At 51.4% G+C, this 70,420-nt stretch overlaps 1 protein-coding gene and 2 long non-coding RNA genes across 6 annotated transcripts; 1 reads left to right on the forward strand and 2 right to left on the reverse strand.

Annotated features, from left to right (window-relative positions):
- Positions 1-16,182: 16,182 nt before the first annotated feature.
- LOC120383267 lies at positions 16,183-16,791 on the reverse strand. Its single transcript, XR_005588390.1, has 2 exons — positions 16,736-16,791; positions 16,183-16,327 (listed from the first exon to the last, which is right to left on the reverse strand). It is a non-coding gene; the product is annotated as an uncharacterized LOC120383267 (long non-coding RNA).
- A 14,654-nt stretch (positions 16,792-31,445) lies between these two features.
- Positions 31,446-38,566, reverse strand: LOC120383236 (zinc finger protein 883-like). Of its 4 annotated transcripts, none has more exons than XM_039501093.1 (5): positions 37,580-38,566; positions 36,469-36,617; positions 35,571-35,768; positions 34,292-34,390; positions 31,446-33,937 (listed from the first exon to the last, which is right to left on the reverse strand). In XM_039501093.1, the coding sequence occupies exons 4-5, from the start codon at positions 34,353-34,355 to the stop codon at positions 32,298-32,300; spliced, it is 1,704 nt and encodes a 567-aa protein (XP_039357027.1). In that variant the 5' UTR covers positions 34,356-34,390; positions 35,571-35,768; positions 36,469-36,617; positions 37,580-38,566; the 3' UTR covers positions 31,446-32,297. The 4 variants fall into 4 exon arrangements, with proteins under 4 accessions (XP_039357027.1, XP_039357025.1, XP_039357028.1 ...); XM_039501091.1 differs by having other exon boundaries at positions 31,446-33,940; positions 37,580-38,565; XM_039501094.1 differs by lacking the exons at positions 35,571-35,768; positions 36,469-36,617; positions 37,580-38,566 and having other exon boundaries at positions 34,292-35,019.
- A 14,458-nt stretch (positions 38,567-53,024) lies between these two features.
- Positions 53,025-56,190, forward strand: LOC120383269. The gene is made up of 2 exons (XR_005588392.1): positions 53,025-53,265; positions 53,908-56,190. It is a non-coding gene; the product is annotated as an uncharacterized LOC120383269 (long non-coding RNA).
- The last annotated feature ends 14,230 nt before the right edge of the window (positions 56,191-70,420 follow it).

The following is a 70,420-nucleotide window of genomic DNA, read 5'->3' on the forward strand; positions in this document are numbered from 1 at the left end:
AGCTGCAATGACTGGCTCATGTTTAGCAATGTTCACGAAAGGAATCTCTGCCAAATGTCCAGCAGTGGATGCTATTGGCTTGTGAAAGACGATTCTCAGAGAAATCTGTGCCTAGCAAAGAACCTGAATGAATTTCTCATATGTATCAATTTTCACACTCGCAGATTAGTCTTATGGCCAGCAATGCAACCGAATAGCATTTGTAAAATGGTTCCAGGAGAAAGTGTTGCCTAGCAGTGATTTGCAGTGAACGTCTCCTTTTTAGCAATTTTCACGAAAGGAACTCTGCCAAATAGCCACCAGTGCTTTCGAATAACAATTGGAGGTTGTTTCAAGGAGAAAGTCGTGTCTAGCACTGATGTGGGCTTAATAATTCTTCATTAGCTCCTTTCAAGTGCCTAGCTTACATTTTGACTGAATTTCTGATGTTTAGCTATTTTCACAAACGGATCTCTGCCAAATGGGCAGGAGTGTAATCGAATAGCATTTTTAGGGTGGTTCCAGGAGCAATTCGTGCCTACGAGTGATTTGGAATGAATTGCTCATGTGTAGCTGTTTTCACAGCGTATCTCGGTCATGTTGTTGCTGTGCATCCGAATAGCAAGTATAGGATGGGAACAGGAGGAATACTTGCTTTCCAAGGGTGTGGAATTCTTTCTCGCGTTTAGCGGCTTTGAAAACTTCGTACATCTGTCAAATGACCGCAAAGTCCATCCCTCCAGATTTGCAAGCATCCCCGGACCAGTGACAGGTGCACAACCATCCCTGGACTGGTGACAGGTGCATAGGGAGCCAAGTCATTGGAAATAATCAAGGAGGAAGCCAGTGGAAAAAATGAAAGGGGCCATTCTGGTTATCACCGTGAGCGTTTTCGACCGCAAACCCCTTCCCTCCAGATTTGCAACCCTGGACCAGTGACACATGCACAACCATCCCCGGACCAGTGACAGGTGCGTAGGCAGCCAAGTCATTGGAAATAATCAAGGAGGAAGCCATTGAAAAAAATGAATGGGGCCACTCTGGTTATTACCTTGGGGTCAGGGGAGTGCTCTGTACCCCCAAACCTTACCTCCCTTTTCATATATTCACACACAAAAAAGTGAAAGAGCGTGCCTCAAGCAGCCAAAAGATCAGGGTTCGGCAACCTTTCAGAAGAGCTGTGCCGAGTCTTCATTTAGTCTCTCTGATTTAAGGTTTCGCGTGCCAGTAATACATTTTAATATTTTTAGAAGGTCTCTTTTTATGGCTATAATATATAACTAAACTATTGTTGTATATAAAGAAAATAAGGTTTTTAAAATGCTTAAGAAGCTTCATTTAAAATTAAATGAAAACGCAGAACCCCCCCAGACCCCTGCAATAGGTCAATTTGGCACATTAGCCAGGAGGAAGCATAATGTGAGTGTTTTCGACCACAAACCCTGTCCCTCCTGATTCGCAACCCCATGGACCAGGCGGCAGCAAGTCCTGAGCAGGAGCCCAGACGGTTACCTTGTGTGGCAGAAACTGCAACTAGTAGCAAAACGCGAGGGTTTCGCAATGTGTCGGTACACCTGCTGCACTTCAGAGGCGGGTCCCGCTTCGGTGGCAGGGGGCCCCCCGCCGCGGGTCTTCGGGGCACAGTGGGTCCCGGAACGGAAGGGCCCCCGCCGCCAAATTACCACTGAAGTGGGGCCCCCCCGCCGCCGAAGACCCCAGGCCCCTGGAATCCTCTGGGCGGCCCTGCTCTGCAGCCAACAATGGTTCCAGGAACAGTAACGTTGAGCAACTTCCAGTAGTAACTGTGCTGAACATATTCTTTAGCTCTCAGTTATCAGAAACAACAAGGAGTCTGGTGGCACCTTAAAGACTAACAGATTAATTTGGGCATAAACTTTCGTGGATTAAAAAGCCCACTTCTTCATATGCATGGAGTGAAAATTACAGATACAGGCATAAATATACTGGCACATGAAGAGGAGGGAGTTACCTTACAAGCTCTTAATGTTCATTGTAGTGAATGGGTGCCCTGGGATGGTGGCCAGGGATTTTTAAGTGAATTTTAAGTGCAGAGACTATTAAGGTTTGAAGAGTGAATCAGTGGGAGCTTCCCGCAATCCTCCTTGCTGCTTAGGCGATATGGGAAATTTTGTTCATCTGGCCCTGGATGGAGTGTTAGCTTTAAATGAATGTCCTGCTCTTGTCCTCCCTGTTCCCACTCCTAGCCCATCCACTGCCTTGACAATGTGTCTGTGCCACCAAACTCTGAGACCATACTGTGATGCTGCAAGGAAGCTACCTCTGTTGGGTGCTTCACAGCTTTTGGAAATTTGTCAGACGTTAATCAGCTGACAAAGAGAATGGTTAGCATTCTGCTCCCAGTGACTTGCTGCAGAGTTTGATTGTAGACTGGAATCCCTCCTGGGAGAGGAGATTAGGAATCAGGCCACAATGCCGGACTTCTGCATTCTGAAGAAGATGAGCAGAGCAGGCAAGAGAAGGAGATGAAAAGGACAGGCCCTTTCTCTTCCAACAGGGCCTATTAACTGCACTGCAGTTTCCTGGAAGTCTCAGAGTTGGGAAACACACAGATGAGCCATGTTACATTCAGAATCTCTGTGATAAGCTCAAGGTAAAATTGTAAATCATCATTCAATAGAGCCATCTGTGCCTGAGAAGGCCTCTAGACATTATGACAACCAGCTCCTTCCAGCGAACCATTCATCTGATCTTGGCATCAACCATTCTGTAGCCTCATGAGCCACAGAGCACTTTCTCCAGGCCCAGATCCACAAGATCTGGAACTACATAAGTTTCCCCAAGAGACTAAGTTGGAGACAGTGAGGGAGTTCTATTTCACTAGTGAGCCTGCTAGGCTGAACCCAGCAATAAGTATGGGGAATAGGCTTGGGATGACTGCCCTAGGTTTATGTGAGAGGTTAATTCTGGTTAATTTTTTACTTTTGCTAAGGAAATAAAAATAAACCTAAAAGCAATTCAAAGTGAAGTGTAATAAAATGATTTTATATTAAAGCTGCTGGTGGAGGAGGAGGAACATTCTTTCTATGTGTACAGTGGACTAGGAAAGGGAAAAGAAGTGGGGGACATGCTATCGTTGCCTCATTTTTGTTTGCTGAAGGGTGCTTCCGTGGCTAACAGGAATCATACTAGGATTTGCTGGAGGAAATAGCCTGAGAAGATCATGTTCATCACTGGAGCATATGGTAATTTTATTGGACTCCATAGGTAAGAAAGCCCTGTCTGGAAGTTTGTGATGATCAAGGGTAAGCAGGATTGTGCCAATGAGTAGCTGATGCAACAAAACTGCTAAGGAAATCTGAGCTGTGGCAGACTCCCTGATGGAGTCAACAGAGCCTCTTCTGCAGGGTCCAGAGGGGAAGCCATTCAGTATTCATTCCGTATTGTGTGCTCCTGTCTAATTTTTCTAATCCCCCGCAGAACCTCACTGTAGCAGGCCAAGGAGAATTTGTGTGACTAGAGCAATCCCAAACTTGCCCTGCAGATTTTTCAGTATTGTTTGTGGTCAGGCTTAGACATATTTTGGGGTGAATGCGGTGCACAACACTCCCTAAACATTAGGGTGACCAGATGTTCGGATTTTATAGGGACAGTCCAATTCATCCCATCCCAGTTTTTCACATTTGCTGTCTGGTCACCCTACTAAGCACATACATCTTTTCTATTGTCATAATACATTCTTCTATCATCGTTCTTATGTCTACTTGTTTGGAATGATTCAAATGAATCAAATCATGGCTAAGGGCAAGATGTACTACAAGAAAAACAGTCAGCATGAAGATTAATGTCCATTAAAAGTAGAAAGGAACATAGTTCTGCCAAAATCCTAGCTCTGACATAAGCTCTATTTATTTTATGGTACAACTGATTAAGTTATAGCAAGCCACAAAACAAAAATCAAAAAAATGTACACATTTTAGTTGTGAGCATATCCATTGTACAAGCTTGATTAGCACAAGCAGACATTCTTCATCTTCTTTCAAGGTAACACACTGTTCACATCAGATTTCATTCAACCAAAACAATGATTGATATAACCAAACTCTTATGACTCAGTGGGTTTATGTGAGAATCTACACCTTTCACATTACTCAGCATTTTTCACTTTGTGGTTCACAGTCATGCTGGAAGGGCATAACAAATGGGGTCCTGCAGGGATCAGTTCCGGGTCTGATTCTGTTCAACATCTTCATCAATGATTTAGATAAAGGCACAGCGAGTAACGCTTATAAAGTTTGTGGACGATATCAAGCTGAAAAGGGTTGCAAGTGCTTTGGAGGATAGGATTAAAATTCAAAATATTCTGGACAAACTGGAGAAATGGTCTTAAGTAAATAGGATGAAATTCAATAAGGACAAATTAAAAGTACTGCACTTAGGAAGGACCAATCAGCTGCACACATACAAAATGGGAAATGACGGCCTAGGAAGCAGTACTGCAGAAAGGGATCTGGGGGTCATAGTGGACAACAAGCTAAATATGGGTCAACAATATAACTCTGTTGTAAAAGAAGCTAACATTATTCTGGAAAAAACCATTCTTCTGCACTACTCCACATTGATTAGTTCTCAACTGGAGTAGTGTGTCCAGTTCTGGGCGCCACACTTCAGGAAGGATGTGAACAAATTGAAGAGAGTCCAGAGAAGAAGCTATAAAAATGATTAAAGATCTAGAAAATGACAAACATCTAGAACAGGGGTGGGCAAACTTTTTGGCACGGGGTTGCGCAACTATATGGAAGGCCGGGTAGGGAAGGCTGTGCCTCTCCAAACAAGTTGGCGCCTGACCCCTATCTGCCCCCTCCCACTTCCCGCCCCCTGACTGCTCTCCTCAGAACCAACTCATCCAACCCCCGCTGCTCCTTGTCCCCGACCGCCCCCTCCTGGGACCCCCGCCTCCTATCCAACCCCCCTGCTCCCTGTACCCTGACAGCCCCCCCGGGACTCCCACCCCCATCCAACCGCCCTCAGCTTCTTGTTCCCTGGGCACCCCCTCCCAGGAGCCCCCACCCCTAACTGCCCCCTGGGATCCCACCCCCTTATCCTGATCTCTGTCCCCTGACTGTTCTCTTGACCCCTATCCACATCCCCACCCCGTGACTGGCCCCCTGGGACTTCCACTTCCAAACACTCCCTGTTCCCCATCCCCTGACCACCCCCCCAGAACCTCTGCCCCCTCCCACCCCCCCCTCCACCCTGACTGCCCCCCCGGACCCGCCAATCCCGTACCCCACACCCGCACTCCCCACCCCCTTACCAGCAGCAGGAACTTGCAGCTGCAACACCTGGCCAGAGTCAGCTGCACTCTCCATGCTGCCCAGTGGGAGCAGCAGGCCAGAGCGCTGTCCATGTGGCGGCGTGGCTGTAGGGGAGGGGGGATATCAGGGGAGGGGCCAGGAACTAGGGTCTCCATCCGGGAGCTCAGGGGCCAAGGCAGGATGGTCCCGCGGGCCAGATGTGGGCCACGGGGGCATAGTTTGCCCACATCTGGTCTAGAAGGTCTAGAAAATGACAAATGTCTAGAAGACATCTAGAAAGTGACAAAAATGATTAAAGGTCTAGAAAAGGGAAGGTTAAAAAATTGGGTTTGTTTAGTCTGGAAAAGAGGAGACTGAAAGGGGACATAATAACAGTTTTCAAGTATGTAAAAGGTTGTTCAAGGAGGATGGAGAAAAAAATGTTTTTCTTAACCTTTGAGGCCAGGACAAGAAGCAATTGGCTTAAATTGCAGCAAGGGAGGTTTAGGTTGGACGTTAGGAAAAACTTCCTGTCAGGGTGGTTAAGCACTGGAATAAATTGCCTAAGGAGGTTGTGGAATCTCCATCATTGGAGATTTTTAAGAGCAGATTAGACAAACACCTGTAAGGAATGGTTAAGATAATACTTAGTCCTGCCATGAGTGCAGGGGATTGGACTAGCTGAACCTGGGGGAGGGATAGCTCAGTGGTTTGAGCATTGGCCTACTAAACCCAGGGCTGTGAGTTTAATCCTTGACAGGGGCCCCTTAGGGCTCTAGAGCAAAAATCAGTAACTGGTCCTGCTAGTGAAGGCAGGGGGCTGGACTCAATGACCTTTCAAGGTCCCTTCCAGTCCCAGGAGATTGGTATGTCTCCAATTATTTCTCTCTACGGCCCTTCCAGTTCTATGATTCTATGCTTCAACCACCATTCCAGAGGACAGATGTCCATGCTATGATGGGTTCTGCTTGATAACAATCCAAAGAAGTGTGGACTGACACATGCTCATTTTCCTCATGAGAGTCAGATGCCACCAGCAGAAGGTTGATTTTCTTTTTTGGTGGTTCAAGTTCTGTTGTTCTTTCAAGACTTCTGAAAGCATGCTCCACACCTTGTCCCTCTCAGATTTTGGAAAGCACTTCAGATTCTTAAACCTTGGGTCAAGTGCTGTAGCTAGCTTTAGAAATCTCACATTGGTATCTTCTTTACATTTTGTTAGCTCTGCAGTGAAAATGTTCTTAAAATGAACACTGTGCTGAGTCATCATCCAAGACTGCTATAACCTGAAATATATGGCAGAATGCAGGTAAAACACAGAGCAGGAGGCACACAATTCACCCCCAAGGAATTCAGTCACAAATTTAATTAATAAATTATTTTTAATGAGTGTCATCAGCATGCAAGCATGTCCTCCGGAATGGTGACCCAAGTATGAAGGGGCATACGAATGTTTAGCATATCTGGCATGTAAATACCTTGCAACACCAGGTACAAAAGTGTCATGAGAGGGCCTCTTCTCACTTTCAGGTAACATTGTAAATAAGAAGTGGGCAGCACTATCTCCCATAAATGTAACTGAATTTATTTTTCTTAGTGATTGACTGAAGAAGAAGTAGGACTGAGTGGACTTGTGGGCTCTGAAATTTTACATTGTTTTGTTTTTTAGTGCAGTTATGTAACAAAAAAATCTACATTTGTAAATTGCACTTTAAAAATAAAGAGATTGCACTATGGTACTTGGTATTCTGTTTAACAGTGCAATTAAAACTATGATTAATTTTTTAAATCATGATTAATTTTTTGAGTTAATCGCATGAGTTAAACTGTGATTAATTGACAGCCCTAATTATGAGCTTGTCTTACATATTCCTCTTAATTATCCTGTCCCCTTAGGTTCTCTAGTGCTTGTAGTAATTTCCTCCATCCTGATCCTCACCTCCCCCTATAACAACATCCAGCAAATGTAATGAAATGCATTCATTTTCAGTGAGCCCCACATGAAGGCTCACATAGGTGCTTCATCTACATTTTCTTGTCCCTGAGAGAGCTATTCATCAGAACTGACAGTATCTCCATGTGGTCTCCTGAGTATTTGTCTGTCTGGCAGTTCAGCTTACCAAACCAATTGTGCAGAGCACCCTCTTGATCCTGACTAACCTCAGATTGAAGTGGACAATGGCTGCAAGTATATGCCCATGGTTGAGACACAGACCCTGAAGAGAGATACATCACTTCTCCTCGCCTTCCTTTATAGTAACCCTCTTTACTGATTTCGTGTATTATGACGAATCCGGCATATGGTATATTTGTATTTGAAACAAAATAATAAAAAATTATAATGATAAAAATATATATGTAAAGGTTAAAGAAGAAAAAGAAAACAGGAAAGGATAAAAGCTATAGAAAAGGGCTAACAAGAAGAAGTTAAAATATAAAACAAAGGCAAATACCAATAGATGTTAAAACATTTTCTCTTGTCCATCCCTGTCTCCTTCCTCGGATTGTGTGTTGCCTTTTAGATTGTAAACATTAGTGAGTAGGACTCAGACTTTTTGATATGGCTGCAAAGTGGTAAATTACAAATATTAATAACTGATTTTAATCTAGCTAGCAGTTATTTTTGCAATGTTTCATTCTAGCTGTGTAAATATTCTGTTTACCATTTATTTTTAATCTGATTTCTGTCTCATCCTCTTCATCACCTAAAGAGACCCTGAACTAGTGGTGGTAACTGTTAGCTCATTGTCAAATGCTGTTAAGCTACCTTGGAGAGGGCTGGCGCTGAAACACTTTTGGAGGCTGCAATAGACTTGTCTGCCACCAAAGAGCCATGTCCCTGCAGCATACAGATTGCTGGCAGGAAAAGGAGAAGGCACAGAAAAGCAAATGCTGGCTTCCAAGAGGCTATATCACAATTAGTTGTTATGATACTGAGTGATGAGGTAGCATCCCATCTTACTGACTGAAATAACATCATGTAGTGATACACTATCAAAGCACAAAGATGCAACATTGTTGTGAATTCTGAAATTAATGTGGGACTCTTTTGTCATCCTGCAGATGAAGGACAAACTTATGGTAAATCAGGATTGCCCCATAACACATTAGATGCAGGATGACTCTATTTGAAAGCTTTCAGTAAGAGACTATTTAATCTAGGATCCCATGAACCAAGCAAGTCCCAGACATCTGAGAAGCAGTGAAGTGCGAGCGCTCAGAACAGCTGTATCAGGTGATCAACTGGTGTAAATCATGGTACTTCCATTGTCTTCCATGAACTGGGACTCCTACAGCACTTGCCTTCAATGTCCATGCCAGTGATGACTGCCAGTGTTAGTGAATATCCATATCCGACTGCCCATATCTAAGAACATAAGAACGGCCCGTCTAGCCCAGTATCCTGTCTACCGACAGTGGCCAATGCCAGGTGCCCCAGAGGGAGTGAACCTAACAGGAAATGATCAAGTGATCTCTCTCCTGCCATCCATCTCCACCCTCTGACAAACAGAGGCTAGGCACACCATTCCTTACCCTTATCTGATCGGCTTAGGGACAGCTGAAAGGTTAATCACTGTTATTGTTTATTATATTTTTTTTAACAAGAAGATTTTAGTTTTACTATTTTTTTTGCATTTTTTTCAACATCTGTTCAGAGACCACTTGCCCACTGAAAGTTTGTCTGTTGGTCTCTGTGGTGACATGAAAAGAGGTCTAGAATTTGTCCTGTGTGTAGTCCAACCAGACATGATGATCATGCCATTGCTGTTTATGATCAGATGAAAACAGGTTTGTGAGTGCCTGCGTAAGAGTATGTGTTTGTATGCATATGAGGGTACATGTGCTGAGGATGTTTAGAGAGAGAAATATCCTTGTTGGCATCTGGATAACCCAGGCATGTTCTTGTGCCTGCAATTTTCTCATCTTGAGGATCTATAGTTATCCCATTGTCTTCTTACAGATATAGTGGATGTGTGAGGATTCAGAACAAACTGCAGTCACCACCTTATTAAAGCCAATAACAGCGCAGGCATAGTCATGGAGATTCTTTTGTATATCAAATCTGTGCAGTGAGAAAGCGAATTGAAAATATGGCTTTAGCTCCAGCTATGTCCCAACTATATACCCGTTAGCCTAGAAAAAGGGGACAGATGCTCAGAGGGGACAGTGACTCTGCTACTGATCACTTTTCTGTGGAGTGAAACTAGAGGCTGCTTCCCAGTGAGATCCCAACCCCACACTCCTCAACCTCCCTTCCCACAAACACATCTGAAAGTTATTAGGGTCAAATAGTCTTCTTCCCTTCCACTTCTGTTGGCTATATTCTCCTGGCACCTCCTCTGGGCTGTTCCAGCCAACACATCCAAGTTAGTTATATCCCCACTAATATCCCCTTCACACAAACACCTTTCTTCCCACATCTGTATGAATACAAATTACCCTCTTCCCATTTCCCTCCCAAGTTCCTTTCCTCTTAGTGGGAGTCCTAGTCCCTCATATGACACCAGCACTGATTCCACTAGTGAATACTGTTACCCATTCAGAGAAATCCCTGACAATTTTCTGTTCCTATTACTGGCCTTGGGGCTAGTAAGTCCCAGATGTCCAACAGAAATATTTACAGAGTTAGAAAAGAATGAAGCTACACATCACTGTTCAGTTCTTCATTGCTGATCCACTTTCATCTGCCCTCAAGCTTTGAGTATGTCAGTCCAAGGAAATAATAACCAGCTCTTGTGTGGTTAGAGAGAAATTCCTGGAATAAAAGGAAAAAGCAAATTGGAGGCACACCGAGACATATTTCCCTCCACCACAGACAATTCCACCTAGTTCATTTCAGAGTGACTCTGAATATGAAACATGAAATGGGTAAGTTGACAAAGGGACATGAGCTGCTATCACTGTGGCCAGAGAGGCCGCATATGGTCCCAGTGCCCCAGGCTCAAGGACAGACAGAGCCGACTGACCCCCCACACCGGGTTAACTTGGTAGAGGCCCAGACGGACAAGAGGCAGGCTTCCCAGGGCTGGCAGCTTATCAACTGCTCAGGAGAGAGGCGGTCCCCAGGTCGGCTCCTCTGGGGGGGTTGGATGCCCCGGACTCAAGGTTCTCGGTTTACAGGGTGGGCTGTCCCTGTGGAGCGAGTGTCTTGTTCCCCTGGAGGTGGATGGGAGGAAAGTCTATGGATACTGGGACACGGGCGCTGAGGTGACGCTGGCCCGGCCCGAGGTGGTGGCCCCAGATCAGGTGATGCCCAACACCTTCCTGACCCTGATGGGGGTGGGCGGGACCCCATTCAAGGTGCCCATGGCGATGGTGCATCTGAAATGGGGGGACAAGGAGGGCCCCAAGGAGGTGGGGGTGCACCACCATTTGCCCACCGAGGTGTTGATGGGGTGGGGATCTAGAGGACTGGCCAGCAACCCCCGGAACGCCTTAGTCGTGACCCAGAGCTGGCGAGGGACACTACGTCCTGACCTTGGGGAGGATGTCACCCCAGAGGCACAGAACCCTACCCTGGTGGGGCGGAAACACCCAAAGGCAAGGCTCAGGGGAGGCTGTGGCTTCTGACCCAACCCTTCCCCAGCCGACGAGTTCCAGGCCAAGTTGCAGAAAGATCCCTCCTTGCGGAGACCAAGGGACCTGGCTGACCTCAGTGTGGTACAGTCCATGAGGAGAGGTTTCAAGGAGAGGTTCCTGTGGGAGAAGGTGTTACTGTACTGAGAATGGGCTCCCAGGGAAGTAGAGGCATGGGGGATCAGGAGGCAGCTGGTGGTTCCTCAGAAGTTTTGCCACAAGCTATTGTACCTGGCCCATGACATCCCTCTCGCAGGGCACCAGGGAATCCGGCACACCCGGCAGAGGCTGCTACAGAACTTTTACTGGCCTGGGGTCTTTACCCATGTCCGACAGTATTGCCAGTCCTGTGACTCCCTGCCAGAGGGTGGGGAAGGCCCGGGACAAAGGGCCTTTACCCATCATAGAAGAACCTTTCCAGAAGGTGGCCATGGACATAGTGGGACCTCTCAGCAAGACGACCTGGTCGGGGAAGAAATACATTCTGGTGGTGGTAGATTTCGCCGAGGCGGTGGCCTTGTCCTCTATCAAAGCAGACACTGTGGCAGATGCGCTGCTGACCATTTTCAGCAGAGTGGGGTTCCCCAAGGAAGTCTTAACGGACCAGGGGTCCAACTTCATGTCGTCCCTGCTCCGGTGCTTGTGGGAGAAATGCGGGGGGTCCGGCACAACTGGGCCTCAGCGTATCACCCCGAGTCCAACGGGCTGGTGGCAAGGTTCAACGGGACGCTAAAGATGATGCTAAAAACATTTATGAACCAGCACCCGCAGGACTGGGACAAGTACTTACCTCACCTGCTGTTCGCATACAGGAATGTACCGGGTTTTTGCACTTTGAACTGTTGTATGGCAGGCGGGTAAGGGGGCCCCTAGACCTGATGAGAGACAAATGGGAGGGGAAGGCGGTGGAGTATGTCCTGACCTTCCGGGAAAGACTTGCCGAGCTCATGGGCCTGGCCAGGGAGAATCTGGCCCGAGCCCAGAGGCAGCAGAAGGTCTGGTATGACCGCACGGCGCAGGCCCGCGCCTTCGCCACCAGGGATCAGGTGATGGTTCTCATCCCCGTGAGCAAGAACAAATGCCAGGCTGCATGGGAAGGGCCCTTCAAGGTTGTCAAGCAACTAAATGAGGTAAACTATGTGGTGGAGCTGTCGAACCGGGCGCACCACTGCCGGGTGTACCATGTGAATATGGTGAAGCCATATTATGACAGGGGAACTGTGGTGTTGGCCGTGTGTGGACATTGGGAGGAGCAGGGAGATGACCCTTTAGTGGATCTATTCCCTGGGACAAAAGTTGGTTCCCCCTGGAAGCAATTCCCCTCTCTGATCAGCTGACCTTGGCCCAGCACGCTGAGATCAGCAGGGTGCTGCATCTGTACCGACAGCTGTTTTCCAACCAGCCTGGACGCACTAATTTGACTGTCCACCGGGTGGAGACCGGGTCACATCCTCCTATAAGATGCTCCCCTTTCTGAGTCACCACGAAAACTGCTCAAGACCTGGAAAGAGAGGTCAGGGACATGCTGGATTTGGGGGAGATCCAGCCGTCTTCCAGCCTTTGGGCCTCACCAGCGGTGCTGGTCCCCAAAAGGGATGGGTCGATCCGGTTCTGTGTGGACTATCGAAAGCTCAATGCCATCACTGTATCCGATGCCCAGGCCTGACGAGCTCCTAGACAACTGGGAGGCGCTCGATACCTCACCACCATGGCTCTTACCAAGGGCTACTGGCAAGTGCCGCTGGATGCAGCTGCAGGCTAAAATCGGCCTTTATCACCCCCTGGGGCTGTATGAGATGCTGACCCTGCCTTTCGGCCTCAAGGGTGCGCCGGCCACCTTCCAGCACCTGGTGGGTCAGCTACTGAGGGGGATGGAGAGTTTGCCGTGGCGTATATTGACGACGTATGTGTCTTTAGCCACACCTGGGGTGACCACGTGTCCCAGGTTAAACAAGTGCTGGACCAACTCCGAGAGGCTGGGTAAAGTGCAAGGTGGGGCTGGCTGAAGTATCTTATCTGGGCCATTGGGTGGGGAGCGGCTGCCTAAAGCGAGAACCAGCCAAAGTGGAGGTGATCAGAGACTGGCCCGCTCCCCAAACCAAAAAGAAAGTCCAAGCCTTTATTGGGATGGCGGGGTACTATTGAAGGTTCGTGCCCCACTTTAGCGCCATAGCCGGCCCCATCACTGATCTGTGCAAGAAGGGGAAGCCAGACATGGTGGTTTGGACAGAGGAGTGCCAGGAGGTTCTCTGGGCGCTGAAGGAGGCTCTGGTTAGTGGCCCAGTTCTGGCAAACCCAGACTTTGACAAGCCCTTTACTGGGGGCAGTGTTAATGCAGGAGGATAAAAAGAGGGAGAGACACCCCATCGTGTACCTGAGGAAGAAGTTGCTACCCCGGGAGCAGAACTACGTGGCCATCGAGAAGGAATGCCTGGCCATGGTGTGGGCCCTTAAGAAACTAGAGCCATATCTCTTTGGGCGACACTTCACCGTGTACACCGACCACTCTCCCCTAACCTGGCTGCACCAGATGAAAGGAGCCAATGCCAAGCTCCTGAGGTGGAGCCTGCTCCTGCAGGATTATGACATGGCCGTAGTCCATGTGACGGGAAGTGCCTGCCAACCTGATAGCAGACGCGTTGGCCCGGAGAGGGAGCGGGGGCAAACTTCCCCAGGTCACTGGGCAGTTCAGTCTCGAAGGGGGGAGAGCTGTGATACAGTAGGGACTGTCTGTGTGGGGGATGGGAAAGCCGGGGATGACTTTAGGTGAAGGACAGGACCTGAGCCTGTAACCTGAGCCAGGCAGGGAGGAGGTGGGGGTTCGACACCTTTGCCTGGGAAGCTGGACAAAAGAAGAGAGCCTGCTGGAAGGAGTTAGTTCAATTTCGGTTTTGGGCTGGGGGGAGGAATTCAGGGAATTCCAAGCTGGGAACTAAGCTTCCTGAACCCCCAGAAAGACTTGATTGAGGGGTCCTGGTTGTGCCTACAAGCTCTGCTGTAGACTGCGTTCCTGTTGTCCAATAAACCTTTTGTTTTACTGGCTGGCTGAGAGTCACTGGGAGTCCCAGGAAGAGGGGTGCAGGGGCTGATTCCCCCTGGCTGGAGCTGCACAACCCCTTGGTCACGCTCCCCCGGCCGGAACCCCGCAACCCTGCAGCACCGCTCTCCTGGCGGGAACCCCGGATACCCACGGTCCCACTGCCCCCGGCCTACGCGGCCATTCTGGTGGCCCCGCTAACCGGGCTAGAGCCCCGCAACCCCGCAGCCGCGCTCTCCCGGCCCGGAACCCCGCAACCCCGCGGTTGCGCTCCCCCGGTCAGCGGTCCGCATCACCGCAGCCCCGCTCTGCCAGCCAGAGTCCCGCAACCTCGCGGTCCCGCCACCCCAGCCAGAGCCCCATATTCCCTGCTCCCTGGTGCTCAGCTGGCACTAGGGGAATATTGGCCAACCCAGGTTCTAGTCCCCAGGTCTTTACACCTGGATAGTTAATTACAATTTCATTATAGCCAAGAGCTCCACAGATCTCAACTATGGTCTGGACGGCTTCTGGAAGTTCTGGGTTTTAGGCAGCTAATCCTGCTCAGAGCCAGGGCAGATGAGGACTGTGGGGGAAATCCCTTCCCTTCTGGTACATGTTGGGCAGCAGAGAGGCTTGTTACCTCCTCCCCACTGCCCCGTGGCACTGTCACTGCATCCCTCTCACTCACTCACCGTCTGGTTTATTTCTCCTGTTCCCAGGCCAAGCTATGACGATGGGGAAGCACTCACAGGTGAGAAGCACTGGTGAGACCCCAAACACATACCCTGGCCTCTCTGATTCACATCCTCCTGCAGGCTTTGTCCCCGATCATTTCTTGTTTCTCTAGACGAGACATTTTCGCAAATGTCAGAATGCCTTGGTGCTCAACAGCATGAAACAACCCTTTCTCCTCCCCAAAGTGCTTTAATGCCCGTTCTCTCTCCCAGTCTCACTCCTGCCAGGCATTACAGACCTGTCTCTCTTCCCATTGCACAGATTGGGATGCTGAGGTACAGAGAGAGGAAATGACCTACCCCAGGCAGGGGCGGCTCTAGGCACCAGCGGGCCAAGCGCCCGCTTGGGGCGGCATTCTGGGGAGGGCGGCATTTGGCTCCGGTGGAGCTCCCGCCGGCATGCCTGCGGCAGGTCCACCGGAGCCCGGGACGAGCGGACCTGCCGCAGTCATGCCTGCGGCGGGTCCCGTCTTCCCGCGGCTCCGGTTGAGCTCCCGCAGGCATGACTGTGGCAGGTCCGCTCGTCCCAGGCTCCGGTGGACCTGCCGCAGGCATGCCGGCGGGAGCTCCACCGGAGCCAAATGCCGCCCTCCCCAGGATGCCGGAGCCGCGGGAAGAGGGGACCCGCCGCGGGACTGGGGAAGGGCGGCGCAGCGCTCCGCGCTGCTTGGGGCAGCCTACTTTGTAGAGCCGCCCCTGACCCCAGGTCACATGGCAAAGCAATGGCAGAGCTAGAGAGAAAAGCCAACAGCTCTCACTCTCACTGACATCAGCAGACAACAAGCCCCCCAGAAGGAGGGACAGAGCCCAGCAATTGGGTGGGGGGGGGGAATTTTCATAGACACAGTTTTCTGTTAGAAAATCACATGAACATTAAACAAGTTTGGTTTGTGGAATCATGAAACAATTGGGATGAAAATTCTTTGCAAAAATATTCTGTTTTCCAAATCAAAAGCATCTCCCGTTTGTGGCATCCTGTTAAACTCTCTCTTCGCACACAAAGAGGAGACACTTTGATTTAGAAACGAGATAAGATGCTCCCCTTAATGATTTAAAGATAATAAAATACCAATAAAATTGACTCTTTCAGCCTTTACACAGCAGACCCCACTGATGGCATCTAACTGGGGCCGTTTGGGGCCAGGTCACCTAATCAAACATTCTGATACCCAGGGGAATGGGAAAGTGCTAGCCTGCAGTGCCATCTCGAGGCCACAGGAGAAATCGCCAACTGCTGCACCTGCGTGCACTGGTGGTTTGGTTAACATGGAAAGCTGCATAATGCAATATTGGGAAAACAGGGGTCTGCTGAACTACATCATAATCTGCAATGACTCAACCCGATAGGACACCTCCTATGCTGCATTGCTACTAGTGACCTTCTCATATGGGTCCCCACAGCTCCGCAGCCTCCCCCCACCAGGAGGCAGGTGTGAGAGGCTTTTTATCCCCAACCGACAGAGGGAGAAACGAAGGCTGAGAAAGGCGAAGGGCCTTGTCTTACATCTCAGGTGTCCTGACTTTCAAATTAACCATCAGTCTGGAGTTTCACACACTGAATGATCAGAACAAAGTGACCTCGAATGAGCTACAGACCAACCGCCATTCAGAGTGATTATTCAGCAAGTGTTGTAGAAGCACCAGAACATCCGAGTGAACCAGGAACGGCTCAGAGACAGTCTATGTCGCGAAGGCAGGAGAACAATTCACCAAGCAGATGATTGGTTCTGGCTTATTTGCTGGGCCTTAAAAGAGAATAACAAAGTCCTGAGTCTCCTCCCTTCACTAGATCCCCTGCTCCGTCAATCAGCATTGAGACTCTGGCAGAGGCTGAGGGTTCCCCAGATGGCCCAGGGATGGCTCAAGTCACCAGTGAGGATCGCTCTCAGAGCAGTCTTCCTGTCCCATCTCTTTGGGATGGCCTCCCTCCACGAGGGCTAAAGAGCAGCCCCCTCCTTGCCAGTGGAGGGAGGGAAGTAGGAAAAAGAGAAACCAAAAATGATGAACCCCAATGTCCCCCTGACTCTAATGAACAAAGGCCTAGGTGGTAAAAAAAATTCTCCCACCTTAACCTAGTGTTTTCCATGCCTTGAATTTGGCCAGCACCAGGTGGGTCAGGCTGGCTAGGTACCAAACCTCTCTGGGGCTCTTACCTTCTCCACAGGGATGTCTGTCTTCTCACTAAATTAGCAGTGGGAACGGGGAAAACTCCAACGAGTCTCCTCCTCGTGCTCACAGACATGACCCAGAATTCTCTCTCAGTCCTCAGGGAGAGACCTAAAGAAGGAGACTCTCTGCAGCAAAGCCACGGGGGTCTCTGACATCGTCCCAGCCCTGCAGCCTGTCCTACCTGGCCGTTGTCATGGACTCTCTGTGAGATCACCGCCTCCCAACCTCCTTTGACCAATCAGCTGAGGTGCTGCAAAAGGCCCTTGTGATGTCACTGCCACACTCACCCCTGCCCTGCAAGGCTAATGTCCGGCCCCTGGCCAGCCCCTTTGCATGTTTGAGCTGCTCCCCGTGTGTCACCCCCACGCACTCAGGGTCAGTGCTGGAGATCAAGCAGGCAACACATGGCAACCTCAGAGGCTCTCAAAGTGCCACACTCAGTTTTGCAGAGATTTGGAGACTAAGGCCAGAAGAGCCGGTCAGATCATCTCATCTGACCCCTTTGCACATCACAGGCCTCCTGTATGGCGCAGTAGCAAGTTTTGGACCAAAGCAGACTCCAGAAAGGCACCTCATGAAGGGATGGAGAAAGCACCACTTCCCTTGGTAGTCTGGAGGAAATTGATGCTGTGCGGGGCAGGGAATTGACTCTAGGGCCATACTTGTGAGTCTATATCATAACATACACGCACAGCAGCACTGCACAAAGTTTGTACATGCCACCTTAACTCTGATGGTTCCTAACGTTTAAAGGCCTGGTCTCCATGGTGTTCTTCGTGCTTGTAGAACTAGTTTGGGGAGAGATGCACTAATTTATTTGTTATAATGAGGGGGGCCCCCAGGGTGCAACCTGGAGCTGGGATACCGCTGAGCCCTCTGTCTCCCCAGCCTGGGCTGCCTCTCACAGTGCTGCTGGGAGAAGATGCAGATCGCTCCCGGCCCTGCACTCACACAAACCTTTACACAGGCAGGGACACACCCAGCTGCAGGTACTATGAAGCTTCTCCCCAGCTCCCAGCCTAGGTCCCTGGCGCTGCAGCGTCTTGCCCTGGCCAAAAGCCTGACGGTATCAGTTTATACCCCAGTCTGCCCCTTTCTCCAAGTGGAGAGGACCATGCACCAGTCTCTGGTCCTGAGCAGGTTCCCAAGCACATCTAGCAAAACACAAGGTTTTAGGGGGAAATATAACACACATTTATTAACTACACAAAGATAGGCTTCAAGTGATTATGAGCAATGAGCATACAGCTCAATGCAGATTACTCAAGAACTCCGGGAAGTTCTGACAGCTGAGCCTGCTGCTCTGCTCCAGCAGCCAGGAGCAAATCAGTGCCGTGGAATGCTGCTCCCTCCCACACTGCGAACACAGAGCAGGGTGGCAGGAACTTCCTTACATTGGGGGGGCCATGGAGTCCAAACTGTGACGCCCCCATGATACCCCTTTCCTCGAGGAGGCTCTTACCTTCTAAACAGGGATGGCTGTTTTCTAGTAAAATCACTAAAAGGGAAGAAGAAAACTCAAAAGAGGTTCCTCCTGGCGCTCACTTACGTGAACCCGAATACTCTCTCACTGTCCTCAAAGAGAGATCTCAAGAAGGAGACTTGCTGAGGCAAAGCCACAGGGGTCTCTGAGGTTTCCCTGGCCCCTCGCCCCTGTCCTGCCTGGCTGATGTCAGCATCTCTCTGTGAGGTCACCACCTCCCCACAACCTTTGACCAATAATCTGAGGTCCTGCAAAAGGCCTTTGTGATGGCACTGACACACCCCTCCCTTGCTGTGCTAATGTCCTGCCCCTGGCCAGGCACTTCGGAAGTTTGAGCTACTCCCTGTGGATCACCCACTCAAGGAGCGTTCGTTCTAGGAAGCAAGCCGGCTAGACAATAAAACATCAGACGCTGCTCCCAATGCTACACTCAGGGTATGTCTACACTACAAGAGTAGTTCGATTCAACTTAACTCAAATTTGTGGAATCGACCTTAGATTAGAAGAGCCCAGCGGGAAGCGCTGTGCATCTGGGAGGCTTTGAAAGCTAGGTTCCTCAGCGAGCAGCGTGACCTGTGACTATTCAGTTTCTTTACAGAGAAGCTGAACCTGCCCCTGTTTCTTTACCCAGTTACTGTTGACTATCCTCTGCAGTTACATACCCCGTTCACCCCGTTTCCCCCCTTCCAACACACGTGTAAAAATAAAATACATGTTCCATTGTTACTTAACAAACGTTTCTTTATTAATGACTTTGCATTAAAGGGTTGAAACTGGGACACAGACTGTGCTGGGTAGGGTGTGTAGTGATGTAAAGACCGCTTCTAAACTCGAGGAATGACAGGCTCCTGCTCCTAGAGCGGTCTGCAGTGCCGGACTGGTTGTTTCAACGGAGCCTGCCATCCCTCCTTTTTGGGACTCTGTGTGCGGGGGCTATGTGACCTTGTGGCAGGGGAGGACGGTTACAGATTCCCCTGCTGCGTGGCTCTGTGGTCCAGGACAAGGACCACTACATAAGATCTGTAACCGCCCTCCCCCGCTACAAAGTGACGTACTCCCCACCCACACAGAACATGGAAACCACCTCCCATACCGACCAGGGTGCATACTGACTGCACTCTGTGTGTGATCCTGCCCCCGTGTCTGTACCCTAGTAAAGGTGACTGTCCTATGCAATTACCAACCCCCTTCCCCACCCACCCCTTCAAACACAGTCTTCTGTACAAAAACATGACGGAAACAGTAATTAACAGCAAAGTATTTTTAATAATCAACTAGACAGTTAGGGGATGAAACTGGGATTGGGGCTTCGGTGAGTCAGGAAGGGAAGGACTTCTCAAAATTTAGGGAATGAGAGCTTTTGGGTAATTAAGCATTCTGCTGGGGTGAAGTGACAGATGGTGCTGGGGTTGCCTCTCGCACTGAGGTTGCCTCTCCGGGGGAGGGAACTCCAGTTTCTAGGAAAAGGCAGGTGTTAGTAATGGGAGATTCGATTATTAGAAATGTAGATAGCTGGGTCTGTGATGACCGGGAGAACCGTATGGTGACTTGCCTGCCTGGTGCGAAGGTTGCGGATCTCTCGAGGCATCTAGATAGACTTATGTGTAGTGCTGGGGAGGAGCCGGTGGTCGTGGTACATGTAGGTACCAATGACATAGGGAAGGGTAGGAGAGATGTCCTGGAAGCCAAATTTAGGCTGCTAGGGAAGAGACTGAAATCCAGGACCTCTATGGTGGCATTTTCAGAAATGCTCCCAGTTCCACGCGCAGGGCCAGGTAGGCAGGCAGAGCTTCAGAGTCTCAATGCGTGGATGAGACGATGGTGTAGAGAGGAGGGGTTCACGTTCATTAGGAACTGGGAAACTTCTGGGATGGGAGGAGCCTATACAGGAGAGATGGGCTCCACCTAAACCAAAGTGGAACCAGATTGCTGGCGCTAAACATTAAAAGGTTGTAGAGCAGTTTTTAAACTAGGTGATGGGGAAAGCCGACTGCTGCAGAGAAGCGTGTGGATCGGACACAGACTTCTCTTAGGGAGAGTCTGATGATAGAGAATCTCCAGGTTATAGTCAGGAGCAGAGGAATGAGAAATATAATGTAAGGGCTGGATCAGATGATGAACAGTCACATAAAAAAGAATCTGGCACATCAGAAAAAGGCAGGCTAATAAACAGGGACAAGTTTTTAAAGTGCTTGTACACAAATGCCAGAAGTCTAAATAATAAGATGGGTGAACTAGAGTGCCTTGTGATAAAGGAGGATATTGATATAATAGGCATCACAGAAACCTGGTGGACTGAGAGCAATCAATGGGACACAATCATTCCGGGGTACAAAATATATCGGAAGGACAGAACAGGCCGTGCAGGGGGAGGAGTGGCACTATATGTTAAAGAAAGTGTAGATTCAAATGAAGTAAAAATCTTAAGCGAATCCACAGGTTCCATAGAGTCTCTATGGATAGAAATTTCATGCTCTAGTAAAAATATAACATTAGGGATCTATTATCGACCACCTGACCAGGACAGTAATAGTGATGATGAAATGCTAAGGGAAATTAGAGAGGCTATCAAAATTAAGAACCCAATAATAGTGGGGGATTTCAATTATCCCCATATTGACTGGGAACATTTCACTTCAGGACGAAATGCAGAGATAAAATTTCTCGATACTTTAAATGACTGCTTCATGGAGCAGCTGGTACGGGAACCCACAAGGGGCGAGGCGACTCTAGATTTAATCCTGAGTGGAGTGCAGGAGCTGGTCCAAGAGGTAACTATAGCAGGACCGCTTGGAAATAGTGACCATAATACAATAGCATTCAACATCCCTGTGGTGGGAAGAACATCCCAACTGCCCAACACTGTGGCCTTTAATTTCAAAAGGGGGAACTATACAAAAATGAGGGGGTTAGTTAGACAAAAGTTAAAAGGTACATTGACTAAAGTGAAATCCCTGCAAGTTGCGTGGGCGCTTTTTAAAGACACCATAATAGAGGCCCAACTTCAATGTATACCCCAAATTAAGAAAAACTGTAAAAGAACTAAAAAAGAGCCACCGTGGCTTAACCACCATGTAAAAGAAGCAATGAAAGATAAAAAGACTTCCTTTAAAAAGTGGAAGTCAAATCCTAGTGAGGCAAATAGAAAGGAGCACAAACGCTGCCAACTTAAGTGCAAGAGTGTAATAAGAAAAGCCAAAGAGGAGTTTGAAGAACGGCTAGCCAAAAACTCCAAAGGTAATAACAAAATATTTTTTAAGTACATCAGAAGCAGGAAGCCTGCTAAACAACCAGTGGGGCCCCTTGACAATGAAAATACAAAAGGAGCGCTTAAAGATGATAAAGTCATTGCGGAGAAACTAAATGGATTCTTTGCCTCAGTCTTCACGGCTGAGGATGTTAGGGAGATTCCCAAACCTGAGCTGGCTTTTGTAGGTGACAAATCTGAGGAACTGTCACAGATTGAAGTGTCAGTAGAGGAGGTTTTGGAATTAATTGATAAACTCAACATTAACAAGTCACCGGGACCAGATGGCATTCACCCAAGAGTTCTGAAAGAACTCAAATGTGAAGTTGTGGAACTATTAACCAAGGTTTGTAACCTGTCCTTTAAATCGGCTTCGGTACCCAATGACTGGAAGTTAGCTAATGTAACGCCAATATTTAAAAAGGGCTCTAGGGGTGATCCCGGCAATTACAGACCGGTAAGTCTAACGTCGGTACCGGGCAAATTAGTTGAAACAATAGTAAAGAATAAAATTGTCAGACACATAGAAAAACATAAACTCTTGAGCAATAGTCAACATGGTTTCTGTAAAGGGAAATCGTGTCTTACTAATCTATTAGAGTTCTTTGAAGGGGTCAACAAACATGTGGACAAGGGGGATCCGGTGGACATAGTGTACTTAGATTTCCAGAAAGCCTTTGACAAGGTCCCTCACCAAAGGCTCTTACGTAAATTAAGCTGTCATGGGATAAAAGGAAAGGTCCTTTCATGGATTGAGAACTGGTTAAAGGACAGGGAACAAAGGGTAGGAATTAATGGTAAATTCTCAGAATGGAGAGGGGTAACTAGTGGTGTTCCCAAGGGTCAGTCCTAGGACCAATCCTATTCAATTTATTCATAAATGATCTGGAGAAAGGGTAAACAGTGAGGTGGCAAAGTTTGCAGATGATACTAAACTACTCAAGATAGTTAAGACTAAAGCAGATTGTGAAGAACTTCAAAAGATCTCACAAAACTAAGTGATTGGGCAACAAAATGGCAAATGAAATTTAATGTGGATAAATGTAAAGTAATGCACATTGGAAAAAATAACCCCAACTATACATACAACATGATGGGGGCTAATTTAGCTACAACGAGTCAGGAAAAAGATCTTGGAGTTATCGTGGATAGTTCTCTGAAGATGTCCCTGCAGTGTGCAGAGGCGGTCAAAAAAGCAAACAGGATGTTAGGAATCATTAAAAAGGGGATAGAGAATAAGACTGAGAATATATTATTGCCCTTATATAAATCCATGGTACGCCCGCATCTCGAATACTGTGTACAGATGTGGTCTCCTCACCTCAAAAAAGATATTCTAGCACTAGAAAAGGTTCAGAAAAGGGCAACTAAAATGATTAGGGGTTTAGAGAAGGTCCCATATGAGGAAAGATTAAAGAGGCTAGGACTCTTCAGTTTGGAAAAGACAAGACTAAGGGGGAACATGATAGAGGTATATAAAATCATGAGTGATGTTGAGAAAGTGGATAAGGAAAAGTTATTTACTTATTCACATAATACAAAAACTAGGGGTCACCAAATGAAATTAATAGGCAGCAGGTTTAAAACAAATAAAAGGAAGTTCTTCTTCACACAGCGCACAGTCAACTTGTGGAACTCCTTACCTGAGGAGGTTGTGAAGGCTAGGACTATAACTATGTTTAAAAGGGGACTGGATAAATTCATGGTGGCTAAGTCCATAAATGGCTATTAGCTAGGATGGGTAAGAATGGTGTCCCTAACCTCTGTTCGTCAGAGGATGGAGATGGATGGCAGGAGAGAGATCATTTGATCATTGCCTGTTAGGTTCACTCCCTCAGGGGCACCTGGCATTGGCCACTGTCGGTAGACAGATACTGGGCTAGATGGACCTTTGGTCTGACCCGGTACGGCCTTTCTTATGTTCTTATGTTCTTATGTTCTTATGACAGTTTTCACGGCCCCTGGCGCCCCTCCTTCTTGTTATTTTGGGTGAGGGGGGTATGGGACTTTGTGGTGGGGGAGGGTGTCCGTTTGCTCCCTCATTAGTCCAAGCAGCGTTTGAGTCGCCTGCTTGTCTTCCTCACGCCACCTCTCCTCCCGTTTGCTGTGTGAGCTCTGGTACTGAGAGAGGTTCTCCCTCCACTGGCTCTGCTGGGCCGCCTCGGCTCGGGAGCAGCCCATAAGTTCAGCGAACATCTCGTCCCGTGACTTTTTCTTTCGCTGCCTAATCTGCACCAGCCTCTGTGAGGGGGATGCTGGGGCAGGTCTGGAGACAGTTGCAGCTCTGTGATGGGAAAAAGGGAGTGAATTCCTTGCAAAGATACATTTTTGCGAACAATGAACACAGTCTAGTCTGTCTCTGTGAACAAGACCATGCACAGCACCTATCTCATGCACACTCAGGACAAGTTCGAATTTTCAGCCTTCACTTTCATTGCCTGGGGTCTTGCACTGGAGATCAGACAAGAGGGGCAGGACAGCAGAATCTGTTGAGTAGCCAGGCATGGTAAGCCGTAGACTTTAGGCTGCTTAAAACTTAATGTATAGCAGTGCCCTCCTGCTGCAGGCAATCCGGAAAGCATAAACTCTGCCCCTGTTCCACCCCTTCGCGGCTGTCCCCGGGAAAGATCCCTGTATGCTGCCCCTCTGCAGCCTCCACCACGTGGCTGTAAACCGACGCTTATTGTTATGCAAAGGAAATGTGAAGCATTCCCAATACTAACATTACACTCATTCCCCTAATTAAATGCAGGAGTCGCTGAGCGAGATCACCCTAAGGAGGGTCACTGAGAGAGATAGAGAGCGCATGCTGCGTGAAAGCCAGCACAAACCAGGGGCCTATGCTGCCATGCTCGTGGAGGCAATGCTCCCAGAGTACTTGATGAGAGCCTGGCGCGGAAAAGTGTGCTACCACGGAGCACCCAATAAGGCAGCTCTCCCCAGGAACCTCATGCGTAGGCTTTTCGATTACCTCCAGGAGAGCTTCGTGGAAATGTCCCAAGAGGATTTCTGTTCTATCCCCATATATATTGACCTTCTTTTCACATAGTTAATATTCCTGTTCTTTCAAAAATAAATGTTTACATGTTTATAGCACTTACTGACTGAGCCTTCCCCTGATTCAGAGTCTGGGTTAACGGCCGGGGAGGGTTAGTAGGGGATCTCTGTGAGGGTGATGAAGAGATCCTGGCTGTCGGGGAAATCAGCATTGTAAGCACTGTCACCTGCCTCGTCCTCCACAAACCCTTCCTCATCTTCCCAGTCCGCGAACATCGCCGAGGAACTGCCCGTCGACAGTATCCCATCGTCAGAATCCACGGTCACTGGTGGGGCAGTGGTGGCAGACCCACCGAGAATGGCATGCAGTGCCTCGTAGAAGCAGCATGTCTGGAGCTGGGATCCGGAGCGTCTGTTGGCCGCTTTGATTTTTTGGTAGCCTTGTCTCAGGTCCTTGATTTTCACGCGGCACTGCGTTGTATCCCGGCTGTATCCTCTGAGTGCCATGGCTTTGGAGACCTTCTCGTAGGTCTTTGCATTCCATTTTTTGGAGCGAAGCTCCGAAAGCACAGACTCATCGCCCCACACAGCGCTCAGATCCAAGACTTCCCGGTCAGTCCATGCTGGGGCCCTCTTTCTATTCTGAGATTGCATGGACTCCTCTGCTGGAGAGCTCTACATCGTTGCCAGTGCTGCTGAGCTCGCCACGATGTCCAAACAGGAAATGAGATTCAAACTGGCCAGACAGGAAAATTAATTCAAATTTCCCCGGGGCTTTTCCTGTGTGGCTGGTCAGAGCATCCGAGCTCGGATTGCTGTCCAGAGCGTCAACAGAGTGGTGCACTGTGGGATAGCTCCCGGAGCTACTAGTGTTGAATTCCATCCACACCTAGCCTAATTTGACATGGCCATGTCGAATTTAGCGTTACTCCCCTCATCGGGGAGGAGTACAGAAATCGAACTAAAAGAGACCTCTAGGTCGAACTAAATAGCTTCGTTGTGTGGACGGGTGCAGGGTTAATTCGAATTACCGCTGCTAAATTTGACATAAACTCCTAGTGTAGACCAGGCCTCAATGCCTGGTCTACACTAAGGGTGGGGTGGGTCGAACTAAGGTACGCTACTTCCGCTACGCGAATAGCGTAGCTGAAGTCGAAGTACCTTAGTTCGGGCTACTCACCTGTCCAGACGCCGTGGGATCGAAGTCCATGGCTCCAAGGTCGACTCTGCCACCGCCATTCGCGGTGGTGGAGTTCCGGAGTCGACCGGAGCGCGTGGGGAGTTCGAACTATCGTGTCTTGATTAGACGCGATAGTTCGAACTCCGAGAAGTCGAACTCTCCGCGTCGACCCGCGCGGTAAGTATAGACCTACCCTAATTGTACTTCATACATTTCCAAATTGCATAGTTCACTGGCTTTACATTAATGGTTTCACTTACACACCTAGGTAGTGGAGTCTGAGTTTGATCTGTAACATCAATCCATGTGTATGAATACACAGCTATAGAACCATTTTAATCTAGCTATAGCTAAGCTGCTGCTTGGAATAGGGAGAACCCCCTCCCAAGGGGAACGCCCAGCGTCAGGGACAACTGACTGGTTCGAGGAGACCAACGGGACATGAGCTGCTATCACTGTGGCCAGAGGGGCCGCATACGGTCCCAGTGCCCCAGGCTCAAGGACAGACTGAGCCGACTGACCCCCCACACCAGGTTAACTTGGTAGAGGACCAGCCGGACAAGAGGCAGGCTTCCCAGGCAACCTATGGCCAGGCAACCTATGGCACGTATGCCGAAGGCTACACATTAGCTGGTTTTCAGTGGCACTCACGCTGCCGTTTCCGCGCCACCAATCCCTGGCGTGGGGACCGTGCTACCATGGGGAGGTGCTACCCTTTCTGTGAAAGGGCCCCGGCATTGTTGGAGATTGTGATGGAGTACGAACTGTCTGCACAGTGAATGGGAGGGCAGGGGATGACTTTAGGTGATGGACAGTACCTGGGCCTGTAACCTGAGCTATTGAGCATAATCCCTGGTTCTGCGGATGTTCTCATTTGTGGGCCAGCCCCACAGCCCTGACAGCCTGATTTTCTGAACCTGGCCTCTGGTTATGGGGGCAGGGGCAGTATCTGGCCTTTCCCCTGCTCCAGGGGTTGGGGTAGGGCATGGTGCTGAGAGTGAGGTGCTCGGCCTTGGTTTCTCTCAGTGCTGTGGTCTCTATGTCCGCTCTCCCCTGCCCCCTCCCAGGCACAGTGAGACAGAGCAGTACCTGTGCCAGGGTGTGGGAGTTTGTGGTTATGCGAAGAGGGGGCCCTTCAAGGCTATCCCATGGAGCAGAGCCCCTGCAGTGCTTTGGGCACCTGGTGCAAGCACCTGATGTTAAATAGATGGGCCATGACCTTCGCTGTAATGTACTCCTGCTGCATGGGAACAAGGATCAATCAGAGGCTTGGACACCCACGAGAACAAAGGGTATTAACGGCATCAGGAGCCAGGAAAATTTCTACTCCACCCCCTACCCATCTCTGAGGGAGGGATTCCCCCACCCAACCCCTGAGATCAAATCTTGTCTCCTCTCTAGTGACTTCCAACCCCTCTCCCACCAATGTGGAATGAACTCCTGCCCCCACTCCTCTCAGTCCTCCCCTGAGAGCAGTTCTACCTCCCAACCCAGCTGGGGATTCAGCTCCGCTTCCCAGAATCCCCTCAGCCACCGTCTCCCTGTCCAGCTGAGGGGCTGGGAGGCTTTGGGCAGTAGTGCCATGGGGTGAGAGGAAGTGGACACCTTTCCCCAAGGGATCCTCCTGTCCTTCACATGATGCCATGGATAGTAGCTCTGGTGAATGGGGCACTTAAGCAGCCTCTGCTGACTAACTTCTCCAGTTCTCCCAGAGCAGGTGGTGGCTGGGATAACATGATACCAGAGCACTAGGAACTGGCCTGAGGCCCTGAGGGGTATAAAAGGCTCACAGAGATGACTAGGGGAGTTGGCAGCCCCTAGCATGAGCAATGGCAGCGTGTCGTGTTGATGTGATGCCTGTTAGGAAATAGCCTTACTGGAGAGCTGGGTTTGCCCTGCTTTGAGCTGCTCAGGCACCTACCAATGGCACCTTCATCCTCCCCTTACTCCCTGGTCAGCGCATGGGGATGGGATGAGAGTGATTTCCAATGGCCTGGAGGTGAAAGGCCCTGGGGATCCCTCCCCAGTTGATCCCCCTTTGGTTACCTCATCCCCTATCAGCTGACTGGCTTCCCCCAGGATGGAATATGTGAGCACCAGCACTGGCTGACATGGAGCTGGGGGTCGTGTATGGCCAGAAGCGCCACTTGGAGGAAAGTTCTTCTTTGGTCTTCTGAAGACCTAAAACCTACAGCACCAGAGCCCTTGCAATTGTCCAGAACCAGGCTCCAAATCCCTCTAGTGGCTCACAAGGTGGATAAGAGTCCTGGGGTAGCCAACCTTTGGGGTCCCATGGACCAAGGAGCCCCCTTCAGTAAGAGGTTGCAGGCACTGAGGCCTCAAATAGCTCTTTCTGGAGGAGGATTCACCGCAGGTGTCATGAGATGCTGGAAATGTGTTTGCGCACTCTGGAACCCAACTCATACAGACAACAAAGGACACTCTACTGCTCCCAGCAGCAATATCTCCTGCAGCTCACCCACTAGAGCAGGGGTCGGCAACCTTTCAGAAGTGGTCTGCCGAGTCTTCATTTATTCACTCTGATTTAAGGTTTCATGTGCCAGTAATACATTTTAACCTTTTTAGCAGGTCTTTCTATAAGTCTATAATATAGAACTAAATTATTGTTGTATGTAAAGTAAATAAGGTTTTTAAAATGTTTAAGAAGCTTCATTTAAAATTAAATTAAAATGCAGAGCCCCCCGGACCAGTAGTCAGGACCCGGGCAGTGTGAGTGCCACTGAAAATCAGCTTGTGTGCCGCCTTCGGCACGCGTGCCATAGGTTGCCTACCCTTGTGCTAGAGATTAGGGGTCTTTTAGATCTGGTTCATTCCCATGCCTCATCTCACTGACATTTCCATGAGCCTCATATACTCTGCTGGAAATAAGTAGCAGGCTCTTGCTCTGTATCCATAACACACTCACTGCAGGGGGAGACAGCTCCACACCTGAGCACCGGTGCAATGCACTGGTGGAGAGTCCTTATCTCCCCCATCCTGGCCATGTTCCTATAGCCCAGGCACTCGGTGTCCTGGAGCCTGTCCCGACACCACAGCTCTCTTGCCTCTCTGATGTTCAGCCCTGGGGGAGAAGGACACACCCATTTGGGACATTTGGCATTTTGGTTTCAGTGCATGTTTCCTTCTGTTCCCATTGCTGGGTACACACTGGCCGGGGTCCTCATGGCATCCATGGACCAATGGACTTGCAGGGTCCCCACCAGGTGGTTTAGTACCAGAAGGGGGATTTGTTTCAGTCACCGCAGTAATCATGGGACCCTTATGGCCATTGTGCTCTGGGAGTGGGTGCCTGTTAATGGTGGTGTCTAATACTGAGAACCCCCCCACCCACTGAAGTCAAGCCCAACTGGTGACATCCTATAAACTTTGTGTCCTTCCCCTGTGGTTCCTGCTTCAGCTCCTGCCCTCATGATGGGCTCTTTCCCTCCACATGTCTCAATAGCTCCGTTCCTGTCCCCTCACTAGCTATCTGCCCCGTCAGAGGGCTGATTTCCCTGGGCTGGGGGACAGAGCCGGGCTCTGAGATAAAGCAGCCAATTTCCCTGGCCCTTTCACACTCACCTCCCTAATTCAGAGAGAGGGGAAGAGAAAGAGTCACCATCTAAGCTGGGGTCGGTCTCAGAGGAGGGGACTTCTTTTTGTAGGGTCCCATTGCCCAGCAGAGGGAGTCTCAAAGGAGGGGCCTTGTTTCTATTGGGGTTCCTCTGCCCCGCTACAGTGGGTCTAAATAGAGAGGCGTCCCAATGGCCAGCTGGAGCTAGTATCTGAGAGGCTCGTTTCCATGGGGTCCCATTGCGCAGCTGGGTTTCTTACTCCTCTTCTGCAGCAGGAGCCTGTGCAGCCCATATAGCCCACCTCTGGCTTGCCAGCTGATGTTGTTGGCTGGGTGAGATACATAGAGACCCAGCTGCAGCACAAAGTTGCCTGCCTTGGGGAAGTTGGAGGAGCTCTGGTGGCAGGATGAGGAGAGGGGAGTCCATCAACATTCTCCCTTCAGCTCTCCAGAGCTCTGCTCCCACCCCTCTATAGGAGGCGCTGGGGCAGAGGAGCAAGACCCCTCTTCCTCTCTGCCCCCAAGGGAGCTTGGAACAAAGGGACCAGGACAAGGGCCCTCGATGAGCACTCACTGCCTAGCTGCTCCAGAATATGCTATGGAATGCATATGGAATATGCTATGGAATATGCTATGATATGCTGCTCCAGCTGCCTATGGAATGCAGTCCCTTACGGACCCAGGGGGGACCAATTAGCCAGGGGATGAGGACTCAAGCCCTGACTCTGCAGGATGCTGGGGGTCAAAGGTCACTTACATCAAATCCAGGCAAGGAGGTGGAGAATTTGAGCAGGGCAGCACTGCTCTGTATGGCCCTGGCTCTCCTCAGTCTTTTTGGAGAGGAGCCTGAAATGGATGTGCTGCGGGAGAAGGAGGCAGGGGAGGGTCAGCGGGCAGGCGTACATGCTCTACAAACGAGCCTCTTCCCCTCCCCATGGGACTGAGACTTTGTGTTCAGGGTGGAAGAATAGCTGATTTGAAAAGTGACACTGCCCACATCTTGCTGGGCACAAGCTCATTGTCTCTCTAGGCTGGGACAATGTTCAGTCTTGGGTCTGGTCTATTTGCTCTGAACCCCTGATCCATGAACAGCATGTCAGGGTCAAGGCACACGCCCTTGACCCCCAGAGCGCAGCTGCAAAGACCTTGGTAGCATGGATGGAACAGCCGTGAGGACAATCCCTCCAGGAACTCCAGTGTCCCTAGGACAGAAGAGCTGATTCCCTGAGGCTCCTCCTGTATCTCAGGGTCTCCCTAGAAAGGAGCCAATTACTTTTCTCAGAGGCCCATATTGTGCATCTCACAGGGGTTTCAGTCAGTCCGCAGCCAGGCCTGGTTTTCACTGTTAGTGCTTAATGCAACCTTGCAGAGCTCTGGATGACAGTCCCAGCTCCTTCCCCCTGCACTAACAGCTCTGGGAAAGTGTGGCCGGCTGGGTCCAAGCTGGGGGGAGGGATAGCTCAGTGAGCATTGGCCTGCTAAACCCAGGGTTGTGAGCTCAATCCTTGAGGGGGCCACTTAAGGAACTAGGGTAAAAAAGCTGCCTGGGGTTTGGTCCTGCTTTGCGCAGGGGGTTGGACTAGATGACCTTCTGAGGTCCCTTCCAACCCTGATATTCTATGAATGGAAATAGGGCTCTTTTAGTCTGTCCTTTGCAGCCCTCCCACAGAGCTAAGGGGAAATTCCACCCCAGACCATCCCATTCTACTCACCTACAAGAGGTGCTGCAGCTTCTTCAAGGTGGGGGTCTCTGTCAGCAGGCCCCTGAGCATGGTGTTCAGGATCTGTAAATAGCTCTTGTGCAGAGCCTGCAAGCAGAGGGAGCACCCGTCAGTCATGGGACATGGGGCTACACCAGTCAGGGGACAATTAGGAGGGTTCTCCAGGAGCCCTGGCAAGACTCAAAAGGCACATCCTGGCCTCTCCCATTCACATCACTCCAGTGACACTTAGCAAGAGTTCATGGCCGGATGCCTGCTGCCTCTTCAGTCCTTGCTCTTAGCAGTTCTCTGTGCAGGGCCTGGTACCCAGCAGACTATGGAACAGCCAAACTATAATGAGTGGGAGGTAGGATCCCCGGGAGAGTCCAGGCAGCAGATCAGAGAATGAGGAGAGGAGGAAAGTCTGGGATCAGCCACAGGGGCCCTCCCTGACCAGTCCTTCCAACAAACTCTAGAAAATATTCAAGAGGGAATGATCTTTTATTGGTCCCTGGGAGAGTCTTTTTTCTATTTTCTTCATACACATCCCTCTATCTGTCACCTTAAGCATTTCCATACAGACCATAATCATTGTATGTAAGAGAGCAGTATCAAACATCCAGCTGCCGGAAGTATTTGTGTGTGCCCTCTGGCATGTCCAGATTCTGCAGAATCTAAGCTTTCATTTGTTAGGGAAGGGAACCTTTCAAACGCAAGGTGAGTCTGGTTCAGTGGTGTCTGCAGAAAGCCCTGCCCCCTTTCCTCTCACGGTGGGGTTTCTACTGAATCCCTATGGCACTATACATGCCAGCCCGACTGTATCATTGCTTGTCCTTGTAGCAGAGGGGATGAGAGGAAAGGGAGTAATGGCTGCGTGAACTGCTGCAGCAGAGGACATGCTGAGGGAAGACAGGAGGAGAAATACAGAGGCAGGGGAGGGACACCTGGAAAGAAGGGCGGAGAAGACACTCAAAGGATGAAAAAAAGCAGCAGATTTTACCAGGAAGTGATGACACAAGTGACTAATGGCGGTCATTAAAAGTATCAGGATTGGCTTTCAGAGATGTTGAGACTCCAACTGAGGGGAATGGAGCATCCTAACCCTGCCCATTCTCCTCCTGCTTTGAGCAGGGGGTTGGACTAGATGACTTCCTGAGGTCCCTTCTAACCCTGATATTCTATGATTCCTTAACCCCCGGTCTCCAGACACTTAATACCCCTAGCAGCCAGCTGCCCCACTCTGCTTCCCACCACCCCCAATCCTGCCCCCTGGGTATCTCGGGAAATCCCAGCTGTAATGCCCTCCTCTAGTGCTTCTCCTGAGGCTGGTGGCCTGGGGAAGCAGTTAAGGGGACGGGGGATCTTTCAGTCCAGGGAGATAGAGACATTCTCCCTCCCTGCACCGTCCTGGCAGGAGGCAGAAGAGCTCGGCAGCTCGGCAGCGAGTTCAGCAGCACTTAAAAGGGGCTGGCTGAGGTCTCTCCTGCTCTGCCTGGGGTTTGCCAGACCAGGCATAGGCCGAGGGTCACTGATCAGTTTGGGGCTGGTTATGGCTGCCTCCTCACCCCACAGTTGGGCAGCCGGGTACTCTTGAGCCCAGTTCCACGCCCGCCCGCTGGAATCGATGAACGTATGTTTCATTTCTGCCATCCAGTCAGGGGGCTTGGAGAGCATCTCTGCCTCATGGACCCTCTCATGCCTCGTGAGGCTGGAGAGTTGAGTGAAGCTTTTGCTGCACACGGAGCATTTAAACGGTTTCAGGTCCATGTGGGTGATCTGGTGCCTGGCCAGGATGGAGTGCTTGACAAAGCTCTTCCCACACTGGGTGCATTTATGGGGCTTCTCAGCTGTGTGGTGTTTGAGGTGAGCCCGGAGATTTGATCTCTGAGTGAAGCATTTACCACACTCCTCACATGTGTATGGCTTTCCCCCTGCATGGCTAATCTGATGGAGGAGCAGCTCTGAGCTCTGAAGAAAGCATTTCCCACAATCTGGATAGATGGTGGGTTTCTCGTCCGCGTGGATTCTCTGGTGCTCAGAAAGAGCTGAGCTCACCCCGAAGCTTTTCCCGCAGTTAGAGCACTGGTAGCATTTCTGCCCCATGTGGATTCGCTGATGTGTGACGAGGCCTCTGCTGTCCCTGAACCTTCTCCCACAGTCAGGGCATGTGTAGAGCTTCTCGTTTGACAGAAATCTCTGATGTGAGAGAAGGGAGGAGCTTTCCAGCTCCTCCTCCTTTGCATGCACGCGCTTGTGTCTTGCTAAATGGGACCTCACACTGAAGCTCTTCCTGCAGTCCGGGCACTCATAAGGCCTCTCTCCCGTGTGGGTCCGGCGGTGCCTCGTGAGGTCTGAGTTGTTACTGAAGAGTTTCCCGCAGTCGGGGCATTTATGGGGTCTCTCTCCTGTGTGGATTCTCTGATGGTGAATAAAGTTTGAGCTCTCGCTGAAGCTTTTCCCACAGTCCAGGCACTTGTAGGGTCTCTCTCCTGTGTGCAGTCTCTGGTGAGTGATCAGGTGTGAGCTCACACTGAAGCTCTTCCCACAGTCACTGCATTTGTAGGGCTTCTCTCCTGTGTGCAGCCTTTGGTGTCTAACAAGGGCTGATTTCTGGCTAAAGCTTTTCTCACAGTCAGGGCATTTATAGGGCCTCTCTACAGGGTGGATTGTCTGCTGAACACTAAGTTCTGAGCTCTGTCTACAGCTCTTCCCAGACACAGTGTGTGTATCTCCATTTTCACCTCCTTTCCTTTCTCTCGGACAGGCTGAGATGTCTTTTGGTTTCTTGAGTCTTTCCCCACAGCAAGTGGGTTTTCTCTCTCCCTTCCCTGGCTGGTTTTTCTGATGCTTCTCCAGCCTGCACTGACTCTCACAGGCTTCTCCCTGCTCATGACTCTGGGAAACATCCCTTTCAGCTCTTCCCAGTAACATCCCAGGTGGTTCCACTTGCTCGGGACCTTCCTGCTGAGGGGTCTCCTCCTTGTTCTCACTCACTGTCCCGTCACCTGCTGGAACAGAGAGAGAATCCAGACAGGCGTCATTCCCTATGCCGGGAAGACAGAGAACCTCACAGAGGGGACCAGGAAGTGGGGGAACAAACCCAAATAACAAATGGAGAGCCTGGAACACCAGGAGATGAATCCCCTGGAGGAAATGGGGAAGAGACATTCCCACCCAAACACTCCAGCTGACAGGCAAGGTGGATGGGAAGCTATGATGAGTGACATATGCGATGAGAATACGACCCCCGTGGGGGACAGTCCCAGGGAAGGCAGAACTGGGGGAACACATGGGGTGCTGGTGGGAATCCCTCATTTTTACTTCACTTGCTGATGGCTACCAAGTTAGTTTAACCTCACCTGCAATCTCCCGTTCCTCACAGCCCTGGAGATCTGGGACCCACAGCTCTTCCCCTTGTTCCATCTGAGAGCTCACATTGGAGTTGTCAATAAGTAATCCTTCTCAGGAGAAAACACACAAACAACTGAGATCAGGGTTTATTCCATTTCCTTAAAGTGTTACATATGGTTTTAACCCAGCCCTATTCCATACTGAGGGGCATGAGAGCCGAACAGATAGGAACCTGGTTATGGAGACCCTTTGTGAGAGACAAATGCCTGCTGAGGAATGTATTGTTTCCCTTGTAGATTTTAAGGCCAGAAGGAATCATTATGGTCACTTCATCTGATGTTAGGAGAGGCAGGGAACCAAAAGAGCATTCTAAAGCACACACTAGCTATCAAATACAGAGCAACCCCCATCCCACTGGTGTCACGAGGCTAGCTTGGCTAAAGGCTTCCTGCCCACAAAAGAGAGAATCCCACTTTGTTTTCTGAGTGTGGATTTTTCATGCAAGTTCCTTAAAACCAGATGCTCCCAAGTGAGGACATGGATCTTAAGTAGCTTCTTGTTGCATTCAACAAGCATAAGAGCTTTGCTCTCACAATTCTGTACAAGATAGCCCCTCCCTCCACTATTCATAGACTCCAAGGCCAGAAGGGACCATTGTGATCATCTAGTTTGACCTACTGTAGGACACAGACCAGAGACCTGCCCCACAATAATTTGTGACAAAGTTCCTCCTCTACCTTGGTGGGTCCTGTGCTTACTAGTAGATTTGCTCGCCTCAGAGATTCATGGCAGCCCTCAGTTTGCAGGGGCAGCTCTAGCTTTTTTGCCACCCCAAGCATGGCAGGCAGGCTGCCTTTGGCGGCGTGCCTGCGGGAGGTCCACCAGTCCCGTGGCTTCGGCATACCTGCCACCGAATTGCCGCCGAATCCACAGGACCGGCGGACCTCCTGCAGGTGCACCGACGAAGGCAGCCTGACTGCCGCCCTCACACCAACCGGCAGGCCTTCCCTCCATGGCTTGCTGCCCCAGGCACGCACTTGGAGTGCTGGTGCCTGGAGCCGCTGCTGTCAGTTTGGCCACTTTCATGGCTCAAATCTGCTGTTTTACTCAGATAACTTCATCACCAGCCAGCAGGGGGAAAAGGAAGGAGAACAATCCCCGCAGTCTCTGCTGATCCGCCATGTGGGTTGGGGAACAGCCCAGAGACCTTCCCTCTGGTGGAACCTATAGTCCGGGTCTAAAAATCGACTTCTATAAAATTGACCTAATTTCGTAGTGTAGACATACCCTATTACTTTCACTGGCCACAGCATGTCACCTTCGGCAACCCTGGCTGCTCTGCTCAGCCCCAAAAGCTGCTGCACTTCCAGGTACACTGATTTTGAGTATCTCACATGTCATGTGCCCACGGTGAGACGGTTATGGATCTTAAGAGGTGCTGGAGCCAATGGGAACTGCGGCTGCCCAAGGTGTCAAGCTGGGTTCCTAAAAAACGGAGGCTATCAGTGAGGCCACTTTTTAAAAATGTGTGCCATTAAATGGTCAGCTAAGAAAGATTCAACACAAGCATGACCTATTATTACAGGGTATTCTATTCTGGTGTACAGTAGCAGCTAGGAAGACATTCATGTGCATTTGTCAGCTCCTAGAAGGACCTTAGCTTAAATATGGAAGCTAGAAGCATAAATACTTTAAAGCAATTCCTTTCACTGCTTTGGGAAAGTTACTGTTAACTTCTATGAGGGTCATTTCAGGGCAGTTCCCAGGAAAGAGGCAAATAAAGTTCATAACAAAACCTGGCAGGTGTCACAAAGTGGCACTGTTACACACAGTCTCCAAACCCTTTTCCTAGGCATGTGAGCAAGTTTTGACTCTTGGGATGATATATTGTGCTTCATTAGTTTTGGATTATGCCAGGTTTGGAGTAGAAGCAGCTTTGGGACAGGAGAAGCTACACGAGGAGCAGGCAAGATTGCTCTGTAAATACAGTCTGCTCCAGACAGAGCTGCTGTCTGGGAACTGGTGTGGGGTTGAGATTCCTAGGAGAAGGGATTGCCCTGCATGCAGTTTGACCTTCTCATGTCAGGATTGGTGTACTGCAATTTACCCTTACAGTGTATACAGACTGATTTCAAATTTAAAAGTACGTTGGTATAGCACAAGTTTAGTGGCCACAGCATGTTACCTTGAGTCACCCATGTGTGATGAAAACCAGCTGGCTGGAAACCCTCATGGATAATCACTGATTTCTCCCCCACTGCAAAGTCAACCTGCAAGACCTCGGACAACTGCTACTGCTTGATAGAGGGACCAGGTTGGTGTCAGAAGGGGATACTGGTGTCAGAAAAGGAGGAATCCAGGCTGTTAGTGCAATTCTCTGTTCTGCTGTGATAACAAAACCATCCCTCAGAAGTGTATCTGAGTCCAGAGGGATAGAAATCCTGCTTGTACATGGAGCAGCATAATAATTAACGATATACACCCAGTGCTTAATCTGTAATGAAAGAGGTGCCGGGGCTCAAGATGAGCAGCTGGAGAGTGACGGCTGCTGGCTGGGCACCCAGCTCTGAAAGCAGTACTGTTGTCAGCAGCAGCACAGAACTAAGGGTGGCATGGGATAGTATTGCCAATCTTCCATCTGTGCTGCTGGTGGTGGCGGTGCTGCCTTCTGAGCTGCGGCTGCTGGCCAGGAGCCCAGAGGTGTTGGTGCTATGAACTGCCAAGCCTCGAGGTGCTAGGGCTCAGCCCTGGCACAAATTAATCACTGCCTACACAATTATAGAAGACAGAAGTGACCATATGACAAATCTGTTTCACTAAAGATTTACTGTAGGATTTTGGCCACGGGGACGTTGTTATCGGCATGCCAGGTGACACAGTTATATTACAGGGTGTCACACACGTGCATTTAAGATTGTAGGAAAAAAACCATGCAGTGTATAGTACAAACGTAGGAATTTCCAGACTGGATCAGATCCAGGTATGGACTTAGCCCAATATTCTGTGTCTCAGAATGACCAGTGCCAGCTGCTTCAGAGGACGGTGTAGCTGTGTGGGATAGTGTGCCACCATATTAGGTCTTTTCCTGGTCTCTATTAGACAGAACTTGGCTTCAGACCTGACATGTGATGTCCATGTAAATGTCCAATCCTTTTCTGAATCTTATTAAATTCTTGGCTTCAACAACTTCCTGAGACAATGAGTTCTGAGAGATAATATGTGACCATGTAGTAAAACACAGTGTCCTAATGCTTAAGCAAAAGGGAGCAGTTAAAGATGCACAAGGGGTCCCTTACCTGTGGCCTTTCCTGGCTTTCTCATGCTTGACTGGAGTGATGGTGTGCCACCCAAGAGCCACCCCCTGGTAGCATGCTTGGTCCTGCAGACCTGCAGCTCTTTCTCGCTCTCTTGCAAGGATTACTCCCAGACCAGAATGCTCAGACCAACATTCTTCCTTTGTGGGGCTTATTTCATTAACTCAAAAGTACAAACCTTTAACCCTTCCAGTCCACCCATCTTCTGTGTGCTAATCCAGCCAGGCATTCTCTCCTAAACTCACAAGATCGCAGCCTCCTCCTGGGCCTGTGTAATCATTCAGATAAGCTAACTGACTTACATTTAGGTGTCTGACTACATCCCAGTTTCGGGTGCCATTTTATACAACCCCTCTCTCACTGCACATCTAAATTACTGCTGTAAAAGTTCTCCAGCTGCCTAATTTCCTGTTCTGGTCATGTACACCACTTCCTCCCTCTAGGCATCCAGACACTATCTCCTTTCTGAGCCCCAGCACAATCCCTGAACCAGGCTAAGCCAGGCAGGTGAATTCCTAACGTCCCTGCAAGGCCTGATCTGCTAGGTGCGCTCAGAGCATGCCTCAGCAAGGGCCCGTTCCAAACCCAGAGGAGAAGGTGCCCACAGTATGACTCAGAGCCCAGTAGTTAGCATTCAGCTGGGATGTGGGTCAAACAGGTTCACTTCCCCCCTCTGCCTGGGGGGTGGGGAGAAGGATCTGACCAGAGATTTGTATACACCCCCTTATTGCTCCTGCTGCCCCATCCAGTCTCTCCCACTGTCTCCCTCCTGCCCCCTCTCCCCTCGGGCTGGGAGACTCGGTCCCTGACCCGGGCCCGGGCCGGTCGCTCTCCCGGAGCTGGCTTGGCTCCTGCAGGCGCTCAGGGGGGGCAGCAGCGCTGGGACTCGCAGACCCCCGCCCGGGAGCAGAGATGGGTCCCCTCCTCCGGCTGGACACAGAGGGGCGGTAGGAAACGGCTCTCCCCGCACAGATTCCGCTGGGGAGGGGACTGGAGGAGCAGCTACTCCGGATGGAGCAAGTGTCTGACCTAGGAAGTGCAGCCTGCATGCAGAAAGCAGGAGCAGCCTCCCGTCCCGCCCCCTCCCGGAGCAACATCCAGGGCCCGCTATCGACTGCAGCTAATGAGCTCCCCTCCCTGCGCTCCCCTAGAGGGGGGTGGGGAATCCGGCCAGAACCCTTCTCTCCTGCCTGAATAGAGAGAAATCTCCAGCGCGAACGAACCAGAGACAGAGCCCCACCGAAACTTGTCCCCTGCTGCCAGACAGGGCTCGGGGCAGCCCCTGGAGCCAGGTACCCATCAGCCCAGACCTCTTTATTTGGGGGTCTCTGGAATCTCCTTTCCTGTAAAAGCCACTCTCAGGCAGAGCGCTCCGGCTCCTCCCTTGGGGCTGGGTACGTTGCTCTCCCACATGCCCCAACTGGCGGAAGCAGCTCCCCCTCCTGGCTGGTGTGGTGAAGACTCCCCCTTTTCCAGTCTGTTTTAACCCCTGCAGCTGGGTCAGGCCTTCAGTCTCCTGTGGCATCTGAGGAGGCGGCAGAGGCTGTGTTGAGTCTCACGGGTGGGGTGATGCCAGGCTAGTGCTTTGTGTGCCCAGCACTGTGCCAACCCTGAACACTCCTGACACTTGTCCCTGGGGCTCAGTGCAGGGGCATGCATGACCCAGCTCCCTGGGTACTGGTCCCCATGCCACCCTTGCTCATGCCAGCACAGTTAGGAAGGGCCGCCAGGAGCGGGGCAAGTGGGGCGATTTGCCCCAAGCTCCGCAGGGGCCCCCACGAGAATGGCTGAGGCTCCTGCCCGACCCCACCCCTCTCCCTGAGCCTCAGTGCATCCAAGAGCTTCCCGGGACAGCGGCAGCGGCTCTGGTGGGGCCTCTGAGCTCTGCCCCGCTTAGAGCCTTGTGGTAAGGGGGCGGGGCTGCGAGCTCCACCCTGAGCAGAGGCAGCTGAGCTCAGCCTGGAGCTTGCAGCCCCGCCCCCTTACCACACTGCTCTGAGTGGGGCGGAGCTCAGACCCCGCCAAGCCACACTGCCGCTGTAACAGGAAGCTACTGGATGTGCTGAGACTCTGGGTCAGGGCCGGCTCTAGGCACCAGCCCTCCAAGCATGTGCTTGGGGCGGCACCTTCTAATGGGCAGCACTCTGCCCCCAGGGGCGGCTCCAGGCACCAGCACGCCAAGCATGTGCTTGGGGCAGCAAGCCACAGGGGGCGCTCTGCTGGTCGCCATGAGGGTGGCAGGCAGGCTGCCTTTGGCGGCATGTTTGCGGAGGGTCTGCTGGTCCCACGACTTCTGCAGACCTCCCACAGGCTGCCGCAGAATTCGCGGAACTGGGGACCTCCTGTAGGCAAGCCGCCAAAGGCAGCCTGCCTGCAATGCTTCGGGCAGCAAAATGCCTAGAGCTGCCCCGTCCTCCCTCCCTTTTTATTTTTATTTTTTATTTTTTTGCTTGGGGCAGCATTGTTGGAAGCTGGCCCTGGCACAGCCACTCTCCTGAGCCAGGATCCACACCCCCTGCCCAGCCTGGCAGCACCCTGCACAGCCCACTCTGGCAGGGAAACGCAGCGCTGCCCTGGGGAGACTCAGAGTGGCAGCAGGACCCCTCCTCCCTGCACCCCGGGCCCTGCTTCCCTCCCTCCTGAGCTCCTCACACATTCCAGGAGCCTCTCTCACCACCACCGCAGCCCAGGCTCGGCTCCCCCTCCCTCCCATCACATGCTCCGGGAGCCCCTCTCGCAGCCGCAGCTCGGGCTGCGATAGCGGCGAGAGGGGCTCCCGGAGTCAGGGCCACCCGAGGGGGGGGAAGTGGGGCAATTTTCCCCAGGCCCCCATGAGAATGTCAGAGGCTCCCCCTGCCTCCATCTTCCCCCATCCCCCAGTGTCTCAGCTGGTAAGGGAGCGGGGCTACAAGCTGCCACCGAGCAGCAGGAACTCAGGCCCCGCTGGAGACACCATGCCGCTGCAGCGCTGTCCAGGAGAGGGGGTAAGCTGCATGGTAAGGGGCCGGGGCTGGAGCCGGGCACTCCCCCCAGCCCTGACCCCCAGCTCCAAGCCCAGCCCCTCTGAGCCAGGCACTCATCCCAGCTCCGAGCCCAGCCCCTCTGAGCCAGGCACCCCCCGACCCCATCCCCATCCCCCCCACAGCCCTGACCCCCAGCTCTGAGCCCAGCCCCTCTGAGCCAGACATCCCTGGCCCCATCCTCCCCACAGCCCTGACCCCCAGCTCCAAGCCCAGCCCCTCTGAGCTGGGCACCCCTGCCGACCCCATCCCCCACATCCCTGACCCCCAGCTCTGAGCCCAGCCCCTGTGAGCCAGGCACCCCCCGACCCCATCTCCCCACAGTCCTGAGCCCAGCCCCTGTGAGCTGAGCAACCCCCAACCCAGAGCCCAGCTCCCCACTCAGCCCTGGGCAACAGCAGCACCACCCCCCAGGCAGCAACAGTCCATTGGCACCAACCATCACCATCACCCAGGAACAGCCCATTATGTAATTGCAAATGTAGACATACCAGTAAAGCATTTAATGTTTTTAAATAATTTAGTGTATTTTCAAATTACTACAAATTAATTTTTGAATGTATTTCATGAGTTATTTTTTACATTTCCAAATATATGTTACTATAGTATTGCAACTTTTTTCTATGGAAGGGGCCCCCAAAATTGCTTTGCCTCAGGCCCCCTGAATCCTCTGGGCATCCCTGCCCAGAGTGTGTGAGGAGCTAGGGAGGGAGGGAAGCGGGGTCCCCTGGAGCCGAGCCCCGGCTGCGGCAGCGGCGAGATGGGTTCCCGGAGTGTGTGAGGAGGTGAGCGGCCGGCTGGGCTCGTTGGTGCTGAGCAGGTAGCCCTGCAGCCGGAGATCCTCGCCTTCCTGCCTGCTGCGGCTGGGCCAGGGCACCTTGAGGCTGAAGAGCAGCAGGTCCGGGAGGCTTTCCAGGTCCTCGGCCGCCAGCATGTCGAGGGTGAGGGTGGTGAGCACGAACTGATCCACCTCGGCCACCAGCAGCGCCGCAAAGCCCAGGGAGGGGACAGTGTTCTTCACCATGCCCTGCAGCCACACTGCCACCTGTAAGTACTCCTGCTCCGTGCCGCCCAGCAGCTCCACCTGCATGGGGACAGAGTCGCAGCTGGGCCAGGGCTCGGCTGCCGTGTGTTGGTAGCGGATCCCACGTTTTGGGGGAAGCCCAGTGCTGGGGCTGCAGGGGGTGTGAGTGGGGTGGGGAGAGCTCAGGTCTAGGGGGAGGCAGCCAAAATTTTTTTTGCTTGGGGCGGCAAAAAACCTAGAGCCATCCCTGCTCTGGGTGAGGGGGGAGCCGGGAGGGGGTTGTCTAAGGGGCAGGAAGTCCCAGGCACAGACAGGGCACAGGGAGGGGGCAGAGGTTGAGGGGGCAGTCAGGGGACAGGGAATGGGGGGGGGGTTGGATCATGGGTGTTCCGGGGGTCTGTCAGGACTCAGCAGGGGGTGGGTAGGGGTGGGGTCCCGGGTTGGTGATGGTGTCTTTGGGGGACGGTGAGGGGACAAGGGGGGGTGGGTAGTCAGGGGGCAGGAAGTGGGTGGGGGTTGGATAGGGAGCAGGGCCAGGCTGTTTGTGAGGCACAGCCTTCTCTCACCTAAAGCTCATTCAGCAGTTTGAGGCTTGCAGAAGAGCCAAGCTGTTAGCTTTTCCATTAGGGCTACCATCCTTTTCACTTCTCAAATGCCAAATTATAGTCTGTATTTAATTTCAGTGCCATAGGGAGATTCATGTCAGGGGAGGGTAGCTTCATTTAAAATTAGCCACTGGGGGAGGGATCAGATGAGAAGAGCAATATCCTTCCCAACCCTATCAAGAGAGACCCCCCCCCCCTACATTCCCTGAGGCTCCAGAGGGATTAATTCAGTGGTTCTCAAACTTTTATACTGGTTACCCCTTTCACATAGCAAACCTCCGAGTGTTAAATTACCCCCCTTTATAAATTAATACCCCCCTTATAAATTAAAAACACTTTTTTATATATTTAACACTATTATAAATGCTGGAAGCAAAGCAGGGTTTGAAGTGGAGGCTGACAGCTCACGATCCCCAGTAATAACCTCGTGACCCCCTGAGGGGTCCTGACCCCCCAGTTTGAGAACCCCTGGGTTAATTTAATTTTAGCACCCTATGTCCATTCACATGCATGTGCTATTTTGAGCATTTCAGTTTTCACAACATAGGCTCATCCCAGATTCTGGAACAAGCTCAAATGCTCAATTCATGGACTATGTACATAAGCTATACTAAAGACAAACCCACAGTAACCATCTCCAGTTTGTGAGGGACCACATGGAGTCAGTCTCTAGGAAACAGATAAATGCATGGAGGTTAAGTCCATTAATGGCTATTAGCCAGGATGGGTAAGGAATGGTGTCCCTAGCCTCTGTTTGTCAGAGGGTGGAGATGGATGGCAGGAGAGAGATCTTTTGACCTGTTAGCTTTACTCCCTCTGGGACACTTGGCATTGGCCATTGTCAGTAGACAGGATACTGGGCTGGATGGACCTTTGGTTTGACCCAGTATGGTTGCTCTTATGTTTTAAGCTAAATGAACCCAAAGTTATGGAGATAGATATGAGTCAAGGAAGCGAGCAGAGTATCAGAAACCTGGAAAAATCTCTGACTGGATGGGCTCAGGTGTTTGGTCACAAGCTGAGGCGGTTCAAAAGTTTTGGATTTTTAAGCAGAATTTTTTTATTGTTTCTTTAAACAATCAAACACAGAAAGCAGCAAATATTTGGCCACACACTTCTGAAACCCCAAACCATATTCAGGTTTTGGTAGACTAATTTCAGCTTTTCAATTAAAAAAACCACAACAAATTTTGAAGGAAAGCAGACATTGTCTGTGATTTTTTTCTGCTTTTTAAAAACCCCTAGTTTTCGATCCAGAAAAAGTTTTGATGGAAAATATTTGTCCAACCCTTTTAATGAGCTTTAGTGCCTTTTACCACTAGCTGATGCTGAGAACCAGTGATACCTTGTAAAGAAGTTCTCTCAAAACTGGGTTTGTGCCAAGATGCAGAAGGTTTATTTTTCCCAGGGCCGCCCATGGGTGCAGAGCAAGTGGGGGCAATTTGCGCCGGGCCCCGCAGGGGCCCCCACAAGAATATAGTATTGTATAGTATTGCAATTTTTTTTTATGGAAGGGGCCCCTGAAATTGCTTTGCCCCAGGCCCCCTGAATCCTCTGGGTGGCCCTGCAGTTAGGAGAAAGGACCCATCCTGCTGCTCCCAGTGGGGTTGCCATGCATCCTGGTCTGAGTGGGGAGCAGGAATCCTCAGCCTGTCTCCAGATGGCCTGAGCCAGGAAAAGAGGTGATCAATTTTCTCCCACAGTGACTTCTGGGGGCTCTGGGAGGTCCAGCAGCTCCTCAAAAGGTATTCTGGGAAAAGGTCCTAGAAAAGTGCAGATTCAGTCATCCACAGAGGAATCAGTGTGTCTGTGTCACAGCCTATGGACCTGACCCAAAGCCCATTGTAGACAAAGGAAAGACTCCCAGAGACAAGGGGGACAAAATGGCAGAATGAATGGCCACATTGGGGTACTGCCATTCACTACACAATTAGAGAGTTGGGAAAGTGTGATTTCAACAATATTTGTGATGGTAGCAGCTCATGCTGGTTTCTTTCCAGCAAGGAAAGGTTACAGATGGCCGTTCTGCAGCAGGGCTGAGGCGAGGAGCGCACTCTGCTTGCTCCCCACTGGGCACACAATGGATGGGGGGCAGGGTGCTGGAACAATTTGCATAGTGGGGTTGCCAAGAGCCATCAAACCAAATTGTAAACCCTGTGTATGATGGTAACCACTTCAAGTCAGGGATGCAGCAGAACCCATGCACCCCTAGTTCCAGCACCTATAGTAGGGGGACACCTCAACAGCAGTCCCCCATTGCTCTGCACAGCAGATCAAGAGCCTCTTGGTCCCAAGCAGCTGCAGCCAGTGGCAGGTGTAGTGTATTAAACTGCTCCACATAGGAATGTGCTACTTGTAGCAGTTACTGATATGGAATGGATTGTAAAAAACTGCTATTGTAGTAAACTGCTACCTGATGTAGCAAATGCCTACAGGTAGCAGCTTCTTGCACTATAATATATGTGAAATTGCTCCATGTAGAAATGCATTATCTGTAGCAGTTATTTATACATATAGATTATAAGAAACAGTGTAGATGAGAGGACTCACCCCTGTGGCACCTCCTGCTGATGATTTCTGGGAATTAGCTTGGTTCCAGCTCCAGAGCACCCTCTGCAGGCTGGTGAGCCACCTGTAGATGTCCCATGTCCCTCCCTAGACCCGGTGCCCTTTTACCTGGGGTGCTACCCCCTTGGCAGGAACCCCTCAGTCTTAGGGTCTCCCCTCCCTGGGGAACCCCCACCCGCTGTTCCCACCTTGCCTCAGTATAAGGCTACTACCAGTCATCATCTAGCCCCATGCCCTGGGGCCGACTGCAGTATCAGCCTACTCATCACTGGCAAGGTTGGGTTTGCACCTGCTGCCTTGGCCTACCTCTGGGCTGCCCTCTGCACCCCCCAGTACCCCTTGGCCTTCTGCTAGGCCACAACCTGGGGCTTTCTAGGCTGGAGCTCCCCAGTTCCTCTACCTTTCCCCAACCCTGCTCCACTCAGGTACCCTGTCTCTAGCTCCCTGCAGCCAGGCCCTTCTCCCTCTACAAACAGAGAGAGACTTCTGGCTCACAGCCTCTTATAGGGGCCAGCTGGGCCTGATTGGGGCATGGCCACAGCTGAGCCTACTTTCCCCCAATCAGCCCAGGCTTCTTGCCCCAGCTGCAGCCCTCTCCTGGGCTGTTTTAACCCCTTCAGGGCAGGAGCAGCGGTCCACCCTGCTACAGGGACCTCTCTGTCTGCTGGGGCTGCCCTGCTGGCTGGAGTACTCCCCCTTCTCTGGCTGCCTTGCTGGCTGGAGCTCCTTCTCCCTTCCTGGGCTGCTGTTGCTGCTGGCTGGAGGGCTCCTTCCTGGACTGCTGCTGCCACTACTGCTGAGCAAGTGAGTGAGGGGGGGGGCCTTGCTGGCCAGCCCCCACTCCCCCTCTCTGGAGGGAGACACCAGGACCCCACCACCACTACAGCTACCACCTGTGGGGGGTCCTTCCTGCCTAGCCACCAGGGCTGCTGGAGAAGGAGGAGCTGCTGCTGCTGCTGGAGCTGTGTTTGTCCTGGGGAGCTGCTGGAGCCTGGAGGAGGAAGAGGACTGAGAAGACCACCGGCTGCTGGGGAGCACACAGGACTCTGAAGACCACTGTGGAGGGGGCCACCAAAGACTGAGTAACTCTTTAACTGTGCTCTAGTGGTGGGGGTTTAGACTGTGTTTGTGGGGACACGGGGTGTGGCGTGGAGCCTGCCCCTGGTCCATCTGTGTCCCCCCAACCCCACCACCACCGCTGCCCTCCACCACCCCTGCAGTCCCTTACCATCTGCCTCAGTTCCTGCCTCTGGGACTCAGCTGCTCGCCTGGCCTGCCACGCCCTATTGCCACCGTTTGGGCCTCCAGCGGCAGCCTGCCAGCCATTGACTTTGCACAAGTGCTCGTGGGTGCATGCACCCCCCACTTCCCCGGACTGACCCCGTCCCCTCTGCACCCGGCCCTCTGGCTTTGCCCCTCGGAGCCTCCCCCCGCTTCAGTTTGTTTGCCTGCCCCACCCGTCTCCCTTTGCAGCTTTGTTTGTCCCGCCAAACCAGCCCCTCGGTCCCTCTGCCCCACTCCCAGCCTGGTTGCTCCCCTCCCTCCGCGGCCCCTCACCCTGATTAGCCCCTCCCCTCGGGCGCCCCTAGCCCCCTCAGTGCGCTTGTGCCTCTCCCCTGTTTAAGTTGCCCCTCCTGAACTGCACCCCCCGTTTCTCTTGTTTCCCCGCCCCGCCCCTAGTGCAGCTAGAGGAGCCTGTTTTCAATCTCGTGTCGGTGACTGACCCCAGTCGTTGATACTCCCCTATTGCCCCCTCCCCCAGTTTGGCACCCTCCTCCCCTGCCCACAGCCTAGCAGGGAGGAGTGGGTGACCTGTTCTTCCCCCCGCCCCCTTTCTCCGGTGTTTGCCCTCCCTCCCGACTCAGCATGGCGGGAGACGTGGCGGGTGGGACCCCTGGGACAACGCTTGTCCCCTCTCCCCCGCCTGCTCCTCCCAAAACCCCCCCAGTCTCGACCTCAACCGCCGCTGCCGGACCACCTGCCACCGCTCCCGCTGAGGCGCCGGCAGTGGCGACCGATGGGGTGCCCTCTACTGCTGCCACGTCCCTCGCCCCTTCCGCCTCTGGGGGAGCCCCCCCAGCCGGCGGAAAGGGCCAGGGCAAAAAGAAGGGAAAAGGCCCCGCTAGGAAGACAAAGCCCTCCATGGCGGAGCCTGCCACCGCTGCCGCGGCCCCGCCACTGGCCGCGGCGTCCCTCCCCGCTGTCCCCTCCACCAGCTCTGCGGGTGCCCCTCCCTCGGCCCCCAGAGTGTACGCCCAGGTGGCGGCGGCCCCCCCGCCCGCCGCTACGTCATCTCCCCCGACCGCCGCCTCCGCTACCATCTACAGCGGCCGGGGCCCCTTCCCCACCTTGACCCGGAAGCACGGCATCCGTTGCCTCCTGGTGCCCGCCTCGCCCCACGTGGAGACCTACGTGCGGGCGCTGGCGAGGGTGGTGGGGCCCACGGCCATCGTGGCGGCCTCCAAAATGTACGGCAAGGTGGTTTTCTTCCTTGCCTCGGAGGCCGCTGCCCAGGAGGCGGTGGAGAAGGGCCTGGCGGTGGGGGGCGTGTTCGTCCCCCTCGAGCCGCTGGAGGACCTGGGTGTCCGAGTGGTCCTGACCTCCGTCCCTCCCTTCCTGCCCAATGTCGCCCTGTTACCCGCCCTCTCTACTCTGGGGAAGCCCATCTCCATGGTGAGCCCTCTTCCCTTGGGCTGCAAGGACCCCGCCCTCCGTCACATCCTCTCGTTCCGCCGGCAGGTGCAGCTTCAACTGCCGTCGGCGGCGCGTGGCGGAGAGGCGCTCGAGGGGTCTTTCCTGGTCCCCTACCAGGGGGCCCATTACCGGGTGCACTATTCGACGGGGGAGGCTCGGTGTTACCTCTGCCAGGCGACGGGGCACGTTCGGAGGGACTGCCCTTTGGCCCGGCACGGGGGAGCGCCCGGGACCCCCGAGCCCCGGCAGGGTGCTGGCCCCGTCGTCGCCGGCGCCCCTGGCCGCCCGGTGCCCAGAGTCGCCCCTCCTCCTCCTCAGCCCATCATTGCTCCCGCTTGGGCCTCAGGGGTCCGTCCTCCAGTGCGCCCAGACGAGCGGGAGAGCCCTTCCTCTGCTGCTTGCACTCTGGCGGGGCCTGTGGAGGAGGGTGCGGCAGGGGTACTGCCGGGCGTGGGAGAGGGCTCTCCCCAGGGGGACTCTTCCCTCTCTCCTACTGTCCCCCCAGTGCCTCTCCAAGCCCCCGAACAGGCATCCTTGCCCCCCAACCCAACCCCTGTCGACCAGCCCGAAGACTATGCCATGGAGGGCTGGACCCGGGTACGGGGTAAGCGGGGCAAGCGGAAGGCTCGGGCTCCGCCCGTGCCACCTGAGGCGGAACCCCCCCGTAAGACCAGAAAGGGGGCCGCCGACACCGAGCCTTCCGCCGTGCCCCAGGAGTTGACCCATCTGCCGATGACGGCTAGGGCAGACATGGCAGCACCGGGGGGTGCCACCATCCCCCCTCCGCAGTCCCCCCCTGTGGAGGCCTCCGCTGCGGCCCCTCCTGTTCCCTTGCCACCTGTACCCCCTGCACTACCCGAGGTGAGCGTCGCCTCGGGCGCGAGTGGGGAGGACCCCGGGGTGGTGGGAGGTGAGCTCCCCTCCATCTTTGCAGAGATCGAGGCCCTGGGTCCGACCCCGGTCACCCCGGGGGAGGACGACCCTCTGCCCACGGGCCTCGATCTAGCCGACCTCACCCCGGCTTCCCCTTCCCCGTGCTCCACCGACCCTCCTGCTGCATCCGCTCCCGCCTCCGAGGGGCCCCTGGACCCCTCAACCTGTCCGGCTGCAGATGGCACCCTGCTGCTGGCCGCCGAGCCTGCTGTGGCGACGGCCGGTGCCTCGTGGCCGGGAGAAGGGCTACCGGGGGTGTCCCTCGGTGGCGCGGGGCAATCGAGTTCCTTCCCGGGCAGGGGCCCCCCTGAGGGTTCTGCATCTCCCCTTGCCGAGGCTGCTCTACCTGCCATTGAGCCCGAGCCCGGTGTTGCTGGGGACCCCCTCCCTGCCCCTCAAACCCCCGTACCTGGCCGCGAGGAGCCGCTTACTGATGGTTCAGCTCCTGCGGCCCAGGGTCCCGTCTCTGTCCCTCCCCCCACCCCTGCTCCTGACCCCAGCCCTGCCCCCTCCACCTCCCACGATGTTATTGCCGCCCCTGGAGCTGTCTCCTTCCCTTTCCCGGAGGATGAGTCCCAGGGAGCGGCCTTTGAGTTTCACAGTCCCGACCCACTAGGGGCTGCACTCTTCCCTCCGCCGCCCCCCACTGAGCCAGGGTCCGCCCCTTGCTTGTCCATCCCAATAGGCCACGGGGCTGCGCCAGAGGCCCCATCCCCCCATACGCTGAGGGAGGAGTTGCAGGAGTTCCTGGAGGACGTCCGGGGCTCCCGCAACAAGATCCCGCTTGCTCTCCAGCGCTGGGGGGACTTCCACAAAATCCTCCTAGCCACGAGGGCCCTCATGGGGGAGGGAAAGAGGACCGGGAAGCAGGGTGCTGCGGCTTACCATCGGGTGCGCAAATTCCGTGACTCCTTGCTCACCTTCGGGGTGCGCCAAGGAAACATCTCTACACGCTCGTGCTCCATACCCTTCACTTCCTCACCCTCGTGTCCCACCCTGACACCAAGTGGCGGGACCTTCTGCCACCTTTGGTGGGTGAGGAGCCCCAGTGGGCCAGCTTGTACTCCACCCTGGTCCCAAGGCCCGCCGGGGATATCAGTTGGTGGCTCCTCCATGGGGCTGTGAGCACAGGCGTGTACTTGGCGTGGTTTACCCCTGTCCCAGACACCTGCCCCTTCTGCGGCGTGAGGGAGACCGTGGTGCATGTTTACTTAGAGTGTGCCAGGTTGCAGCCCCTATACTGGCTCCTCACCAATATCCTGTTACGTTTCTGGCTGCACTTTTCCCCTCACCTCCTTCTCTACGCACTCCCAATCCGTGGCCCCACAAAGTCACGGGACCTCCTGGTCAACCTCCTCCTCGCCCTGGCTAAAATGGCCATCTACGCGACCAGGGAGAGGCGGTTGGCCAATGGAGACTCCTGTGACTGTGGGGCTTGTTTCCAGTCCTTGGTCCATTCACGTATCCAGGCGGAGTTCCTCTGGGCGGTGTCCACTGGTTCCCTTGACGCCTTTGAGGAGCAGTGGGTGCTGTCTGGGGTTCTCTGCTCGGTGTCCCCGTCAGGCTCCCTTCTTATGACCCTTTGACCACACTCCTGTCCCTGTTCTTTTATTAGTTGTCCCCCGCAATTAGTGGGTTTCTGAGGTCCCGTAGATCCTCCCCTTAGCCTGGGTGGGGGGGATCCTTTAGCATTGGGCGGGGTCCCGCCCGCCCAGTTTCCCAGAAACCCAATAGATACAAACAGCTTATGTAAAAAGATGCTACCTCCCTCCAAGGTCATGTTTTCTAGACCTTAATTTTTTTGTTTGTCTTCTCTGGACTCTCTCCAATTTGTCCACATCTTTCCTGAAATGTGGTGCCCAGAACTGGACACAATAATCCAGATGAGGCCTAATCAGCGCAGAGTAGAGCAGACATCCCAGAGTGAGCTTCTGGGTGGTTTTTTTTTTTTTTTGCAGCAGTGTTACACTGTTCACTCATATTGAGCTTGTGGTCCACTAGAACCCCTAGATCCCTTTCCACAGTACTCGTATTCAGCTTGTGGTCCACTATGACCCACTACAGGGTCAAACTCTAAAACTGCTGCCCCACCTCCAGAGGGGGGCACTTTCTCCAGGGACTGGAACCAGCCTTGGGCTCTGCTGACACCAGCCCCTGAGCCGGAGCCTGCAGATGAGGGGAGAGACCCAGGGGAAAGGGCTGGGGCCAGGCAGGAAAGTGACTCTTCACCAACAGCCCCTCCTCACCCCAGCTCTGCTCCTGGGTGGGGGTCTGTGAGTCCCAGAGCTGCTGCCCACCCTGACCCCTCTAGTCTTTGCTCTCCTGAGCGCCTGAAGGAGCCGAGCCAGCTCAGTGAGAGTGAACACCCTGGGACAGGGACAGGAACCGATTCCCCCAGCCCAAGGGCAGGGGGTGGGAGGAGAGACACAGGGAGCATGTGCTTCCCCATGTGAAATTGCATGCTCATTACCTAATGAGATAATTTGGATAAATGTAGAGGAAGATAAACTGCAGCAAATGTTTTATTACGTGTGTGTGTGTGTGTCCTTGAATTCACCCCAGAAGCCACATCTCCTTCTCAGTGTGTGTGAGAGAGTCCCTTGGGGTGAAGTGCTGCCCTGTGGAAGGAAGGCTTTGTCTGTTCTCTGCCCCCACATTGAACTCAGCTCAGCTCCAGGTGGGGTAGAGAGGATGGAGTGGATAGCCAAATGATGAAAGAATAACTGAGTTTTCAGTTCAGTGGCCTAACAAAAACAATAATAATAAAATAAATAATTTTTAAAATGGTGTTTTGAACAAAAAGTGATTTTCCCCCCAGTTTTTCTCATTGAAAGAACATTGTTTGTGTCCAATGCCATTTTGAAATGAAATGCCAAAGTGGTTAATTTAAAAAAAAATGTGGAAAAATAATTTTAGGGTGGCAAAACTACTCATTGAATTTGCTTGGATATAGCAGATAGTTTTGGTGCCCTGAAAAATGTATTTTTCTGTGAATTTACTATTCCTCAGAGAAAATTTGCCCCAACTCTTATGTAGTAGTCACACAAATGGGACATTGATGTTTTTACCACCATGTCACTTTACAGCACATCTAGATGTTATGGTGGTGGTAGAGTTAATTGCCTGATTCCTGTCCATCCTAGTGCTCCAATTGTGGTTGCTCCTGTGTGAGTACACTGGTGGGAGGTTTCCAAAAGAAAACATCTACTCTAGACAAAGCCAGAGAGGCTGGGTTTAAAATCCTGGAACAGTCTTTGTGACATGTATGACAGATTGGATCACAGAAACCCTCTGGGGGTTGCTACCTGATGTGCCAAGACTACTTCTGCCCCTGCTTTCCTGCTCACCAGCCTGGGACTTCAATGCCCTGCCTGGTTTGAGCCAGACCCACTAGCCTGCTGCAAACCCAGACCCAGGTCTGAACCACGTCCCCTAACAGCTCCAGGCTTAACTGAAAGCAGTTTACAGAAGCGTTCTTGTCTTTAACACTCAGACGCCCAACTCCCAGTGGTGTCTAAACCCAAATAAATCCATTTTATACTCAAATTGTTCACCCTCTAAAACACTGGTAGAGATATTCACAGCTATTTGCCCCACCCCAGGTATTAACACATACTCTGAGTTAATTAATAAGTAAAAAGTGATTTTATTAAATACAGAAAGTAGGATTTAAGTGGTTCCAAGTAGTGACAGACAGAACAAAGTGAATTACCAAGTAAAATAAAATAAAACACGCAAATCTATGTCTAATCAAACTGAATACAGATCATCTCTCCCAAAGGCCTGGTCTACACTAGGGTGGGGGGTCGAACTAAGGTACGCGACTTCAGCTACGCGAATAGCGTAGCTGAAGTCGAACTACCTTAGTTCGAAGTACTCACTCGTCCAGACGCCGCGGGATCGAAGTCCGCGGCTCCCCTGTTGACTCCGCCACTGCCGTTCGCGGTGGTGGAGTTCCGGAGTCGACGGGAGCGCGTTCGGAGTTCGAACTATCGCGTCTAGATTAGACGCGATAGTTCGAACTCCGAGAAGTCAAACTCTACGCGTTGACCTGGCAGGTAAGTATAGACCTACCCTTAGAGATGCTTCACCTTCCAGGCCTGGCACAATTCTTTCCCCTGGTACAGTTCTTGTTTCAGCTCATGTGGTAGCTAGGGGATTCTTCATGATGGCTCTCCCCTTTGTTCTGTTCCACCATTTATATATCTTTTGCATAAGGTGGGAATCCTTTGTCCCTCTGGGTCCCCCCACAATGGAAAAGCACCAGGTTAAAGATGGATTTCAGTTCAGGTGACATGATCACATGTCACTATAAGACTTCATTACCCACTTGCCAGCACACACGGATACAGGAAGACTTACAGGTAAAACAGAGCCATCTGCAGTCAATTGCCCTGGTTAATGGGAGTCATCAAGATTCCAAACCACCATTAATGATTACATAATTAGAATAGGCCCTCAGAATTATATTTCATATTTCTAGGTTCAGATACAAGAGTGATACATTTATACAAATGGGATGATCACACTCAGCAGATTATAAGCTTTGTAATGGTATCTTACAAGAGACCTTTTGCATGAAGAATATTCCAGTTACATTATATTCACTCATTAGCATATATTTATAAAATCATATAGAGTGCAATGTCTCAACACATTCTCAGCCAATATGTAACAAACCCAGATATGGCCTGTTCTTTCTCCTGAGCAGGATTCCAATGCCCAGACTTGATCTGACATCCCAGCTGGACTGAGGGGAAGCACCCTGGCTCCTGGCTCTTCAGGGCTCCAAGAAAAGGGAGCTCCTGAGAGGCACCTGCACAGGTGAGGAAGTGCTTAAACCAACTCAAAAGGCTTCTAAAGTCTCACGTGCTCTCTTAGTTATGCCTCAGCTCAGTCATTCAGAATTGTTACAAGTATGTGTTGTAGTCTCATGGCAGACGTCACTCATGGCTTCCCACCCATCCTACCTAATATCTGGCCACTAACCCTTCCTCCAGGTGCTCTCATGAGAGTCATAGATTCTAAGGCTGGAAGGGACCACTGTGATCACCTAGTCTGACCCCCGCTGTATAATACTGGCCAGAGAACTTCCCCAAACTAATTCTGAGACCAGATCTTTTAGACAAACATCCAATCCTGATTTAAAAGTTGTCAGGGATGGGGAATCCTCCATAATGCTTGGTAAATTGTTCCAATGGTTAATTACTCTCACTGTTAAAAAAACAAACAAACCTCTGCCTTATTTCCAGCCTGATTTTTTTTAATCTTCAACTTCCAGTCTGTTGAAGAGGATTTTCCCTGATACCCTCTTTTCTGTGGAACTCAGTTCCTGATTTTCAGTTTTACCAACAGAGATTTTAGTTTAGTTTTTATCCTTGTGAAAAACCCTTCCCCATTCCCCTCTCTCAGGTTCCCATGCCCACCAGCACAGGGAATGACTCCTATCTGTATCCTCTATCCCAGCAGGTTACAGGATGGTGAAGGAAAACGGGGAAGAGAATCCTCTGCAGGCAGGTCTGGAGCAAGTGGCACCACAAGGGAAGGGCTCGGGAAGGGCTCAGGAAGATCCAAAGGGAGCGTTTCCAAGAGTCCTGAGCAGGAAAAATCCTGTGACCGTCAGAGTGAGCCAGTTATGGAGAATGGACACCCTCTAAGGAAGAGAGGGAATAAGTCCACTCACAGGACAGCCAAGAAACCCCAGTGGAAAGAGATCAAACATGTGGTGAATGCAGGAAAAGCTTCCGTTGGAGATCCAGTCTGATCACCCATCAGCGACTGCACACAGGGGAGAAACCCTACAAGTGTGATTGCAGGAAAAGCTTCAATGAGAGCTCAGCCCTTAGTGTGCACCGGAGGAACCACACGGGAGAAAAGCCTTTTATATGCCCTGACTGCAGGAAAAGTTTCACTCAGAGCTCAAACCTCATTCAACACCAGAGGATCCTCACAGAAGAGAAACCCTACAAGTGTTGTGACTGTGGGAAAAGCTTCAATGACAACAGGCACCTCATTAGACACCAGGCAGCTCATGTTTCTGGAGAAAAGCCATACAAGTGCCCTGAATGCTGGAAAAGTTTCAGCAAGAAATCAGACCTTGTTAGACACAAGGGAACCCACATCACGGGGAGACCCTACAAATGCCCCGACTGCAGGAAAAGCTTCAGCCAGAGCTCAGAACTCATCAGACACCAGAGAATCTATACAGGAGAGAAACCCTACACATGCCACAACTGCAGAAAAAGCTTCGGCCAGAGCTCAGCACTGACTAGACATCAAAGGATCCACTTGAGTTAGCCCTTCACCTTCGGGGACCTGCCCCATCCAAATCAGTGATGAAGTGCATGGTGTGGGAGGGGTGGCTGGAGACCAACGTATGTTGGGAGATGGAGGGGAAACTGCTGGTCGCTGGGATCATTCAGAAACAGAGGATATTGGTGTTCTTGTCATTTACAATGCCTCCTTGTCCTGGAGTGTCTTTGGGCTGGAAGGAGGAGACACGAATCTAATGGGACTTGGTGGAGGATCAGTCTGGGATCTAATTGGAGGCTGTATGGTGCCCCCCCTTTGGGGTATGTAGTCTCTACACTCTGCGAGTGGCAGAGTCTGCAAGGAAACCTAGAGAACCCCACCTACTCTGAAGGAAGTTGATAAGCAGCCGGTGGTGGGTGGGCTCAGCTGATGTGGCTTTATTTAAACTAATGGGGCAGGAGGGAGGCTGCAGGTGAGCTGAAAATAATACAGTATTGATAAATGCTAGACATTTGAGTCAACACAATTAGACAAACACCACCAGCCCATCACCCACACATCACAAACAAAACACCAGCTGTGCCCACTGATTGCACCCACATACCTGTACACACCCATTGCCAGCTGTGCTGCTGAGTGCACTCATACCCTCACACACCCAATGCCAGCTGTGCCTGCTGAATGCACCCACATACCCATACACATCCAATGCCAGCTATGTCCATTGAATGCACCCCTGGCAGCACAACAATTAACTCCTAGTGTGTAACACTGAGTGCTTAGAGGCAATCAGCTCAGTTTACTGTGTGAAAGAGCTTATCAGCTGGTGGTCCCAGTGATGGTGCAAGAGATAGGGGAAAGATTCTCTCTACAAATGCTCAGTCTCTACATTTGAATAAGATTGTGGAATCTACTCCAATTAAACAGTTGTGGGATGGTCCTCAGCTCTACTCATTCCTTGCTCCTGGCAGGAGTGGGAACTTCCAAAGAGGGCAGGGGCAGGCAGGCCTGTCCTGACAAGGGTCTTTTCTCTCTTGACACTGGCCTGGCATGATCCCTGAGGTCCTGACTGGCAGTATAAAGGTACCTCGTGTCAGTAGCTGGCAGTGCCCTCTGAGTGGAGCTTTGGGTATGGAGTGCTGTCTCCCTGAAGCTACCCTGGTAGACTGCCCAACTTCAGGGCTCCCTCTCCCCAGCCTTTGGGGAAAAGGGCCTGGCTTCTGACTGGGTTAAAGGGCTCAGGTACCATCACTGGTTAGTCAAAAACAGGAATGTGGGTGGTGACAGAGGGATAGCTCAGTGCTTTGCACGTTGGCCTGTTAAACCCAGGGTTGCGTGTTCAGCCCTTGAGGGGGCCATTTGGGGATTGGTCCTGCTGTTGAGCAGGGGGTTAGACTAGATGACCTCCTGAGGTTCCTTCCAACCTTGATATTCTATGACTGAAAATTTTTTATTTGTTGTGACATTTTCAATAAAAAAAATTGTATTTGTCTTTTATTGTTCTCCATTTTTGAAATATTATATGTTCATAAAATTAATTATTTTGGGGTTGTTTAATCTCCTAGTGAGATTGTTTTGGAGGTTGGGCACAGAGGGGCATTAGTGAAGGGATCTCCCCACACCAACCCCGCTGGGGAGCAGCAGCACCCAGGTATGCTCAATCTGGGAGATGGTTAGCAAAGAGAGCTGCCTCCTTCCTCTCCCCTAGAAATAACCAGAACCTTCTGGTGGTGACAGCTAATGATCACCCCTGGACAGAAACAGGAAAAGGAGGGTGAGGGGTGGGGGAGGATCCAGGTCAGGTCAGAATCCTTCTATTTTTCCTGAACAGAGAGAAACCTCCAGAGCAAATGGACCAGAGACAGAGCCGCAGAGAAACCTGCCCCTGCTGCCAGCCAGGCTTTGGGGCAGGCCCTGGGGCCAGGTGCCCATCAGTCCAGGAACTTTTTATTTTGGAGGCACCCTGGGACAGCCCCAGGTCCATCCTCCTCCAGTTCTGCAAGAGTCTCAGATCCCTGTCCCTGGGGGAGGCTAATGAGGATGCAGCCATTGTTGCTGGCACAAGGCCTGAGGCTACAGCAAACAGTGATTTGTTGCCCGGAGTGCCTTGCTTTAATTAGATATACCAGGGTGGAGAAGCAAAAAAAAGGTTTATTTGAGATTTTAAAGCGCAGGATGCTTGGAGGAACACACTTTAGATTAAGCACATTTTATACAAGCAGCTTTTTGTTTTTATACATGATTTTAGCTAAGCATGTTTATTATTTTTAATGCCCAGTTTTTTTTTTTATTTTATTTTTTATATAGCAAATATATTATGAAGCAGCAATTATTTTAAACAGGTTAGATTATACTTGGCAAAAAATATATTATTTTGTTAGTAACTTTTTTTGACCGGTTATTTTGTTTTACTTTTTTTAGCCAGGTGCAAGCAGGCTGTATAATTGCCTTTTGGTACTGATAACTAGTTGCCACACATTTTATTTTTTTTATTTAGCTTGTGGAGTTAATTAAAGTTTAAACATGGACGCGGTTTGGACAAGCAGAGGCCTAATACAGGGAGCCTTTATTGGCACTGTTATTTTTTACCCCTCTGTCAACACTGGGTCATGCCTGGTGCCACCAACAATTCCCTCCTTTGAGAATACTTAACAAACCTTTGGCTGAGTGTTCTCATATATTGTGGACAAAACATAATTGAGTTCTATGGAGCTGGGGCTGTTAATGAGAGGGTACATAGGGACCTTTGGGGCACGGGGGGGAAACGGGAGTCAACGAGAGGAGTGTTTCCATAGCAAAGAGTAACATTGTGACAAACCCTAGGCCTGGATTTATACTGGGCTAGTGATTTTAAGGCCTAACAATTACAATTTTTTAAATACCCACAAAATTACTACTATTAACAACAAGCAGATTAAAAACAAAAGGGACCAGGCCCACAGGTTAGGCTGGCCCTGTGAAAATAAACACAGCTAACGCTTAGAGTGTTTACGGGGAGTGCGCTGTAACTGTCCAAAGGGGTCACAGGGCATTCCCAGCAGGCCTTACTGTTGCCTGAATAACAGCTTAAGTTTCAGATTGTTGTTGGCAGTTTTTTTTGCAGGTTGGACGGTCCACCGTTTAGGAGCTGGCACTGCTTTTAGACGGGAGTAGTGGATTTAGTTTTTGTATTTTTTGACCTTTGCTGCTGTGTGGGTGATTAGCAGGACGGTGTGAGGTCCCTTCCACTTTTCTTGGAGAGGCTCGTCCTTCCAGGTACGAACGAGAACGGAGTTACCAGGCTGCAGGGAGTGGACAGGGGCATCCAGCGGGAGAGGCTGCAAATTTTTGGTGTACCTGTGGAGAGAACAGAGAACAACAGACAGAGAGCACATGTATTGAGATAAGAAACCGCAGCCTACCTTTTACTTTTTTAGCAGAACTGGTGTACCATTTATAGGCTATGCTTTTTTAAACATAATTTTGAAGGGACTAAGCCCTAACCTGCCCTTAGGGAGAGCACGAACTTGGAGCAAAACAAGGGGTAAGGCATCAGGCCACCGAAGAGAAGCTTCTTGGCAGACCTTTGAGAGATGCCGCTTGAGTGTTTAATTAGTACGTTTTACTACTTTACTGGCCTGCGGTCGCCATGGAGTGTGGAGCTTTCAGGTGATTTGTAGAACATTTGAAATTTTCTGAATGACTTGCGATGTGAAGTGTGTTTTATTGTTAGATTTTATTTACTGGGGGAGTTTAAAGCGAGGAATGATTTTTTTGACAAACTTGAGAGCCACTGTTCTGGCAGTGTTGTTTTGGCATGGGAAGGCTTCAGGCCATTTGCTGAATTGATTTACCATGACAAGGAGGTACCTGAACCCTTGGGTTTGGGGGAATTTAGTGAAGTTTACTTGCTACACCAATCCTGGCCCTGGGGTAGGTTCCAGAGTGGCTGGTGGCACTGACACTCCTGGTCGAGGGTTGTTCTTTTGACAGACTAAACACTCAGCCTGTACCTGGGAAGCCAGGGGTCTTAATTTAGAGGTTAGAAAATACTTATTTATAAGCTGGGTGAGAGCTTTTTTTTTAGCGTGAGTGGTCTGATGTAGTTTTTGTAGTACTGGCCGTATTAGGCTTTTAGGTAGGAGGATTTTTCCTTCTGTGGAGTGGAGCCATCCCTTCTTTTCCTGGAGCCCAAGGGAGTCGGCCAGATTCCTTTCTTCACGAGAGTACTGAGGGGCTGGGAGCTTACCCACTGATGGGATGAGGGCATGCACATGGGCCTCCTCAGCTTTTAATGGTTCCAGGGTGGCAGCCCGCTTGGCTTTCCTGTCGGCCCTGGCGTTGCCCTTGGCTACGTTCTGGTCTTTTTGTTGATGAGCTTTGCAGTGCACCACTGCTACCTCTGAGGGGAGCTGCACCGCTTCCAGAAGCCGGAGAATTTGTGTCCCATGCTTGACCGGGGACCCCTGAGCTGTAAGCATTCCCCTTTGCTTTTAGAGACCTGCATGAGCATGTAGCACTTTAAAGGCATATTTGAGTCTGGACGGCTGGAGTACTGGGCATTTATGATTTTTAAACAGTTATGTTTTTGCTCCTCTGTTTCTGGTAACATAGTGGCTGGGTTGAGGGAGGGGCAGGTCTGCAGGGTAACTTCAGGATTTTCTAGGAGTTTAGCCTGGTACCGAGCTACCCGAGCCTGCGTGAGCCAGAGACCACCCTTAGTGTCCAGCAGGGCTTGAACCATATGAGGGGTATACACCTGCACAGTCCCCCCCAAGTCAGTTTTTTTGCTTTACCAAGCACTAGGGCAGTTGCTGCGACAGCTCGCAGGCATGCTGGCCAACCCTTGGCAACTTGATTTAGCTGTTTAGAGAAATATGCTACAGGACGTTTTTAAGTGCCTAATAATTGAGTAAGCACTTTTAGAGCCACTTCCTTTTTTTTATGCACATACAGTTGAAACGGCTTAAAAATGTCTGGCAGACCGAGTGCTGGAGCTTTTATTAGCTTTTTTTTTTAATACTTTAAATGCCTTGTTAGCTTTTGAGGACCAGTGAAAGGGGTTGTGATTTATTTTTTTAATACATTTATACAAGGGCTTAGCCCACAGTTTAAACTTTGGGATTTATATTTTGCAAAAGCTTGCCATGCCCAGAAAAGCTCTGAGCTGTTTACGATTGCTTGGGACAGGAATCTGACAGATTGCTTCCTTCCTTTCATTTGAAAGCTGTCTCTCCCCCTGTCTTATGTGAAATCCTAAGTACTGTACTTCTGAGAGGGCAATTTGAGCCTTGCTCTGAGCTACCCGGTATCCTCTGAGTCCAACAAAGTTCAGGAGGCTCACAGTGGCGTGGAGGCAAGGGGTTAATCCCACCGCCCCTATTAACAGGTCGTCAGCATACTGCAGGAGGAGAATTCCGTTCGGAGTATTTCACTTCTCCAGGTCTTTGGCCAGAGCCTGGCCGAACAGCGTAGGGGAGTTCTGCAAAGCTGTTTTTTTAACTTTTCGGTTGTTTTTTTACTCGAAGGAGAAAATCTCCTGAGATTGTGTGTCAACAGGAATTGTGAAGAAAGCATCTTTCAGGTCTAGGACCGAAAAGTGGGTGTACTGTTTTCCTATAGATGCCAACAGTGTATATGGGTTTGGAACAAGGGGGTGCAGAGTTTTAACCCATTCATTAACTGCCCTTAGGTCTTGGACCAGCCGATAGGTGCCATTGGGCTTTTGAACAGGCAGGATGGGGGTGTTCCAGGCTGACTGACATTCTTGCAGTACCCCGTATTTTAGAAACTGATTTATAGTTTCCTGCAGCCCTTTTTTGGCCTCCCTCTTGATCGGATACTGCTTGATTTGCACCGGACTGTTTTTTTGGCAGGAGCTGAACTTTAATGGGGGTGTGATGTACTGCCTTTCCTGGGACCCCCGATGCCCATACTAGAGGAAAAAACCTGGTCCTTCCACTGGCTCCACTCTGGGGCTTGCATGGCTGAGGGCTCAACTGCAAGAGTCATTATTTAGGCATTCTCTGGGGGCAAGGTGAGGGTGATTTCATCTTGGGTGAAGTGCAGGGTGGCACCTAAGCGACAAAGCAGATCCCGTCCCAGTAGAGGCGTTGGGCAGTCGGGGAGGTAAACCAGCTTGTGGGAGAGAGTTCTGTCTCCCAAAGCACATTCTGCTGGGGCATACACTGGACATTTGATTTTTTTTTTTGTAGCGCTGACCACAGTGAGGGAATCTGCCACGGGCAGCTGGAGGGGTTGATTTACAGCGGTTTGAGCTGCTCCAGAGTCTACTAAAAAGTCTATTTTAGAATTTTTCACCCGCATTTTTACTCGGGGTTCCGGGGGCAGGATAGTTCGTCTTTCTTGACACCCCTAGTCTTGATTTTTTGCTGCCATTATAGGGGTATTTTTTTTGGGGGGCACTTATTTTTTTAGTGGTTTTTTTTTGGCATATGGCACACTGATTGCGACCCAAACGCCTTTCCTGTGAGCCAGGGCGCCCACGTTTACGACTTTTTATTTCTTGGCTTTTTTTACTATTTTTTTGAAACTTTTTTTTGTTACTGGCTTGTACTGCTGCAACTATTATTTTTACTTGCTTTTTTTTTTTTTAAGGCTGTAAACTTTGTTTGCAGTTTTTAAAATTTGTGCTACAGACATGCTTATTAAATTTTTTTTTTATTTTAGATAATAGGGTTTTTATAAGGATATTACAGTTATTCCAGTTAGGCTTGTGACTGGCAAAACATTTTTTAAAAACCGAAATAAACTTGCTGGGATTTGTGGAGAATTTTTCTGCCTGTGCCTTAAAGGCTGCTAAGTCTACTGGGTTAAAAGGCACATGTGAGTAAACTAGCATAGTAGTGGCCCGGCGCCCCTCTGCTCCCGGGCGAGCCACCACAGTCTTAGTAATTAACGGATAAAATTCCACTGAAGGAGCAATTTTTGAAACCTGAGGCACCTGGTCTTTATACGGTGGGGGTGTAGGAGCCGAAGGGGACACCGACTCTGCCATTACAACCAGGGAGGGGTTCGGGGAACTAACAACAGTGACTGCCGAGCCTGTCGGAGTCAGATTACACTTTTGCAATAGATTTGACCTATTTTTTAACAACATAAACAACTGTGCATACATAAATTTATTTTACTTATTTATTTGCTGACAAAACAAAGCTAATTGAAGGATCGTGTTGTAATTAAGTGATTCCTTCGGTGGCCACCTTTTCTGGCCCTTTAGCTGATACTGAGGCCAGTTTACTGTACAGAATTTTTTTAGTTTACTTTTAGTTAATGGATTTTTTTTAAACATTTTTTAATTTATTAGAATGCATTTTAAGGGTGTACACTGTACCCTGCCTGTACTTTGTTTTTGCCCCATACCTATGGGAAGACACTGGGCGTCCCCAGGTCTTAACAGGCAAACAAAAGGTTAACAGCACTGGACTGTTTCTACCTTATTCACGAGACCGGTTCTCCACCGTTGCCCACAGCTGCTTTTCCACTATCTGAGCGCGTTGCACCGTAGTGCCCTCCGGGGTCGACCACACCGCATCTCCGCCGAGGCCCCTGATGAAGTCACCGGTGCGCGCTGGGCATCAGTCGTCGCCGCAATTCGTCGACCTCCAGGAGGGGTCCGGGCAAGGCTAAATTTAGCCTCAAGCCCACCCAGGGACGCCAAAACTGTTGCTGGCACAAGGCCTGAGGCTACAGCAAACAGTGATTTGTTGCCCGGAGTGCCTCGCTCCAATTAGACATACCAGGGTGGAGAAGCAAAAAAAAGGTTTATTTGAGATTTTAAAGCGCAGGATGCTTGGAGGAACACACCTCAGACGCCGGCTCAGGGGGCGGCACAAAAAGGGGGCCCCCGCGCAGCGCCGCGCGCTCGCCCGTCCTCCCCAGTCCGGCGCGTCCCGGCTCCGGGGGCGGGCGGAGGGGGGGGGGGCGCCAGCCTCTGGGCCCGCCGCCCGCCGCTGCGGCAGGTCCCGGCCGGGCGGAGGCGGGAGGCGCTGTCATGCGCTGCGCGCGGAGCCAGACCGGGAGACCCGCCGCGGGACGCGCCGCCGGCGGGCAGGTCCGCGGTCCGCGCCTCCGGTGTGGGTGACCCGCCGCATGCCGGCGGGAGCTCACCGACCAAAAATCGCCCCCCCCCAGGATGCCGCCCGGGGCGCGCGGCCGCTGGTGCCTAGAGCCGCCCCTGACCTCAGATTAAGCACACCTTATACAAGCAGCTTTTTGTTTTTATACATGATTTTAGCTAAGCATGTTTATTACCCCCAATGCCCAGCTTTCCCCTTTTTTTTTTTTTTTAGTTTTTATACAGCAAATATATTATGAAGCAGCAATTACTTTAAACAGGTTAGATTATACTTGGCAAAAAACATATTATTTTGTTAGTAACATTTTTTGACCGGTTATTTTGTTTCACTCCCTTTAGCCAGGTGCAAGCAGGCTGTATAATTGCCTTCTGGTACTGATAACTAGTTGCCACACATTCCATTTTTTTAATTTAGCTTGTGGAGTTAATTAAAGTTTAAACATGGACGCGGTTTGGACAAGCAGAGGCCTAATACAGGGAGCCTTTATTGGCACTGTTATTTTTTACCCCTCTGTCAACACTGGGTCATGCCTGGTGCCACCAACAGCCATGATCATTAGATTCCCCTGTTAGAAGGCAGAGTAGGGTTGACAGTCAAGGTCCCATAGGGGCCCCAGACATGTGGAGTCTCACAGGGTTCTGGACAGAGAAATGACTGGCTGAGGGCAGGCAGCCTTGTAAGGGGGCTGGACACTTCTGAGACCCTAATCGGAGCCATCAGAGGCCATGGCTGGGATCTGATATGTCCATGAACTGGGGGTTCTTGTAGCAGGGCAGTTCACCTATTAAGGGCTGTAGGCAGGGGTGAGCTTGAGCCGGTTCGCACGAACCGGTTGTTAAATTTAGCAGCCCTTTTAGAACCGGTTGTTCCAGGACAACCGGTTCTATAAGGGCTTTATTTAACAAAAGCTCCTGCCCAAGCTCACTTCCCCCTCCTCTCCTGCTCCGCCCCCCTTCTCCTCCCCCTCCCCTGCTTCCCACGAATCAGATGTTCGCGGGAAGCCTGAACAAGCAGCAGGCAGGCAGGTAAGCTGGGGAGGGGAGGTGCGGCTGGCTCAGCAGCTCCCTCAAGCACAGCTCCTGGTCCTGGAGCGCGGCTCCCTCCAGCCTGGCACCCCCCAGCCGAGCGCCCCCAGCCCCAGCCCGGTCCCGGCCCCCGCCCCCGCCGAGCGCCCCCAGCTTCGGCTCCACAGCTCCAGCCCGGCCCCCGCGGAGCCGGTGCTGGCTCCGGCCTCGTGGTTGTGGCTCCGGCCCGGCCGGTCCTGGGTGCCGGTGCTGGGCCCAGCCCCTGCGGTTGCGGCTTGGGCCCCACGGTGACGGTGCTGGTCCCGGCCCCCGCAGTGCCAGTGCTGGTCCTGGCACCGCAGCTCCGGCCCAGCTGGCTCGGGCCCCACAGCGCCGGTGCTGGTGTTGGTCCCGGCGGAGCGGCTCCAGGCAGCGCTGTAAGAGAGCAGGGAGGGGGTGTTGGAAGAGGGCAGGGGAGTTTGGGAGGTCGTGGGGGGGTGGATAGGGGTGGGGCGGTCAGAGGGCAGGGAACAGGGGAATTGAATGGGGCAGTCAGGAAGGAGCAGTGGTTGGATGGGGCAGGGGTGTCAGGGGGCAATCAGGAATGAGAGGAGGGGTTGGATGGGGCAGCAGGGGGTAGTCAGAGGTCAGGGAAGGGGGGTGGATGGGGCAGGGGCCCCAGGGGGGCATCGAAGAACACGGGGGGTTGGATTGGGTAGGAGGCCCAATATTTTGGCAGCTCATCACTGGCTGTAGGGCCTGGGGTTAGCAATTGCTGATGACTAATGAGGCACACCTGGGTTAGATTAGCTGTTTCCCTACAAAGAGCAGCAGGAGGCACTCAGGAAATTGCAGAGTGAGGAAGGTTGCTGTAGTGAAGACCCTATGACTGGGGAGTTGCCCCAGTTAAGAAGGGCTGAGGGTTGCCCACTGACTCAGGAAAGACTGTGCAGAGGGAGTTTGTAGGGAGTACAGCAGCTGCCTGGGGAGGGTGGGCTCCAGCAGAGAAATCTTGGCTTTGGGGAATGAGACAACAGTCAGGAAAGGCTGGGGTAAGTGGGTGGACTTGAGAACTTTATTCTGCATGCTGGTTAATGTAATAGAGCATGATGTGTGAAGGGATGGGACAGGACAGGTCAGGTGTTTATGAAACATCCCACTAAATGAAGGCTGCCTGTGGTGTGAGTCTAGAGGGATCACTGGAGGTGCCCTACCTGCTTACAGTTCTGTTATTTCTGGGTGTGTTTTCAACACCAATAACTTGGGCAGGGGGAAGCAGTGGGAGGGGGTGAAATTTGCAAAGAGAAAAGTGAGGCTGAGTCTCTGGAAAAATGTCCTGGCAGTGAGATCTGTGGGGCCAGGAAGCATGTCCCCGGGGGGCTTGGACTTAAGGAGTCAATGGAAAGGGTTGGTACTGGGTGAGGGGGTCTCCTCCCTTTATGGGCAATGTCGGTGTCCCTGCCAGCAGGTAGGGGATCTTGGGGGACAATTACTGCACTGGTGGGGTGCAAAATAAACTTTATTAAGCAAATACAAAAACAGAGAAAATTCAATAGTGGGGGGTATGGGGTTTGTTAAGGTAGACAATTGGGGAGGGTATCAGAGGGGTAGCTGTGTTAGTCTGGTTCTGTAGAAGCAGCAAAGAATCCTGTGGCACCTTATAGACTAACAGACGTTTTGCAGCATGAGCTTTCGTGGGTGAATACCCACTTCTTCGGATGCAATTGGGGAGGGGTTTCTTTTGGTGAACAGTAAGGGGGTTTCAATAGTGGGGTACAACACAGTAGGATACAATACAGTGGGTAACCAATTAACACTGAAGTATAAATGTAACAGGTAGCTAACAATTTCTATGTAAAAAGGTGGGTCACAGCAGCATATAACCAACTAACAGTTATGGATAAAATATGTTAAATAGCAAACAATTTTAGGTAAAAATGTGTCACAGTGGTGTAAATGTAGAATGTGAGGTGTATCAGAGAGGAAAAAGTAACCAATGGGGTTTTATGCTAGATTGGGATGGGGGAAGAGAAGCATGTGGTGGAGCAGAGAGCAAAGACAGAGGCGCTGCAGAGGGAGATTTAAACTCAGGGAGACACAAAGAACAAACAGACTGTAAGTGGCTGGGGAAGCCGGAGGGGGGGGCTGACAGTGGGAAGACAGACTTAATCACAATTATACAGAACCCAGCAAAATCTTACCTATGATCTAACTTAATCAAGACTACACAAATTAGCAAGTAACCAAACACAATGTAACAAACGAGAGCGGGGAGAAAAAGAAGCAAACTGAAGGTCCGGGGCAGGTCGAAAAACATGCTGCTTCTATGCTGAGCTGCATGCAATTTTAGGGGGCTGCACCACAAGTACCCCACCCCTGACCGTGGATTCCGAGGCGGGGGTTGTAATCTCTGCCATGGCTGAGGATTATGCAGACGGGGAAGATGAAGATGAAGAAGAGGAGGAAGACCTAGCAGAGAGCACACAGCACTCCGTAAGCCCCAGCAGCCAGGAGCTTTTTATCACCCTGATGGAATTACCCTCCTCCCAGCCCTCCCAAGCAAGTATCCCAGACAATGACGCCATGGAAGGGAGCTCTGGTGAGTGTACCTTTGTAAATAGCAAACATTGTTTTTTAAGCAAGCGTTTTTTTAATGATTGATTTGCCCTGAGGACTTGGGATGTGTTCACAGACAGTATAGTTACTTAGAAAAGTTTGTTAACATGTCCGGGGATTGAGAGGAAATCCTCCAGGGACATCTCGATGAAGCGCTCCTGTAGGTACTCCAGAAGCCTTTGCAGAAGGTTTCTGGGCAAGGCAGCCTTGTTCCGCCCACCATGGTAGGACACTTTACCACGCCATGCATGTAGCAAGTAGTCCGGTATCATTGCGTGGCAAAGCATAGCAGCGTATGGTCCCGGTGATTGCTGGCATTCAAGAAGCATCCGCTCTTTATCTCGCTGTGTTATCCTCAGCAAAGTGATATCGTTCAGGATAACCTGGTTAAAAATCAGGAATTTAAGTAAGGTGGATGGCCATTTTCCTACTGGGTTCGTGGACTGCAGCAGCTTAAAAAAAAATCCTTTCCTCCACGTAGCCAAGCGGGGGGAGGGGAGGAATGAAATGCCGATGATCTTTTTTGTGTTTGGCCAGCGGGGCTTCCCCAAACTACCAGCCACGCAGTGGGAAGGATGTTGATTAGCAAGGAGATAGCGTGGTATTAGCCATGCATTGGGGGGAGGGGTAAATCACTGCAGAAGCCGAAAGACAGTGGCTTACCATGGCTGCATGCAAGCTGAATTCTGATGCCTGGACCTGTGTCTGTGAGATCTGTAACTACAGAGCTGCAGGCACTCAGTATTAAGATGAAAAATGCGACCTTGTAGGGAAATCACATGGGCTATGTAAGGTGAATAGTGCTGTTCACTGTGAAAGAGTATAACCATTGTTCTGTAAAATGTATCTTTTTAAATATTTCTCTCCCTCTCATGCAGCTGCAAATATTTCAAGCGTCCCTCCTCCATCCCAAAGGCTAGCACAGATAAGGCGCAGGAAAAAGAAGACGCAAGATGAGATGTTCTCGGATATTATGGAAGTTACACGCACTGAAAGAGCTCATCTGAATGAGTGGAAGGACGTGGTATCAAATTACAGGAAAGAGGCCAGTGAACGTGAGGACAGGAGGGACAACCGAGATGAGAGGTGGCGGCAGGAAGATCAGCGGTGGCGGGATGCAACTCTGGGGCTGCTGCGTGATCAAACTGACATGCTCCGGCGTCTGGTGGAGCTTCAGGAACGGCAGCAGGATCACAGAGTACCGCTGCAGCCCCTGTGTAACCACCCTCAACCCTCACCATGTTCCATATCCTCCTCACCCAGACGTGTAAGAACGCATGGGGGGAGGCTCCGTGCACCCGCCCACTCCACCCCCGTGGACAGCCCAACCAGAAGGCTGTCGTTAATGTGAAATTTTTTTAATGGCCTTCTCCATCCTTCCTATCCTCCTCCCAAACCACACCCTTAATTCTCTCCCTCTTTTTATAATGAATTAATAAAGAATTCATGATTTTTAAACGAGAGTGACTTTATTTGCATAAGTAAGCTGTACTCGAAGGGGGAGGGTGAGTTGCTTACAGGGAATGAGTCAATCAAGGGGGGTTGGGTGTTCATCAACAAACACAGCAGTCACACTGTACCCTGGCCATTGATGAAGCTCGTTTTCAAAGCTTCTCTGATGCGCACCACTTCCTGGTGTGCTCTTCTAATCTCCCTGGTGTCTGGCTGCACGTAATCAGCGGCCAGGTGATTTGCCTCAGCCTCCCACCCCGCCATAAAGGTCTCCCCCTTACTCTCACAGAGATTGTGGAGAATACAGCAAGCAGCAATAACATAGGGGACATTGGTTTGGCTGAGGTCTGAGCGAGTCAGTAATGTCCGCCAGCGCGCCTTTAAACGGCCAAATGCACATTCCACCACCATTCTGCATTTGCTCAGCCTGTAATTGAACAGATCCTGACCACTGTCCAGGCTGCCTGTGTATGGCTTCATGAGCCATGGCATCAAGGGGTAGGCTGGGTCCCCCAGGATAACGACAGGCATTTCAACATCCCCAACTGTTATTTTCTGGTCTGGGAAGTAATTCCCTTGCTGCAGCCGTTTAAACAGAGTAGTGCTTCTGAATACGCGAGCGTCATGAACCCTCCCTGGCCATCCCACGTGGATGTTTGTGAAATGTCCCTTGTGATCCACCAGTGCTTGCAGCACCATTGAAAAGTACCCCTTCCGGTTTACGTACTGGGTGCCCTGGCACTGCGGTGCCAAGATAGGGATATGGGTTCCATCTATCGCCCCACCACAGTTAGGGAATCCCATTGCAGCAAAGCCATCCACTATGGCCTGCACGTTTCCCAGAGTCACAACCTTTCGTAGCAGCAGCTTAGTGATTGCTTTGGCTACTTGCATCACAGCAGCCCCCACAGTAGATTTTCCAACTCCAAATTGATTCCCGACTGACCAGTAGCTGTCTGGCGTTGCAAGCTTCCACAGGGCTATCGCCACTCGCTTCTCTACTGTGAGGGCTGCTCTCATTTTGGTATTATGGCGTTTCAGGGCAGGGGCAAGCAAGTCACAAAGTTCCATGAAAGTGCCCTTCCGCATGCGAAAGTTTCGCAGCCACTGGGAATCGTCCCACACCTGCAACACAATGCGGTCCCACCAGTCAGTGCTTGTTTCCCGGGCCCAAAATCGGCGTTCAATGGATAGAATCTGCCCCATTACCATCAGGATCTCCAAAGCGCGGGGGCCCACGGTTTGAGATAATTCTGTGTCTACGTCCTCATCACTGTCATCGCCGCGCTGCCGTATCCGCCTCCTCCTCGACTCGGTTTGAAGGTCCTGGTTCAGCATATACTGCACGAGAGTGCGCGAGGTGTTTAAAACATCCACGATTGCGGTATTGAGCTGAGCAGGGTCCATGCTTGCTGTGTTATGGCGTCTGCACAGTTCACCAAGCAAAAAAGGCACAAAACGGTTGTCTGCTGCTTTCAGGGAGGGAGGGGTGAGGCTGTACCCAGAACCACCCGCGACAATGATTTTTGCCCCATCAGGCACTGGGATCTCAACCCGGAAATGCCAAGGGGCGGGGGAGGCTGCGGGAACTATGGGATAGCTATGGGATAGCTACCCACAGTGCAACGCTCCCGAAATCGACGCTAGCCTCGGACCATGGACGCACGCCACCGATTTAATGTGTTTAGTGTGGTCGCGTGCAATCGATTTTATACAATCTGTTTTACTAAACCGGTTTATGTAAATTCGGAATAATCCCGTAGTGTAGACGTACCCTGAGCCCAGTTCTAATCAAAGGAGCCAAAAGCCCACCCCCCCCGAGCAGAGCAATGGCTCCGGTTAGTCTGCAAAGGCCATTCCAATGAGCAGGGCCAGGCTATGACTTTTGTTAGCCCATGGCCGGGAGGGGCGGACACACAGAGAGGAAAACAAAAAAGGAAAGCAAAAAAGAAACAGACAGTCAGCAGCGATTTTACAATTTTTTCCCCCGAGGGCTTTAGGGCTTCATTCCCCACCCCAATGACACTGACAGAATCTGCTCTCTTCTCTATCCCCTCCCCAGAGATGCCCACAACATTGTCAGCCTGTGCATGCAGAAGGGAAGGAGAAGCATGGGCCATGAATATTTCTGCTAAAATGATCTGCAGGGAATTTAATTCATAATGTTGCTATGGAAGTGTCATCATTAGGGGTATGGCTACACTTGAGATTTGCAGCGCTGGTGGAGGCTTTCCAACACAGCAATTAGTAACTGTCCACACTTGCAGGGCACATCCAGCGCTGCAACTCCCTGGCTGCAGCGCTGGCCGTACACCTGGGTCTGCTTGGGGAATAAGCATTGCAGCGCTGGTGCAGCAGTGCTGGTCGTAAAGTGTGGCCACACACCAGCGCTGTTATTGGCCTCCAGGGTATAAGGATATATCCCAGAATGCCTGTTCAGTCACTCTGCTCATCAGCTCGGACTCTACTGCCCTGGCCTCAGGTGACCCGCCCTTTAAATGCCCTGGGAATTTAAAAAATCCACTTCCTGTTTGCTCAGCCAGGTGTGGAGTGCAGTCAGTGACTCTTTCCAGGTGA

This window comes from Mauremys reevesii, linkage group 15, assembly GCF_016161935.1.
Source record: "Mauremys reevesii isolate NIE-2019 linkage group 15, ASM1616193v1, whole genome shotgun sequence".
Taxonomy (NCBI): Eukaryota; Metazoa; Chordata; order Testudines; family Geoemydidae; genus Mauremys; species Mauremys reevesii.

Excerpts from the sequence above, each read along its gene's own strand:
- LOC120383236 (XM_039501091.1), bottom strand. The coding sequence starts at position 34,355 with ATGGAACAAGGGGAAGAGCTGTGGGTCCCAGATCTCCAGGGCTGTGAG. Across the intron at positions 33,941-34,291 it reads TGAGGAACGGGAGATTGCAG|CAGGTGACGGGACAGTGAGT; the intron begins GTGAGGTTAAAC and ends TCTCTGTTCCAG.